Source organism: Hippocampus bargibanti, linkage group LG04 (genome assembly GCF_051943395.1).
Source record: "Hippocampus bargibanti isolate YZ-2025 linkage group LG04, ASM5194339v1, whole genome shotgun sequence".
Lineage (NCBI taxonomy): Eukaryota > Metazoa > Chordata > Actinopteri > Syngnathiformes > Syngnathidae > Hippocampus > Hippocampus bargibanti.
Window position 1 is genome coordinate 19,664,721 of NC_142737.1, and position 63,014 is coordinate 19,727,734.

Below are 63,014 nucleotides of genomic sequence, written 5' to 3' on the forward strand. Positions count from 1 at the left end.
TGCCAAATCAAATGTCCGTCCTCCTACCAAAATGAAGCTCTAGATGTTGACCTACGTGGTGCATAGAAAGACCAAGGAATATAAATGTAATTTTTTTTTTCAGCATGTCTATTACTCATAAAATGAACCATTGTTATGTTCAGGACAAATTCCTTGCAATATACAGTCTTGGAATTTTCTGTACATGCACCCAAGTCTCGTTTGTGTTGATAATAATGATACATAACCCAAAAACTTCTGCTTTCATTTTATTTTAGGGACCACATGGCTCAGGTATTTTGCTATTATCTTGTTGAGATCTTCTGCGCTTTCGCGATGCATTTGGGAGAATAAAGAGTCAAGATGGTCCTTCTTGTTTAGATCGTACAAGTAGGTTATTTATTTGCCGGAGGGCAGAGAGCAACCGCATCTCTCTGCGTCGTACGAGAAGTCACTCACATACACATACACTGGCTTTGATTGCTGTCAAATCACGTGATGTCGCTTTGTGGCTAATCTAATAATCGGAAATTGGACTGGGTCCTGTCATTTACCTAGTACTAGAGAACAAGTAAGAGACTGATCCCACACTTTCTTCGAAGGCCAGCGCTAATGTTAACCAGATAAGTGATTACCTCTTTTCAACAGAAGTAACTAACTATAGTGATAATGTTTTTTTTTTTTTTCATTGATCGATGGAGCTTTCATTAAAACCTATGTTTTTAAAACATATGTCGGCCCCCGCCTGCAGTTGTTTTAATCAGTGGAAGTTAATAGGACTCCATTCGGTGTCAGGTCATTGTTTTTTTCACTCTGTCAGGTTTGTTTCACCGTTTCACCGTGTACGTTTTACTCATGGTTTTGTTTGATACTTTGGACCTTTCTGTTCTGATGACTTTGTTGTCTGAGATTTTGTTCCTGTAGTCTTCATTTAATACAATGTATCACATCCACCCTGTTCCTCCCTCCTGCCTGCTTTTTTTGGGGTCCACCACTTCGCAAATCGTGACAAAGGGTGAGTGATTGGTGCCCAATATGAATCTATCCAATCATCCATTTTCTGATCCAGTTTATTCTCACAAGGGTTGTGGAGAGTGCTGGAGTGCTGGAGCCTTTCTCAGCCATTTTCGGGCTGGAGGTGAGGGACACCCTGAAACGGCTGTGAGCCGATCGCAGAGCACACACAGACGAACGACCATTCACTCTCACACTCACATCGGGGGGCCATTCCGAGTAGTTAATTGCCTGGAATGTTTAAGGAAACCGCAGTACCTGAAGAAAACCCACGCTGGCACATGGAAAACACACAAACTCCACACTGGAGCTGGAATTGAACCTGGTACCGCTACTCTGGAAAATCGACACTGGATCACCTGGCCGCCGCCTTATAACAAATGGATTAAAATTCATAAGTAAATGGCAAAAAATATATTGATCACGGAACGGAATTATGCCACAAACAACGTCAGAAGTGTGTTTTTAATCAAACTGTGGTGCATTGCATGTGGTTGCCGGTGAAATGTTTTTTCATGAAACCCAGACTCAGGTTCGCAATGCTTTGCTGTACAGCATTGCTGCCATCTAGAGGCTATATGTTCTCATGGCTATGGGCACGGCATACAGTAAACTTTAGCCCATCACTTTATGATTAATGATCTCATGCTGATTTCATACTAACCCCGAAGTTCCTTGATGTAATCATGTTATCATCAAATCACCAAAACACTATCGGCTTTATTTACATTTACAGATGTTTTCGTGGCATGAGATATATATGTGTTGGTATCAGTGGCGGTCCGTGCATTTCACACATAGGCCTTCAGTGAAGTCCTGCTTAGTCCGACTTGAACAAATACCCCTCATAATACCATAATTTATGACACAACGGCTGGAGATATCATTTACAAAAGCACACGCACGCAGTACTGGACGTGGCATCACCTTAATCGTCTACAACACATGCTATTTTCCGGAGCAATTACACATCAATAAATCTGCATCAGCAATTAGAACTTGTCACTATATGTGATACTGCAAACACTTAAAAATAAAAGGAAATTTAAAATCATTTGTCCACAAAGTTTTATGAAGTCCACCAAGAATATGCAATCTTTAACAAGATTTTACGCTAAATTACAAAATGTCAGTTTCATATAAGAAAAACAACAAGATGTTCACAAAACGAATTATTTGTTGAAAATAAAAGTAAACAAATCTTTTTCATTTGTTCTTGAGAATAGGCTTACCTACATGCGACAGCGAGTTGTCCTCTCCTTCAGCCATTGTGGGTTAAAAAAGCGAGTAGATATACTTGGTTTTCTGATAAAGTTTCCGGGCCTGATCTGTTGTCAGCTTGGTTGATTTGCATGGCGTTGCCTCCGCTGAGGGCTGAGGTAAAGTGAGTATCCAATCACAGGACTCGTACGCCATGCTCAACGCGAGGCCCTCTAGCTGGCCTTACTGTGCCAAGTCGTGATCTGATTGGCTATCACAACTGTATATCAACCACATGTGCCCGTTCATGTACAGCGCACAGACGCCCTCACTGTTGATTCTGAAGGCGTCGGTCAGATTTCATACAGCCTGGCGACACAAACTAGCTGAATTCTGATTGAATTAAAAACTCTGACCTAAAACTACAACACTGAAAGGAGCATAACCAAATGGATATAATATAACATCAAGAAAACAGTATGTAGAATAATTATATATATATTTAGAAAAAAATACTTTTTTAATGAATTTTATTATAATTATGATAATGATGTCTGATTATGTTAGGCCAGCAGAGAAGGCCTTGCTGGCCCTGACGGCCCACCACTGGTTGGTATCTATTAAAAAATAAAACAAGAAGAGACAATTGTGTCTCCACTTAGTCTTTTGTTTTGAGGCTGTGTTTTGAATAATCTGAGGGGCTATACAAAGCATTCAAATTAGGAAAGTTATTCATTTCAAAGTTTTTAATCCTAAAACTGTCCGACCAACTGTTTGAATCATATTTTGTGTTGTGAATTCAATTTCTTTAAAATGTAGAATATTTTTTTACTCCTGAATATGCCTTTCCCATGAAAAGTAATGCAAATGTTTTCTAACCACTGGATCACCGGGCCACCCGCCTGACATATTGCATATTGAATCGATTCAGAACTACATACACAATAACCCCGTTGAACAGGGTAAAGCGGAACTTTATGTTCGCAGTATGTTCCTTTAGGGAACAAAACGTCAATGGAGAAAAAACATTTCCGGTTTTCAAAACGACAGAGCGGACAGCGACTGTTGACTGATGATGTTCATTGCATGATTCATGACGGTGACTTTGTCTGCTTTTTTATGTTACATTGGGGAAACAAACTTAAAGAAAACACCAAACAAGGTAAGATTTTTCCAATATTTGGTGATTACTTATTTATTTCAATAAAAACAAACCGAGACATGAACACTAGAAAGTAGTAATTCACCAGTGAAGTTGAAAAGGGCGTCTCTTGAAGCAAGCAAGAGCTTATTTGGTTCTGGTACTTTGGACACAGTGTGGAACATTTTAATTATGTTTACACAAAATGCCTGAAGAGTTCGTACAGACATTCAATGTGTTTGTTGCCAACGCACGCACGCGCACGCACACACACGCACACACACACACACACACACACACACACATTTACAGAATCCAATTTCAACCAAGTTTGTGAATAAATTCAGTCTGATTATCATCTCGTCAAAGTATTTTTTTTTTGTTTTCTTTTCTTTGGTGATGTGTTGTGATCTTTTTAATATTTTAACAATATGCCCTGGCTGGATTTAGGTTGGAAAACACTGCCCTCAGGATTTGTCGAGCCATGCCTTACCTACACGGCTTTCGAAGGATCCTATATGAGTATCAGCCATTGGTGGATGCTGTCATGAGTGTGGTTGGGCTGGAAGAAGAAGAACGAAGTCATGAGAGCAGGTATTTGAAAAAAGGAAAAACACGTTCTGAAGTGTTTCTAGTCAATGCAGTATTAAGAACAAGTCACAGGCAGCATTTCACACAATTAAAATGTGCTTTAATGTGTTTTTTTCTTCATTACCTGAAACAGAAGACTAGAAAATGAGAGGCGTCTATGCAGTTCTTTAGTAGAGCTGTTGGAGCGAGAGTCACAATCTGAAGTGTTCCTGGAAGGGATCAGCTATTCGCTGTTTAAGGTGGCTGAGCATGGAAGGGTGGAGGCTGCTAAAGTCCTTCTACAGTATAGAGCAAATGTTAATTTTGAGGGTGAGGAAGAACGAGCGACTATTTATTACATGCATATGCAAATGCCACATAACTGATTTCAACATATGAAACTGTAGAAACCACATTTCTGTCTAATTTTTTGTATGCAAGTTTAATTGATTATAATCTAAAATGAGAAAATCAACATGATAAATGCTATTAAAATTGTCGGGATTGCCCATTTGTCATCTAATTTAAAGAACCTTCAAATTGAGGGTGAGTAATTTAATTGTCCATATACATTGGATAGCATAGCATAATTTGCCAAATGTAAAAGCTGTGAAACTCGTTTTTTTCCCAGCGGATAAAATTATGGGAAAATAAAATAAAATAAAATCATTTGACTTTCACTTTCCCTACTCCAATGCAGCCCTTCTTCCCACATGAGAAATTATGACAAATTTCCCTTGTTGAATCTAGACTATATAAAATGGTCTTTTTGGATCATGTTTGCTTAACTTTTCTGTGTCAGTGTTTAATCATTAAGGGGGATCATCAGGGGATTTATCAATCTATCACCACTTAAAAATGCTCAGTGAGTACATACACAAAACAGATATGCAGTACACAGTGTGTTTGTGAAAATATTCACTTATGGTTCGATTTGAAAGTGGGGAGAAAGAGTGATTTGAAAATACTTGGTCCTCGCTGGCACATTTACTTTCCCTCGTATGGTGAATTTTATTGGTGTCTGTTTGTCTGTGGTATGGATTGCAAGTGGAATGAATTGCTATTGCACAAGCTTCCTCCAGCATTCCAAAACCATGCACAAGATGACAGCAAATACCAGAATAATGTCAATATATATATATGCTATATACTTGTTTTTCTTTTTTTGAAATCTCTCAAAATATTGGGCACTCTTCGAGCATATTTAATTTCGAAGAATCAAAAGTACTTCAAAATATCCGAGTGACATGACTTTAATATTATGGTACGTAGAACACATCACATTACATAAGTATATTTTTAACAGATAACTTCTAACTATGTTTGAATACATTTTTCAAGTAACCCTGTCAACTTGAATAGGCAGGGTGTACGATAATTCACTTGTACTCTTTGATATTCGACTCATGCAGCATGATTCCGACTAGATCTCAGTTTCACTCCCTGGTGCTTCCTACAAACGTTGTGACTGCTTTATTTCCTGTATATGCGACCTGTCCATGTCCAGTGCTTTGTTGCAGCTTCAGCTGTTATTAATTATATTATTATCACGACATAAATCAATATGTATTGAATTGTATAATGCAGTGACAAAACCCCTCACAAAGAAAAGAACATGCATTCTAAAGCGTCTTGTTTTTTTCCTCCCTTTCTCAGACCCGGTGTCCTTCTACAGTCCACTTCATATAGCAGTTCTGAGAAACAGACCATATATGGTGAAATTGCTTGTTGAGCACAAAGCTGACATTGAAAAAAGAGACAGAGTAAGTTAAGTAATAGGACTAGCTGGTTAATGAAATCCAATACTCTATCAGTGTTTTAGTCTTTAACTCAGCATGACTCAGACTTGGTTTTAGTTTTACTCCTCGGTGCTTTCTACTGTCTTTGTGACCGAAATATTGCTTTATTGTTGTGTATATGATAGTTGCTCCATGTACAGCACTTTGTATGCAGTGTGTGCTGTTTGAAAGTACTGTACTCCATAAATACAGTTGAGTTGTGAATTATCACCACAGTGGCAGAAAATAGCATTGCTTCATAATTAGGCACAATTGTAGCTAATATTTAGTTTACGATATTTATTTACATTGCAACCCAGTAGTGCGTTAGCTGGCACATCTACTTTCCAGTCAAAGGCTTTGGAGTTACTTGTTCTCCCAGTGCTGGAGGGACTTTTCCACAAGAACGCTGGCATCCTCCAACATTCTAAAAGGATGCACAATATTGAAGAGATGCCTCTTCGGTTTGCTTAAAACTATACATTTCTCAGATGATGCAAATACCAATGTGAATGTTTGTGTCACCTAGGATTTAATTGCTATTTTTTTCTATATTATTGACAAAGCTCACACTGTATATTAGATCACGGCCTGTACCAGTCAGTGTACCTTATTTTTGGACGGAATGTATATGTTCTCTTTTATTTAGTTATCTATTATTTTAATTTATTCATTTTCACCAAACAAATTATACAGATCTTTCATTTGTCATCCATTAGATCCATGAGAGCAGCCCGCTGGATCTGGCCAGTGAGGACTTGGATCGTTTGCCCTGCCTGCTCGCCTTGCTTGAACTGGGTGCCAACGTGAATGCAAGAGATAAACGAGGTACTTTCATGTTAGCCTCCAAAGTAGACAAGCAGTCTTATTTTTTCTTTCTTTGCACTTTTGAAATGTTCTGGGTAGATGTGTGATCAAAACATTTCTCATTTACACATACTATCTGCAAACACCACAGAGATACGATAACATGCAAAGTTTATCAGTGCACCAATTGCATGTCTTCCAACCATATTTTTTATGTTCGCTTGATGACAAATCGCTTGATAAAAAATTGAATTGCAGAACCGAACAATTGTTTGTAGCAACATTATCATGCAAATTATTCTGAAAATCTCATGGGCAAAAATAGATCAGGGAATAATATAGTCAGCATTTTTCAAACAAAACAATCACTTGGCGACCTGTTTTTAATTGTATGCATTTTATTCATCCACATTTTAAATGTGCGTGTGGGGGGAACAAAGTTTAATAGTTGTAGTTTACAAGTCGTTGTTATGTTGTTGTCTCAAAAGGTAAAACTCCTTTGCTTCATGCTTTGGCAAGCAGCGATGGCCTGACCGTGAACAACATAGAGAACATACGGCTTCTCCTTCATAGAGGTACAGTATAGACCACACATTGCTTTTATCTCTTAAACTCTTTTGGAAGAGCTAAATTGTAACACAGTTGAAATCAGTCAGCGTGATAACAAAGGATGTTATGCGCAGGTGCTGATGTCAAAGCCGTGACTGAAGATGGCGAAACAGTTGTGTCCTCATTGGTCTTCCTGGTCAAGGAGACACTTGACGCCAGTGCCGAGGATGCTGCAGAGATGGGGAAATTTTGCCTGAAAACCACACCGCTACTGCTGGCCCATGGTGTGGACCCCAGCTGCGAAGCCAATGACGGCGAGTTCTCTCTGACCCAAACAAGCCTGGAGCACTTTGACCGGTTTTTCCCCCTAGCTGTGCTCATACTCCAGAGTGGAGCCTCTTTGTTTCATGTCCGCAGTGACTCCTGCTGGCAAGCTCCCACAATTATTTTCCAGCGGCTTCAGTCAGCCCTGTGGCACTGCTCAAATCCAAATTATGCCTCCGAACTCCTTGAGCAAGCCGAGTTGTTGTTGGACCTAGTGAGGATGAACTACCCCAGAGTGAGCTTGCATCACATCTTGGGGGATCTTACATTTGGACAAGACTCTCACCCATATGCTCTAGCGCTTCAAGATGTATACAACCGGGTTGTCATGCAAGATATGTGCCCCGCTGCTCTCAAGTGCATTTGCAGAGCATTTATTAGGAGCCACCTCCAACCGTGGCCACTGGAAGAAAGAATCGATGCTTTGCCATTACCAAACAGACTGAAAGGATTCCTTCTTCCTGAGCGCACATATAAGCCAAAGCCTGGTTGGGACTGTTTTAAGCCCCAGCAAAGCCATCTCTGATTATCCGCTGTGTCACAGTTTTGTTGCCATATTTCAAATTACGTGCTAAATTTCATGTTTGGCGGCTATCCGTCAATCATCACCTACAGCAGAGAAAAAAAATGAGGCACATGGCTCAGTTTTAATCTTCTGTGCTTTTTCTATTATATTTACTGCAAGACGCAAAAGTCAAATGTATTGTAGCATTACATAAATTTTGTGAAGCGAAGATTATAGTTAGTGTTTGAGGCTGTCAGGAATGTTCCCAGTCTTTATAAATGCCACCAGATGGCAGTATTTCTCTTCGGGGTTTTTTAGGTTGCAGGCCATTCAATTTCCAACACAATTGAATTGACTTTCCTCTACAAAGCAAGTGTAATTTGAAGTTTGTTTTCTTCCCACTTAAACTGAAGTTTGACGAATAAAACGTCACAGCCTGGTGATGGATCAGTCTTACTGGTCAATGTACTACACCAAAAATGATTCAGTGTGGTCATCATCAGTGATGCAGTGAGAATGCAACATCACTCCCTTTCACTGACTCTGAAGACAGGAAGGAGTGTGCATGTTTCTCTCACATTTTAACTACCGAGTTCTTCACGTTCACGCCATCCAAACGCCGTGCGGTAAAGTGATCAAATATGTCGACTGCCCAGGTGCAGCATGAATGACCCGTGGATGCTTGTACTTCAGTGCCCAGGTACCAGCAGTCACCCTTGGCATGGAAACTTTGACCAAGCAGTCTTCATGTTGGTGTTTGAATGTAGACGCATTTGGAGGTGATTTCTTTCCTCTATTGACGTGCCTCCTTTTTTCCAGAACCCATTTGCCTCCTCTTTGACGCCCACATATGAGAATCAGAGTAGGCTTGTACATATCGGTTCCATACGCTATATGGTGCTTGCATCCATGTGTGACAAGCAAACTAAATAGGACATTGTGTTACACAACTAACCCCTTCCTGACATTGCTGAGGCTGGAGTGGCTCCAAGGCTTGCAGGCGCTCCAGCTCCTCTTGGTTATCTAGGTCACAGCCTCTGAGGAGAAGAGCCGCAGCAGCAGCAGCCCTGCATGACACACGCTTCTCTCTCCTGTCTGCCTCAATCTCCATGCATACTCTTGACAAAACCTCAACACCGGCCCTGGCCGAAAGAGAGGAAGGGAGGGGGGATGCAGGAAGCTCAATCTTTTAAAGATACAGAGATGACATATGTGGAGCACACATAGAAATAGCAAAGCTGCTAACATTTTGCACAGCCGTGGGAGCGTAATCCACGCAATCAACTGTGGCGTATCTCTCTTACAACAGGACGAAGAAGCCTCCTTCCACAGTATCCGCAGCCAGTTTGAAAAAGGTGATAGAATCGAGATAGTGGGGTGTGGCGGGGGGCTAAGCTCTCCATCCAGCATTTATTGGAAAACGGTGCGAGTGAAGCTTGGTACTGAAATTAGTTATTGATCTATTCTCTCCCTGAAGCCCGTGGGTCTTTCCACCACACCTGCTTGTTCTCTCACTGCCTTTTCTTACACTGCGGCCCAGAACGTACAACCTTTGGATTCAAGCCCCTGCATGTTTTCTACCGCCTTCATTTTCTCAAATTCTACTCTTCACCGACAGACTTTGCTTCTCAATTAGATCTTGTTCAAAGAAAGGGAGAAAAAAGTTAAATATCCTAGTGATAAATATTAAAGATGTCAATGTGGGGAGAAACTCATACTTTATTGGTCACACTTTATTCGTATTAACTCCAAACTAATTTTAAAATAAAAGTCTTGCAGCTGTTCTCTGAGAGCAACTTATCTTTTCAATATATTTCATGCATACTCCAGAATCATCTTTATTGCCAAGTATGTAGAACACAAAAGGAATTTGTTTCCGGTCGAACATGCTGCACTAGTATCATCATCAAAAAATTGCAAAGAGGCACTATACAGTTCCATTTGGTATGGTAATGTAATGATCTGATTCATGAATGTTTTCCTGAGACTATTTCTGAGACTTGCGGACTGCAAGTTCCTCACTTAACCTCACTTTTCCTGTGTTACTAAATATGTGATATTGATATTTATGACACTCAACAAACTTCTTCTTTTCCTTTCGGCTTTTCCCTTCAAGGGGTCGCCGCAGCAAATCAGTGTCCTCCATCCTCATAGGTTTGATTTGCATGTTTGTTTTGGCCAAGCTTTTACATCGGATGCCCTTCCTGACACAATCCTCTGTATTTATCCGGGCTCGCACGAATATGCGAGCGCCGTTTTTTGTTTGGGAGGAATGTCAGTGCCATTTGACTGTCATCGCTGGACAGTTCTGGGGCGATTGGAATGGCTGCCGCTGCTCACCCGCAGAAAAAAAAAATAATGTGACTGTAAAGTGTCCTTGAGCGTTTTGAAAGGCGATTATAAATGAAAATTATTATTATGATGATGATGATGATTTTATTATTATTATTGTGCTTTTTTGCACTTATAATGGGCAGCATCTTCACAGCCCTGCTTTGTTCCGCGGAAAAGGTCGGTGCTATTGTATAGTCTGCGGCAGGATGGATGCATGGCTTGAGGAGCCCGCAATAAGAAGAAAGGAGCATCAGCGCAAAGTGCCTGATACATATGTGGAACTGCCGTGCCTTGGAATTGAAGTGGATTTACATGGGACAGGAGATATGAGACGGTTTCTTTTTATCAATGGATGCAACAGCTTCGTCTTTGCTTTCAACATTTAGCTTGTAGCAGATCAGTGGTGGCCTAACATAATCAGACATCATTATCATAATTATAACAAAAGTCAATTTCATTAAAAAAGTATTTTTTCTAACTATATATATAATTATTCTACATACTGTTTTCTTGATGTTATATTATATCCATTTGGTTATGCTCCTTTCAGTGTTGTAGTTTTAGGTCAGAGTTTTTAATCCAATCAGAATTCAGCTAGTTTGTGTCGCCAGGCTGTATGAAATCTGACCGACGCCTTCAGAATCAACAGTAAGGGCGTCTGTGCGCTGTACATGAACGGGCACATGTAGTTGATATACAGTTGCGATAGCTAATCAGATCACGAGTTGGCACAGTAAGGCCAGCTAGAGGGCCTCGCGTTGAACTTGACGTACGCGTCCTGTGATTGGATACTCACTTTACCTCAGCCCTCAGCGGAGGCAACGCTATGCAAATCAACCAAGCTGATAACAGATCAGACCCGGAAACTTTAGCAGAAAAACCAAGTATACTTGCTTTTTTAACCCACAATGGCTGACGGAGAGGACATGTAGGTAAGCCTATTCTCAAGAACAAATGAAAAAGATTTGTTTACTTTTATTTTCAACAAATAGTTCGTTTTGTGAACGTCTTGTTGTTTTTCTTATATTAAACTGACATTTTGTAATTCAGCGTAAAATCTTGTTAAAGATTGCATATTCTTGGTGGACTTCATAAAACTTTGTGGACAAATGATTTTAAATTTCCTTTTATTTTTAAGTGTTTGCAGTATCACGCATAGTGACAAGTTCTAATTGCTGATGCAGATTTATTGATGTGTAATTGCTCCGTAAAATACCCTGTGTTGTAGACGATTAAGGTGATGCCACGCCCAGTACTGCGCGCGTGTGCTTTTGTAAATGATATCTCCAGCCGTTGTGTCATAAATTATGGTATTATGAGGGGTATTTGTTCAAGTCGGACTAAGCAGGACTTCACTGAAGGCCTAGGTGTGAAATGCACGGACCGTCACTGTAGCAGATGTTCACATTTCACCATGACATCCCTGATCCACTGGTGAAAAGGATGCTTTGATCCTCTTCTCTTTCATCTAGAACTCCTTCATCCAACAAAGATGTGCAGAAAGTGCTACAGATTGAATGACTGTGTCTTTGTGTTGTCATATTATTTTGTTTTTGTTATGTTTGTTTTAACTTCAAGATGGTGCCGCGAGAGTGGCTGCCTTTCCAGCAGCTTCTTTATTTTGTTTTTCTCCTTCTTCCTTTCCTCTTCCTTCCATAACGTTGCTGCTGAAACTGTAATTTGTTTCCACTGCGAGACTAATAAAGGCTAATCCAATCCACAATAAGCATTCTGCCTCAAATAATTTGATGATGTGCAATCTTGCAGCATGGTTTTCTCTCTATTAATGGTGGAGGGGAATTGTTTTCATTAGTACTGTTTTGATGAATCTGCTTGATTAAAAAAATGAAATTCTTAAATTTATCTTGCTGATTTTTTTTGCTAAGGTAACAGACAAAATACTTTTGAACATGCAACAAAAAAAGAACATCCGAAAAAATCCAACATTAAAAATGAGTCTATATTTAATTGAGGGATGAAAGAATTTAATCCTCAAACGAAATTCTCTTCAATTCTTCCAGTTGCTTAATACGGTTTAGAAAGTTAAATATTCAGCTCTCAGGTTTTCGACTCGGTTATAGCTGCATCGGTGCAAGAGAAGACCACTCCATGTTTCCACCTCCATGCATGAGTACAGTGATGGTGCAGTCAATTGTTTCGGTCAAATTGACATTTTTCCATCTTTCAAGGTCGAATGGATGTCAACTAGATCAATGTAGTTCATTTGACTTCACCAAATTCTTCCCACATTTCTTGAATTGTGACAATGTTGTTTTCACCGGCAAACTTAAGGCGGGCCCGCCCATGTATCCTCTTCAAGGCACGACAAGATTTCAAAGTCAAAGTCAGCTTTATTGTCAAATATGCTAATATGCATGACATACAGCACAGATGAAATTACTGTCCTCTCGGACCCGGCATGCAAGGCACTTAACAAACATAATAAACATGAAAACGCCAATTTGCCGGGAGAGGGGAGCCGCTGCGTGTTCACGGATTTGAATCCGTTACATGGTGACTGCGGTCTCAAATGTCTCCAGCTCATGAACAAGTTTGTGCAGTATACTTTCAAACTACTTCCTTAAGGGCCGACAGTATCTGAGGTCACTGTCCGGTGACCTGATAGCGACTCGAGTCTTAGCTGATTGCAGAGCTTGTCTCAGCAACATCTCCTGAAGACTCGGGCAGTCGCCAGGAAGTCGCAATAAATTCACAGTTGGTTTTTTTGTTTCCTTTATTTTCTCATCTCTCATCTCATTGTCCGTAACGCTTATTCCTCAATAGGGTCGCGGTGGTTGCTGGAGCCTATCTCAGCTGTCTTCGGGCACGAGGCGGGGGACACCCTGAATTGGTTGCCAGCCAACCGCAGGGCACACAAAGGCATACAACAGTCACACTCACACCTAGGGACAATTTGGAGTGGTCAATCTGCCTGCCATGCATGTTTTTGGAGTGTGGGAGGAAACAGGAGGACCCGGAGAAAACCCACGCGGGTCCGGGGAGAACATGCAAACTCCACACAGGGAGGCCGGACCGGGACGCGAACCGGCGACCTCTGCACTGTGAAGCCAATGTGCTAACCACTCGACTACCGGGCCGCCCTTTCCTTTATTTTATTTTATGATTTTTTTTCTTTTCCAAGAGACCTTTTGGAGACTTTTACAAGGTCTCTATCAGGTTTCTGAGATCGACACTGCGGCGGGTTCCGGGTGAATTGGTCTCAGCAGGACCTCATGCTGTTGAGAGAACAAGCAATATTTTGTCCTCTTTAGTTGCTGCGACTAACCAGTCACGACAGTCGCCATGACGTGTCCACCAGTGAAATTGGTCCTTTTCTTTTCTAGCATCCTCATGCTACAAAATTCTGTATTTCAGAACAAGGACAATTAATGAAATGGCCTTTTTAGGTCTTCTATTGTTGAAAAAAAATGTATTTTGCATATAGTTTTGTAACCCTTTCAGACTTTGCAGGTCAACAATCTTGTCCCTGAATCTTTTGACAGCTTTGCAGTCTTGCCCATAGAAAGTTGAAGGGTCAAATGTCTTCATAGCACACAAGGGCGTTAAACATGAAAAGAGGAGTGGAAAGAATATTTTATTTTGTACTGGTCATCGGTTGATTGTGTGCCACATGGGATACGTGGGAGCCAAAATTGTGGCTGGGTTGTAGGGAATCAAACTGCCTTTTTCCACAAAGTAATATGCACACTATTTTATAATGCAGTTTTAATGCATTTCTGACAGGCATTGGCAAAAAGTTGGAAAAAAACGGATGAATGGACAGTGCAATTAAATGTACACAATTTCACAATATATTGGCACGTAATACGTTATTGCATTATCCATTAACCACCAACATTTTATTTGACGTCAATGTTTGCCTGGCACTGACCCTTTTTATGGGCAAAGTATAGCACAACATCACCAACTGAGAGAAATCGTATGTGTTCCAAGCCTATTCTCCTATAGAGCTGTGTATGCCTGAGCAGAATGTGCATCACTAGACGTTGTCTAGACACGGGATAATTGCAGACATCACTGAACACTCAGCTGCTGCCTCAAACCTCATGGGACTTGAGGTGGACTTGAGAGCAGCAGCAGTCAGTTAGGGGCTCACAACGTTCATGCACCCTCAGATTGAGTACTTATTTGTGTGCTTATTTCAACTGGGTGTTTTCTGGTATATGGAAGCAAGCACTGCTTCACCATCGTGTGGGACACGGGGACGGAGAAAGAAACGAGAAATCAAGCGCTAGAGTTGAAGCACAGAGCACTTAGTGTTCATAACCGCAGATGTGGTGACTTCATCAGTAAAAAATGTACCCCGTCCTCGTGCTCTTCTGGTGTTGATGGAGCACGCTAGAATGAAGCGTGCTAAAACTAAGACAAAGTCTTGGATTTCTTTCTGAATCCTAACATACTATATTGCTGTTTATCTATACATTATGTGTTGTAAGATTGTTTGTAATTATCATGATGCAAGTAGAGCCTGTGGGCCTGTGGCCGAGTGGTTATACTGTGGGGGAGGTAGGTTGGTTTTTCGGCATCGAAAGATGGCAGCAGGTCGATGGGTTCAACTAGGGCCTAGGACTAATCTCAGTGGGGGTGGACAGGTTGCTGGATGCCTGAATGCTCCTGGGACAAGACACCTTTTTATTCAACTATAGCCACCTTTTTGAACTTGTGGAAAAAAATGGTGGGAAATTCAATACATGACTGCACTTGGTCTGACAAATACTTATGATTCGGATTGTTCAATGGTTTACAAGTGACAGATCTATATTGTGGAATAGATGCAGCAACTCACAAATGGAAGGAGAGTCTGTGACTGGATGGATGCATGGCTTGCGAAGTCCGTGATGAGAAAAAAAAATCGTCAGCGCAGGGCGCCGATGCATATCTGGAACTGTCGCGGCTTGGAATTGAAGCAGATTTACATGGGACATGAGATGTGAGAGAATCTCTTTTCGTCAATGGATGTGTAGGGTTACAGATGCTACAGCTTTGTGTTTGCTTTCAACATTTAGCTTGTAGTAGACATGCACATTCCACCATGACGTCCCTGATCCCCTGCTGAAAAGGACGCTTTGATCCTCTCCTCTTTCATCTACAACTGCTTCATACAACAAAGAGGGTGCAGAAAGAAAGATTGAATAACTGTCTGTGTCTTTGTGTTGTCATATTATTTGGAATTTAGTGTTTTTGTTCTTTTGACTTCAAGACTGCCTTTCCAGTAGCTCCTGTATTTTGTTTTTCTACTTCTTTCTTTCCTTTCCTCTTCCTTTCATAACTTTGCTGCTATGAAATGTGAATGTCTCCTCTGCGAGACTAATCAAGGTTAATCCAATCCAATCCAAGGGTGACTGTGTTCATTTTTTTGTGAACACAAGTGGAGATTTATTCATTTCACATGACATTTACTAACTTATACTCGATCTTTATGTAAATACATTTAGTTAGTGTGCAAGCTGGACTGTACATCTAAATGTGTTGTGTCGTACTGCAGATTATATTGACAAAACAAACCTGTTGTGAAAGTCATACGTCTCTGACTGTCGATCAAACTCCCCATCATTTTGTGTTCCCGGGGGAAACAAAAATATCAATAGATTGGAGTTTTATTATTTTTTGTCCTTCCCCACATCCATCGGCTCAGCATTTACTTGACATGTTCAGTGTGCTTGTACTCGATACAGTATCTCGATAAATTCAACTTTGAATTTTGACAGTTATGACATTTGATAACTGAACACTCCTCACCTATGTGTGAGTGTGAGTGTGAGCGCGGTCGGCAGGTAGTCCCTGTGTGCCCTGCGATTGATTTACTGCCAATTGGTTAAGGGTGCCCCACCTACTGACCGAAGACGGCTGAGATAGGCTGCAGCACCCTTTGCGACCCTTGTGAAGAAAGAACAGTTCGGAAAATAGATGGATGGATGGATGGATGGATGGATGGATGGATGGATGGAAGAGCAAGTGTGTTTCTGCAAAAGGTGTTAATTTATGGGACAATTATTCCTTGGAAAGCTATGAACCGCTTATGTCTCCAACGAGATTTAAAAATAGTCGGCCACAAATATATCCAGATCCTGTACTATGTAGACATGAGAAAATGAACTCAGTGTAGTATTCTAGGGTGTTTGGTTTTAGTTTATGAAGAAGATCTACTTATGAAGTAGAAAACCAAAATACAGGACCTGCTGTTAAGGCACTCACTCTCGCGGCACCATCTTGAAGTCAAAACAACAAAAACTAAAAAACAAATAAGGTGACACAACACAAAAGACACAGTCTTCAATCTTAAGCATTTTTGCAACATCTTTGTTGCATGAAGCAGTTCTATATGAAAGAGGAGAGGATCAAAGCCTCCTTTTCAGCAGTGGTTCAAGGACGTTACGGTGGAATGGTGCAAACGTGCACATCTGCTACAAGCCAAGTTTTGAAAGCAAACATGAAGCTGTCGCATCCATTGACGAAACATCTTGTTAAGGCAATTCGCTATATAAACACATTATAAACTTCATTTTATTTTCTTACCATTGTTTTATTTTCTCAGACTCCCATTTTTATTACACATCCGGTCAATGGCGTCACATCCTGCCGCTCTATACAAAAGCTCTCTCAAACAGCAAGGCCTGCTCTTCTCCTTTTGCGCCCTTACCATCCACTCGAGCTGCCTGCATCAATGGGAGGAGGCAGCTCCATTATGTGCTGTCCCAAAAATTAAAGAGACTTTTCGTTCTTATTTTTGACGCCTGCTTCATTAATAAATGACTCTAACCCATCTCCTGTCCCATATAAATCCGCCTCAATTCCAAGCTGCGACAGTTCCACATCCGTATCGGTGCTCCGCGCTGACACTCCTTTCTTCTCGTCGCGCGCTCCTACAGCCATTCCTCCATCCAGCCGCAGACTGACCTTTTCGCTGTGAAAATGCTGCCCATTACAGGCGTAAAAAGGCACAATGGCCGCAGAGCTGTCCAGTGATGACAGTCAAATGGAACCGACATTCCTAACAATCAAAAACGGTGCTGGCATACTCGTGCTGCTGAGAAGGCGCAACCGCTCAGCGTAGTCTACTCCTTGATGAATGTCGTGGCCAAAAATGGTGAAAAACAATCAGCCTCCGTTCCACATGACGCACAGCAACACAAAATAACAACAACAACAAAAAACAAAGACAAAACAAAAACAACAAAAAACGCATGGGGCAGATCTGTATTTTTTCCTTTTGTTTTAATTTACGGCATGCATACACATACTCAAACATGGTTATTTGAGATAAGAAAAGAGGAACATTGTTTTAGTTTTAATTTTGAATATAGGTAGTGTTACATTCAATATGTACCGGAATTCATGAAAAATCTACTTTTGTATTACATGATAACATGATTTTTACTTATTTATAGAGCACACGGGAAGGACGTTGCAAGTTCGTCTGTGTAAGCTCTCAGTCGTACATGAGTGGTCCATCGATGAAAAGGTTTCTTCAGCCGTCATCTGTACTTTGTTGAAGGTGTCGGACGTTTTGCTTCTTATCCAAGAAGTTTGTATTTATCTTTTTTTCTTTGTATTCATTTGAATGTCTTTTAGGTTGTGTTTAGATTTTCAACATTTGAGAAACAAAATCAATGAAAGTTATATTGCTTGAAACAAAGAGAAAACTGACATTTTGCTTGGAAACTGAGTGAGGTTGCAGTTACAGAAGTGAAGGCCCATATACTGCATGCTTGGCCCTTTGCTGCAGTCCTGTCTGAGATACAATACAATACAATACATATTGATTTATATACATTCAATGCAGGATATAAAAACGAGTTTGTGCTTTCAGACACAATACCGTCAGTGGTAGTAACGGCATGTCAAGAATATCAATGGAAAACTATGTTCTCTCTTCATCTGAATATCACTTTGGATCTACGTTGCATTTCATTTGTGGTGTCTTACCATTTTGAGATCATGCGGATGTATTAGATGTACATACAGTGCATACTGCACCCCCCCTCCATTCATATGACCTATCCCCTGTTAAATTTAATTGGGAAAAAAGTAATCTTTTCGAGAGGAAGGAGAAGTAAAAATAAACCACCCTACCCCAGAGCAAAGACATAAGACGATGTGAGATTGCTACCATGTGGACTAAATAGACACTTCTTACCAGAAATCACTGCAGCCTTTCTATGTCGATGTCGGCCTTTCTATGTCGATGTTGGCTTCTTGTCAGTTTTTGTTTCGCCAATGTCGGTGTATTAATTTCTTTTTATTGTCACGATTGTGCCACATTTTGTCCACTTCACTGTGTACCATTGTAAATTTATGGCATTGTCATTAACTGTTTTACGCACCAACCACTACGGCAACTGGTGTGCCAGAGTAACTACCACTGAACATCAGATCGAAATTTTTAGATGCAAAAATGGGTAAACAAAAATTGTTGTATTGTCACAGAGCAATTTTTGGGTAGCCAAACATGTGATGCATTGCAGAATGAATCAGGCCATGTAACAAGCTGGCAGCCTCTCTAATCTTCTTTTCCTTTCGGCTTTTCCCTTCAAGGGGTCGCCACAGCGAATCAGTGTCCTCCATCTTCAGAGGTTCGATTCGCATGTTTGTTTTGGCCAAGCTTTTACATTGGATGCCCTTCCTGACACAACCCTCTGTATTTATCCGGCCTCTAATGAGAACAACAAGAAAAATCACTTTTGGCCACAGGTGTCAAAGTGAAGGCCCAGGGGCCAAACCTGGCCCGCCACATCATTTTATTTGGCCCGCAACAGCAAATCAAGCATGTCAAAAGCCATGATGCTTGCCAAAGTCCGAATCAAAATGTCAAATTGTCATATGTAAACCATAATAATAATCTTTATTCTTGACTTCAGATTTGAAAATTAGGTATTCATTAATTTATTGTGTGTTCTGTATGTGGGGGAGATGAAATATTCTAATGGTTTCCCCAAATTCATTCTCGAGAGGAAACCATAACTACAATGTGGCCCGCGGCAAAACATGAGTTTGACACCGCTGCCTTTAGCCATAATCATGACAAAAAAATAATCGGCATGTAGCTTCCAGTGTAATTTATTTGCAGTTTGAATTTTTTTCTTTATGGAAATACATGGATCAAAGGGGAGAGAAAGTATTTTTTCCTGTTGCCACAAATGATTTCTTTCATATCAACAGTATTAACACAAAAACTTGGCATTTAAACAGGGGTATGTAGACTTTTAACTGTCTAAGTATTGTATGTACATGTATCCTAAGAAATGTGTTTATTAGAAAACATTGATAATGATAGTGCCGGTGAAATTTTGCATAATTATGTATTTCGAACAATTCAGACGTTTTTTTTTTCGTGTGGTAGTGTAAAGATGGGTCTGAAAATGGCTGGCAGTGAATGAGTTTTAAGTTATGTATTATTGTACCCTGACCAACACAACTTGTGGAAGTTATATCCCAACATTAATTCTGTAATTTGGAGATTCCTGGTGGGACACATTGTGTTCCTTCATGGCCATGCATTTCAACATCCGTGTAATTGCAACTCCTAATATGTTTTACACAATCTCTTTTCATTTATGTCTGTGTAAGCTCTCAGTCGTACAGGAATGGTCCATCGATGAAAAGGTTTCTTCAGCCGTCATCTGTACTTCTTTGAAGGTGTCGGACGTTTCGCTTCTTATCCAAGATGCTTCTTCAGCAAACTAAAGTCTTGCTGGTAATTTCGGCCCTATCTGTAGCCCTACTGTCCAGACGTGGCGGTGCTGGACTCTACTATGATTGGTCCCTGCTCTCAGATTGGGGAGAGCAGAGGACTACTCCCTGCGGCTCCACTGATTATTTCTATTGTCCTGACTGATTACTTCTATTGTCCTGCCTGAGTATGAGGTCTACGACTGGCCAGATTGCCCCATTTGCTCTGGTATCACCTCATCAGCATAAATAAGCCTATGTTCCCTAAGCAGTCTGTTGTACGAATGATCCAAGTTGAACCTCACCCCACCATGGCGATTAAGTGAAGGATTTTGCTGTTTTATGAAAATAGGTTATTTTAGTCCCCTTCCTAACCATCTATTTTCTTTTGCAAAGATTTTAACCTCATTGTCTTCAAATGCGTGTTTGCTAGCTCTTAGGTGCATATGTACTGCCAATTGAGGCCCACTAGTATTATCGCTGTGATGTTGATAGTCTTTTTTGAGAATTTGTTTCGTCTCCCCAATGTATTGCTCTTTACAATTTTCGTTTTTACAATGTATTGAATAAACTACATTACTTTGTTTTTCATTTGGTAGCCTATTATTTGAAATAAGTAGGGATTTTGTTTTGCCAAAGGACTCTGTAGTTTTTCAGAAACTCCTGCAATGTAAGGTACTGCTACTCCTTGTAATGATATGAGTAAATCGTATTTGGATGTTCTACTAGTGATGCCTGGCTATAGATCAAAGGAGCATGCACACTGCTGCAAGTCAGTCTGATGAGAGCCTACGAGAGCCACACATGTCAATTGCCTTCTCCCTCCAACCAACACAGCCGTCTTAATAAAGAACCTCAACTCTATCCAGAAGTTGTATCATTTACCGAACCCGCTTACACAAAGCAACGCACTCCTCTCCTCTTAGTATCTTCAGAATGTTTGGTTTCCTTTTGACATTTGTTAAAAGGCCACTTAGGGTACCCACAGTTTGTGAGTGCTCTCCTGATATGTTTTGACTCCTTTTCTCTGCCTTCGACGCTTGTCGGTATTAGTTTAGCCCTATGCTGGAGGGTTCTGATAACTCCTAGTTTGTGTTGTAGAGGGTGGTTAGAATCGAAAAGTAAGTATTGGTCAGTGTGCGTGGACTTCCTAAAGACTTCTGTTTTTAGCGCACTGTCCTCTTTCATAATTACTTTACAATCCAAAAAGGCAAGTTGGTTTTCTTTAATGTCTTCGCGTGTAAATTTAATGTTGATGTCTTTTCATTTATCTTTCCTCGGCAAACGAGACCAACCGAAGATACAACGTAACAATAGTGCTTCAGGCAAGAGTCCATTTAAGTTTGTTTTTGGTCTTTTGAGGGCAGACAGACTTGAAAGTGTTGCGTAGCGAAAAGTCGCAGCTTAAACTACTATTTTGTCAGCATACAAATCCACCACCCTCTACATTTGTACAACTGACGCCATTTCACAAATTCCAGACAACTGGCGCCTGAGTTCTGCCTCCAAAAGAACATGATGAATAGGACACGCCCTTGGTATGCTAGTGAATGGTAAGACAAGGCACACTGCAGTGTTATAGCCAGGATATAGCCTGCAGTGTTATAGCCCGGATACATGACAGTCCATAATCGTACCTAGCAGCTCTTTTTAGTTTAGCTTTTCAGTGCGCTTCTCTCCCCGTTTCATGCTGCTCGCCTATTTTTAAAGCGTGAATTTCAGAGAAATGCACTCAGGCACCAGGAAGGCGATCCACAGCTCTTTCCATTGCTGGTTCCTGATCCACCCCTTTGTTGTGGTCTATGCATGCCTGCTCCAGTCACATGACTGCGTTTCTATGGCAACTCGGGTTTGAGTAATCATTTGCGTTCCGACCTTTATTCCCTTGAGGAAAGGGGAGGGGGAGGTTAGACCGAGCCTGTAGAAAGAGGGAGCAAGAGGGAAAAGGAAAGACAGGCAGAAGGGGAGCGGCGCTGAAGCGAGCAGAAAGAAAATAGGCAAAACAACGACTGCAGAGGGAGAATGCGGTGTATTCTTGCCTTCGTGTTTTGCCTTTTATGTCGTTTCCTTCATACTGCATGACAGATTCTACCTCAACATATTTGGCAATTGGAACGAAAGACAAAGCGCTGCCACCGAGAGAGGCTGTGCTCTTCAATTGCACCACAATGTCTATGTGACTCACTCGGCGACGTTTGAGTTGGAGAGGCAGCGGGCATTTATGTTTCATAAGGAGAACACACACACGCACACGTCCCCGCCACTTCTTCTCAGAGAAAATGCAGCACTGTGCCACATGTGCAAGTCTCAGCAGAAACAGATTCTGTATGTTCCTGTTTCTTGCTCTCTCGGCTGTGTTGTCATGGTAACCGAGGTAGTCTACTAAGGCAAGCTCTCTCTTGCTCTCTCTATTTTTCCTTTCTATGTCTCTCTCTCCTCTATCACTCTCCCCGTCCACCACGGGGCGATTCAACCCATCAGTTGGGTTGTGTCACCGCCTAGGTGAGGTTTCAAGCTCTAACATCACTTAAATTTCAGTTTTGGCTTGTGGGTTTGAAAACAAATAATTTGGGGGTGGGGGTCCAGTACGAGGGGAAGATGGGCCTGACTGAGGGGGCTGGTGATCGACATTATGGTTGTAATGTGCTCATGGGGTGGATGTGGTGGTGCTTCCAGGTGCCTGTGACTGGGGATGAATATGAATGAAGGACCCCGGTTCTCCAGAGATGGCAGTTTGGGAGAGAGCAGCTCAAACCAGAGACTCGAGGAGTCTGGCTCGTTGAGAGGCCCCCACAAGCTACTGACAGGAGCTGGAGCTAGCCATCACGTTAATTAGCGTTTTTTACTCCAACCGCACCGAATAGGGGGAGTGGGTCAGAGCGATGTGGGGGTGGTATATGACTCACAGACACAGTATGGTTTATTCATGATGGAGGAAGGGGTGTGTGTACGTGTGTGAGCGTGTGAGAGAGGGAGGGAGAGAGAACATTTGATTTGCATACAGTCCTGTGTGTATGAGTGTGTGCGTGTGTGTGTGTGTGTGTGTGTGTGTGTGTGTGTGTGCGCGCGCGCGTGTGTGTGCGTGTGTGTCTGTGTGCGGTCGTGTGCGTGTGCTGCTTTGGTAGATTACTGATTGGCATCAAGCCAAGGTATTATTATGGGTTGAATATAAGAACTGTCATGTGCAAAAGTTCGTGTTTTCTTTGTATAGTTTCAAGTCCCACACAAAAAAATGCTACAATCTGAATTTGTTTCCTCTGCTTAGGCGATTGGTGAATTATCCTGTCACTGTAGAGAGTGTAGAGTGTTCTTGAGAGCTCGGAAAGGCCATTCTAAATGAAATTTATTATTATTATTATTATTATTATTATTATTATTATTATTAGTAGTAGTAGTAGTAGTAGTAGTAGTATTAGTAGTAGTAGTATTTTATTGATATTATTAGTAGTAGTCTCTCATCTCATCTCATTTTCCGTACCGCTTATTCCTCATTAGGGTCGCGGGGGTTGCTGGAGCCTATCTCAGCTGTCTTCGGGCACGAGGCGGGGGACACCCTGAATTGGTGGCCAGCCAATCGCAGGGTACACAACAGTCACTCTCACACTCACAGCTAGGGACAATTTGGAGTGGTCAACCTGCCTGCCATGCATGTTTTTGGAGTGTGGGAGGAAACCGGAGGACCCGGAGAAAACCCACGCGGGTCCGGGGAGAACATGCAAACTCCACACAGGCAGGCCGGACCGGGACGCGAACCGGCGACCTCTGCACTGTGAAGCCGGTGTGCTAACCACTCGACTACCGGGCCGCCATTATTAGTAGTAGTACTGTTATTATTACTATTATTATTATTATTAGTAGTAGTAGTAGTAGTAGTGGTGTTATTTGATTATTATTATTATTATTATTATTATTATTATTATTATTATTATTATTATTATTATTATTATTATTATTATCCAAAAGTGATGCCAAGGCAAAAGGGTGATCCGACACAAACTACTGTATTTGCGAAATGTCTGCTGCACAATTATTAATGGAGTTTTTTCTGTACAATTACAGAATGTGATTGATCCGAGGCTCTTGCATCCTGTCCGAGAATCATCAGTCTGATGAAATGAGCTGAAAGTGCCACTCTCCTAGGTGACCTGACCTTGTCGTCTCCGCCTCAACCCCGGACAGTGATCCTTTCCCCAGAGGGATGCAAGGGGTCAATAGTTTTGTCTTTGACTCAAACTAATCACCCAGCATTTCCCATCCAAGCCCAGCACAAAGTGAAGACCCTTGGCAGTTAACAAAGCATTCAGCAAAAGTCATCCTCTCTTCAGTTGGTTGCTTTTGCTTTGTTCTTTATGTCAGAGCAGGGCTTTGCGGACTCGTGGATTTGTTTGACTGTGCGCAAAGAGGCTGTTGGGGAGGTTACATTACAGCTCGACTACTTCTAATTGTCTCTTCTTATCATTAGCGACAAGCATGACCTCTGTTATTGACATATCTGCATTCTGCCTGCGCTGCAGAGACTCCACTACACTAAGCGCTGCATTTTTCTCCCAAGAGCGGCAGGCCATGCCTCATAAATACAAACACAATCTCTCCTACACCTCCTGACTGCAGGACAGGAGTCCACACATATCTGCCCGTGGAGCGGAGTCCATTTGCATACATATTAAAGTGACGCCTCAGAAAAAGAAAGAGAGAGAAAGAAGGGGAGGGAGTGGAAGGGAGGGGGGAGAGAGAGAGAGTGTGTGTGAGAGAGTGGGTATATGCAAACAAGGCTTTCATCTAATATGCAAGAACCGGCATTGCTCTGGCATAAATCTGCATCTCAGCTCCGGCAAAAAAAGTGCAGAGCATATCTAACAATGAGTGAGCCTGGAATGGCTGACAGATGCACAGGGAACACTGCGCCCCTCAGAGGCCTGGTCGATTGATCAGTATGGCATGTCGTATATAGTTGCAACTGCGTGGCTTAAACAATAGAGCAATTGGTTCAACCTAACAATACAATGACAAGAGACTAAACAATGAATAAGGGCGTTTTTGACCTTTTACTAGTTGGGGTTGGTGTGGGTCAGTCAAGTGTCCTTATTTTTAAGCGCATTATTCATTCTCATAAAGTACACGATGCAAAGTTGATTTTGCAATTCCATGGTAAAATGAAATCTATGATTATCTGCACTATTTAAGAACAATGTACCGGTATATTGGAACATAATCAAATTGAAACCTTTTCAAATCACCTTTCTTCCCCACACTTTGCTTTTCTATTCTTTTACCTGTCCCATGTACTGTAGCTAAAGTTTGACTTTATATGAAGCTGTTTATGTAATAGTCAATTGTATGCTCTAGTTCGCAGGTCTTTCAATGCCTTTTGTTAGATTGGGCACCTAATCTTGTGCGTTTTGTTGTTGTTGTTGTTTGTTGTTGTTGTTTGTTTGTTTGTTTGTTTGTTTGTTTGTTTGTTTGTTTGTTTTTTATGTAGTGTATATGAATAAGGGTGGTTGGCCTGGTATTCGAGTTGTTGGCACTCCGGCTGCACATTGCAGAGGTTGTGAGTTCGAGTCCCGCTCCGGCCTCCCTGTGTGGAGTTTGCATGTTCTGGATGGATGGATGGATGAATAAGGGTCAGCACAATATAACAATCATTTCAAATGCCAACCTCCAAAATGTTTTTTTATTAACCCTTCAAATTAATAAAAACACAACATCATTAAAGTGGTTGTCTTGCAGTGGCAGAGCCATTTCACCCCTCCCCCCCAACTATCAAAGTATTTTTGGGAAAGTCACCAAACCGCCAGATGTTATTCACACATGCATTGTGTTATGCAGTGGTGTGTAACTTAAGGCCTGGGGTCCAGATCTGACGGTCACATTATTTTTATGTGCCCTGCGAACGATGTTTCTTGCTGAAACACCAAAACTCCCGAAAGGCTTGTTTTGGGTGACTTTGATGATGAAAACCTTCTCACATAATATTCACCTTGACCATTTTAAATCCCTTTTGGTTGAGCTAAAAACGGAACTCTAAAACTCCAAATGACTGTTTGTGAGTTGGAAAAATTCTGATCCATTCCAATTTAAAATGTAGAGGAATGTTAAATTAGAATTAATCCTGTATAATAGTTCTTAACTAAATCCCACTTTTAAGGTTTAGCATCATTATTTTGTGACAGTCTCTACTGCCTATATCAAAAACACATTGTTTATAAGCTAAACTAGAGCACAAGTGAAACTTTACTTCATTTTCTTTGGAAACTAGAGTGCTTCCATGAGCTCTCGGTTTCCCCTCTGAGTATTTCATGTTGGCCACCCTTGAACTCCCTTTTCCTGTTTTCCTGCCTGAGCTTGTCGCACTGAAGCACGGCATTCTGTCTGTACAGGTGATCTTACGCACGGGAAATGGAAACTCTGAATGTGCGTTAGGACGTGTGTGTGTGTGTGTGTGTGTGTGTGTGTGTGTGTGTGTGTGTGTGTGTGTGTGTGTGTGTGTGTGTGTGTGTGTTTGTCTATACAGGCATGTGTGAAGCATGCTGGGATATGGGGGCTGTCTTGAAACAGGATATGTTGGTTGGAAGTAACTAAAGCTTTAAAAAAAAGTCACATGATCTGAAACACAAAGTTGATTTATTTGGATTCAGAAAGAATATGTTGCATGTGGTTTGGACGAGAGAATGTTTTCATTCGTTGCTCTCAGAGTATGCTCAGACACAACACATGGAAACATTTTCCGAGAGGCCACTGCTTTGCCAGTGAGAGGGTGGGGGCTGAGGAGGGGGGTGAAAGCTTGAGACCTTTATTTCTCCTCCCACTTTTTATCATGATTAAATTGTATACATGTGCTTGCCATATGTAGAAATATCTTCTTGATGAATATTGGTAATCCACTGTGGCTTGGAGGAGCAATTACAAGTTATGTTAAAAGGTGAAAACAGAAAGTCTACCAAGGATTTGGCCCTTTATGCCGTAAGAGTGGCAGACATTTATCAATAAACAGCCAATTTACACCCTTGATTTTAAAATGTAATAAATAGACTTCCACTCAAATGAGACACTTGCGTGTCTGCTCTATTGTCTGCCATAAATATGCTGGAAGGGTTAGTTAAATATTGATAACGTCAAATTTCTGCCTACCCAACACACACTCTCCATCTGCGCACACACACACGCACACGCACACACACACGCACACACTTCTGCTCACACACACACACGTACAGACACACGAACACACACGCGCAAACACACGCGCACACACACACGCACACACGCACGCACTTCTGCTCACACAGACATGCACACACACACGCGCGCGCGCACACGCACACACAAACCCCTCCCTCTTTCCTTCCTTCTAACTCGCGGTGATTTCACCCTCACAGTAACCTTGCTTATGCATATTGCATATGTAAATAACGCAACCCACCTCTGAAGTAATCGGCCGCATCCACTACAGAGCGGCATATTCCAGCTCTGTGTTCGAAAGTTGGAAGACGGGAGTGCTTTTCTGAGTAGATGTTATTTTCTTTGAATACACTGCCAAATGTAGCCCATTGGTTAAACTGCAAAATAATATCAGATATTAGTTAGACCAAAAAAATCAAATACATCTACAAAAATTTTAATTTCCTTTAAATTAAAAGAAAATTTCCCTCATTTTCGATGTTATGGCCATTTGGAAAGAACCTATGTTTCACTCCTCATTAGTCGGATGGGAGTCATTGTTTGGAAATTGCATTTTCCACTTTCAAGGGAAAGTAATTGATCAATGTTTTTTCCCAAATTTTCAATTTTTATTGTAAATGGTTTTACCGGCAAATTAACGGCCCCCAATTCCCTTAAACCAAATTTCAAATAAAGCGCTTTATTTAAATGAAATGAGAATTTAACCAATGAATTAAATTCCTGACCCCCAAACTTAAAACATAATAACAAAACGCAATTTGCAAGGGACCCTGGTTCCGATTTAAATAACCCATTGCTGGGAAAGCCCAGCTCTGCAAGTTTTAATATTTCAATTCTTGGGCGCATTCTAGGTCACTTGTGACTTTTAACCTCATCTACTGATTCGACTGTTCCAAATCTCTGGACTCGGGGCCCAGGTCCAAAATTCACATTGGTTTTTTTTTCCTTATTTTCATCCCAAATTTTCGAATTTCCCGGGGGTTGTTGCTACCTATCTCACTTTGGGCAAGGGGGCACCAATGGTTCCCAAACCGGGGCCAAAAGGCCAAACCAACTCACGGGCAATTGGGTGGAACCCCCGTGATTGTTTGGGGGGAGGAAAAGGGGCCCAAAAACCACCCCGGGAAAATGCAAACCCCGGGAGCGGGGGGAAGGCGGGTTGATGGAAGCCAGGTCCACCGCCGGGACCGCCCCCCTTATTTATTTTTGATTTTTTTTGAACCTTTGGCTTTTAAAGGCTCTTAGTTTTAGTCACCTCCGGGGTTGGGGAATTTCCCAAGGCCCTGCTGTTGAGGAACAACAATTTCCGTTAACTGTCCGACAGTCGACATATGCCATGTGGTCCAAATTTTTTCTCTTTATTCTGCATTTCCGTAAGACAAATTGCTTAGATGAAATGTTTTTGCTTTTTGTAAAATTTCGAACCATGAATCTTTGTTTTAGTCAAAACCCTGAAATTTTAAGTACTTCCAACTGAAATGAAAGGGTCAAGTTAATCTTTTGCTTGATGTGATGAGTTGAAGGGAAATCGTAGGGAGGGCACAAATGGGTGGGGAGGGAACAAAGTTTTCAAAATTATGCACAATGAGCAAAAGGGGACACAGGAAAAGGGAAAAGGGTTGCATAAATTTTCACAATTTAATTCACACTACAATGCTTATTTTACCATTTTTGATTAAAAGTTGCACAACCTGAATTATTGTCAAGCTATTCAAAATATCCGAATGAGCAATTTCCTACCTAACGTTATGGCGCATACTGGACTTGGAAGCAGAAGGCCAACTACCATTGAAACCCTATTGGTTGCACTCATGAGTGTACCGTAGAAGAGGTCACCTTCTGACACGATAGAGAAAAATCTATAGTTTCATGGAACGCAAGTGACCTTGGACACGGCGGGTAAACAAAGTTAACCGTAATAAGTTCAAACTGGTTTCGACTTGCAGATTGTCACTTCACAGGGAAAAGGATGTACTTCCCATAGATTGGGTTCAACGGGAGATGGTTTTATAAAAGACCAAGTCGGTTAACTAGGTATAATAGTGGATGAATTTAATTTTAAAAGCATTTTTCATTGTTCTTTTGAACTGGAAATGGTGGGATTTACTTGGGGTTGGTAATTTTATAATGAATGAAGTTGGAAAAGGGTGCAAAAGTGGTTATATTGGGATGCTGGTTTTCTGAAATTGACAGCCATTGGAAAAAGCCGAGGAAAACATGGGGTGGGACAGTGGGCAATTGTTGGACAACACTTTATTAATTGGCAATTTAGTTAGATACTTTTGTGAAAATTTGTGAAATCAATCCAGGACTCCTTTCTATGGAAAGATGCGAATCCCTGTTTAAAATAAGTCTCAAGGGCGCAATTAAGATTGGAATGTTTTGGCATGGAATGTGATCTGCTTCAATGTTAGAAAAATTCATTTTGCTTCAAACCTGCATTTAACTTCGGGCAATTGAAATTACATGGCTAGACTTTTTTTAAAATGGATTTCTTACAGCTACACTTTTCTCAAATTTAGGAAAATAGTTGAATTCTGCGTTTTTAATGGGTGTTTTGTTTATTTAAACCTTTCTTCAAGTCAGTGTGAATCTTTGTTTGGGAAACAAAATTTATTTTGTTTTTCTTTTTTTTTCAAATCGTTATGTGCTCTTGGGTTTCTACTTACTTCCTCCTCCTTATTTTTTTTTAAAATGGATTTTATTCGAAGACTTTCTAAATAAAATCGGTTAGGTCACTGATACCAACTAGTTTGTTTTACTAACATTATAAATTTTGATTATTATTGAAATCAAGTTTGTTTGGGGCATATCAAAGTGGTTTTTTGTTCCCCGGTGTTTACAAAATTTTTCGGCCGTACATTGGACATCATGAATTTTGACCAGGGAATTAGGAAATATATTTTGGAGTTTATGAGTTCGGCCTGACCCCTCTGGGCCACTTTTTACTCAAACATTTAGTGCCCCAAATCTAACTTGAAAATTTGCGAACTTGATAATGAACTTCCCTTGTGAGGGAAAAACCTTAGGTGTTGGATTGGTGTATGATTGTAAGGTTGAGCAAGACTGGTTTGCGAAGTTTTAGGAATTTAAAAACATTAAAAAGTTGACGTATGTTACATTTAAAATGGTCTGGCAAATTTAATTAAAGTTACCAGGAATCCGTTTGTTCTAGGTTTGTGCCTATGGAAGGCAGTCTTATGGATGTAATAAAAGAATCTCTTTTCGTCTTTGGGTTAAGTTATCAAAAACTAATTAAGTGAACAACCAAAAGGTATCTTTCCTCACTCTCGTCTGGCCCTCTGAAAGAAAAACCTTTACTGGACTTTCGTAACGTTAACAAACAATGCACATCTGAAGCAAGAAGTTTAAAAAACGTGGTGGCATCTTTTCAAAGTGTTAAGGCTTCGTATTACTTTTTTTCTGCCAAATTTTGAAACAATTATCGTCATGCGACACTTCTCTATAAACCCCAAAAACTTTCACTTCTTTTTTGTTAATTGAATTTTCTTCAAATTATTTTAATAAGAATATTCAATTTGTTGCTGTTTCATTCATCACAGGTTCTTCCTTTGCTTTCCCCTAACTGATTTATTTAAACATTAGGCGTCAATGGAACTTTTCGCTAAATGTTTAAGGTTTCTTTAAATACTTCCACTTCCAAATGTAATACCCTCTAATCCGTTCAATCCTTAAAGGGCCCCTCAACTTTGTCCTGGTTTGGGGCAAAAATAATTTAACAGGGTTACATTAAAGCCCCAATTACAGCCGAAAAACATGCAGCTGTCCTGAAAACATAATAATCTTTTTTAACTTATTATTAAAACGGGCTAACTTGTGGAGTAACGAAAACAATGTAGTCTATTTGATATGTGTCATTGGATCAGCCTTTTGTTCTACATGATTCTGCCAATTTAGAGACAATAAGGCGCCAACCCAAGACCACCTTAAAATATGGGGCCGAGATTTTTCACTTTGTTTTAAAGAATGAACCTTAAAATGTATTTTGTGGATAAAAGGAACATTGAATTATGGTTACAGTGTTTTGCAGTTTAATTAGGTTGCATCAATAATTCCTTTTATTCTTGCCCTTTGTTAATTTTTTGGCACACAAACTTTGCCAATTCCTAACTTGAGTACATGAATAGAGACATCAGTGAGGTTTAGTTGGTAGTTATGAAAATTCTTTTTTGAAAATTTGAAAATACGGCCATTTAATGGGCTTCATTTTTTGGGTTTTTTGAAGTAAACAAAAGTCTATCTTAAACACAAGAAAACCTTTAAATTTCAATTGAAAAGGCCCAATGAAAAGGAATGAGGTAAAGTAACCCCTTTCAACAAACCATTTATTGCACCATGAATTCAAAACCATTGGCTTCAGCCAATGCTTTCAAGTCATTTCCTTTTTCAAGATTAATAATCTAGTCCATTGCATTCTTTGATTATAATTGATTAGTTCATTTTTAAACCTTCATTACTTTTGGTTCCAAGTATCCATGATTACATCATTTTATGCAAATCTAACACCTGGTTATGGAAAAAGAATTTTTTCCAAACAAAGGGGCCAATAAAATAACCACCTAACCTTGCAACTACTCAATTGACTTTCCTCATTGGTTAAGAACCTTACAAATAGTGCGTCATTAGGGTTTCGATTCATTTTTTTGGCGTTATTTGAATTCTGATTAATTTTTTTCCTGGCCTTAATTAAACCTTAATTAAGGAGTATTTACTGTTCCCCTGGCCGCTTCCTGGTCCCCACTAATTTCAAATTTTTCAAAGCAAATGAGATGTCAAGAACCTTTGGTGAAAAGTGTCATTCAAATTTAAATTTAAGGCCTTAAAATTCTTTCAACTTCAGTTTCTTAATGGCCCAAATTCATTCCAAACTGGTGGGATTATTTGTTTCCCCTTTAAGGGCCAACCACCCCCGAGCCCATGATGACAGTCCTCCAAAATGCAAAAATATAGGCCCGACCTGCCCCCAAAATCATTAATTTTCCCAAAAAAAACTGACAAAAAGAAACCACCGATAATTTTTTTTTAAATTTTTTATTTTATTTACCAAAAATTATTATATTAATTTTCTGTCTTAGTTTGGTTGAAGATGAAATTTTGAGGAATATTCCTTTTTATTTTAAAATTTTTTTGGGGATAAGTGGTTAATGCTTGCCTAATTTTTAAATTATTGAAAACTACATTTTATTAGTTTTTTCTTTGAATTCTTAATTTGATAAGGGGAAGGGTTTTTCCAAGGTTCAAATTTTTAACTCCTCATGTAAAAATTCTTTATGGTATAATTAGTGTACGTATGTATGTAAGGTTCCGGTAACGTGCTTCTTGAACAGGTTATGGGTTTTGCAAATGTTTGCTTTTTTCTACTTAAGAATGTCTTAATTGGGGATTATGAGTTTTGTTTTATTTAGACACTTTTTCAACTCTGTTAGAACATTGATGACATCAAAGAAAGGATAGCGCTACACGGTCTCCAGCCCCGTCAAAAATATAGATATCCCCAGTAAAGCCCACACAGTATTTTATATGATATAAAATACACAGTATTTACAAAGTATTTTTGTGCCCTTTTAACCTAAGGAGAGAAAAATATTGAAGCTGCAGTGCATCAAACTCTTTGAAATATGATGGCTGTCCCCTAGAATTGCATTGCATCCCCACAAATGAAGTCCAGTATCACTTTTCTAATTGCTCCAGATAGGCATGTGAAGATGAAGCGATCAAAGCACCATTAATAAGCCATTTTTCTTTTATTTCACTGCACAACCAGGTCCTGTCTACATTTTTTCAGATGCAACAACATTGAGATTATGAAAATGTAAAATGACAGCCAACAATAAAATAATAACAATAATAATGACCAGTGTACAACATGAGAATAAATGTTCCCACTACTTGAAGGTTTCCCAATCCCTGTGCCCAGTTTGCACTTCAATGGCCGAGGACTGTAGGTCATGGCTTTGCCAGCTGGGAGACAGGGAAGAGAGAGAAAGGGCTCACTGTGAGGTGAGCGGTGTGAAATAGAGAGAGACAGACAGACTATGATGGCCCATTTGTTGGTGCGACACTGAAATGTTCTTGCCAAATTCATAAACTTGTCTTTTCCTGTTCAAATCAAAATCTGAGTCGAATCGCATAACAATAGCATAATGGCCCGCATAATGACGTTTCCACTTTGAAAAGCACCAGCTTCAAACTATTGAATTGCTACAACATAAAGACACATGAACACACGTTTAAATAATGGGGTTAAACAAGTGAAGACCGGAAGCACATAATACTTTTCACCTTTGACATGTCAATGCTTTATGGTGCTGCCTCATATATACTGTAATCCAATTAAATCTGTAGTTTCTCAAATAGATAAATGGAGAACTTTAAAGTATAAATTAGTCACTGAAAGAGTAACTTTTGTCTATCACTGGTTCTTTCATAAATAGATAAGAATAATATAAAAAAGGGTTTGTGGTCTAAAAATATGGTGTCAGAAACAGATGTTTTGATGGTGATAACCACAAACTTTATTTGGCTACACAGATCGATTTCTTACATGTTCCTGTGTTTGTTTCCCCATTCCAAAGGTTCAAATTTGAACCTTTTATATTAACATGGTACGCACAAACACATCTGCTTTTCTGCTTTGGTGTTTTGGTGTCAGTTTTCACAAACTAGTAGTGTCCGAAGACGGCTGGGATAGGCTCCGGAACCCCCTGTGGCCCTAATGAGCGGTCTGGAAAATTGATAAATGGATGGATGGATAGTTTATGCTACTGGAATGGAGGTTATTAGTTACTCCATTGAAATTATGTTCAGAGCACTAATGAAAGGCATGTCATTGCAGACTATGTTTCTCTTTGCCATCCAAGACGTGAATTACATTCTGTTAATAAAATAAAACAAGTCCCACAAAAAAATGAAGGGGCTTATGGGCAGGTTGTCATGCATTGCATGCACAAATAATGTTAAAGAAAAAGTAACTGTACACTTTACCGAATGTAATATAAAATGTAGATATAAGCGCATATGAAACTGCACATAGAATGCGTACGGTGGCTGTGCTATTTATGGAATGAATGGAATGGGTTGACTCCAGGTTTTTCACCTGTTTATTTAGCCGTCTTACAGCAGTCAGTAGGGACGAGCACAGGTGTAACTCTGGCTGAAGGAGCTGCCCAATGTTGTCAGGTAGAAGAGAGGGTGCGGGAGGGCCTGTCCGTCATAGCTTTTAGTTTATCTATCACCCTCATAATCGTCCAACATGATGAATTGATGAATGCTAAAAATAATACATTTTATTTCTAAGCGCCTTTCAAAACTCTCAAGGACACTTAACAGTCACGGGATAATATCTGACATCAGTCAGATTTTAAGGCCAATTTAGTGCTGTTGCTCTCATCCAAATGTTAAAGAAGTGCAGATAGTCAAAATTGTTAAGGTTTTGGTTTGTTCTTTTGAAGGTTAGTGCAGATTTGACTCTACTACACCAGACGTTTTTCAACATGTGTATGTGATTTTGTGACACTAATATAGGTTTTCCTATGTTATTTGAAAATTGGTTGTATTGGCTGGTCCAAGGACGTACAATCCGGATTGTTCAGCTTTGTCAGAAATAAATCTGATTCTAATCTAAAAATACCTTTTCCAGTTGCGGCCTGGCGTGATGAAGCCAGGCCGCATGCTCGGACCCGTTACGCACATTCAGGAGAGGTCCCTGGTTCACCAAGAGGGTTTGCCGAAGCTGCCGGTGCCACCTTTGAAACAGACATGTGATAACTACATGGCTGCACTGGAGCCTATTGTCAGTGAAGAAGAGCTGGAACACACACGGAAGTTGGTGGAGGAGTTCCTCAAAGGTGGCGTCGGAGACCGCTTGCAGAAAGGTCTTGAGCGACGAGCCCGAAAAAAAGAGAACTGGGTAATTAGCTACAGCACTGTATCTCTCTTTTATATTGCAGGTTTTAACTCACCCTTTATTATTTGTAGAGGTGGCAAAAGTACTCGGACTGTGTACGTAAATCAAAGTACATAATGTGAAAACGTCTGTGTAAGCTCTCAGTCGTACAGGAGTGGTCCATCGATGAAAAAGTTTCTTCATCATCTGTACTTCTTTGAAGGTTTCGGATGTATCGCTTCTCATCCGAGAAGCTTCATCAGCAAACTAAAATTTGCTGGTAGCTCTGGCTCTATATATATGTATACCCTAATGTCTAGAGGTGGCGGCGCCAGACCTCTGCTTTGATAGGTCCCTCCTCGTAGGTTGGGGGGAACAGAGGACTATTCCTTGAGCCTACACTGATTACTTCTTTTGTCCTGACTGACTAGCCCTGATTGCCCCATTCGCCCTGGTATCACCTCATCAGCATGACTAAGCCCACGTAGGCTTAACTTTGGAGCAGGGACCTATCAAAGTAGAGGTCTGGCACCGCCACCTCTGGACATGATATATATATATATATATATATATATATATATATATATATATATACACCCGCAACATTCACCTTCAAAGAAGTACAGATGACGGCTGAAGAAACCGTCTCATGTTCACAGTGCCTATTTTGATGACGTGGCACAAAATAACTTCTCTCCACACACAATAGTTTACCTTTTTTTTAAATGAGCTTTTTGTAAGCAGATACCTGAAAGTCTTCTTAGTAGCAAAGTACATACGTATAGTCGGTTATTTCCCACCACTGACCATTTGGTGTGTCAGCAATGAATAATTTTGTCATCTGAAGCTCTGGTGCCCTCTCGGCTTTTTATTTCATAGCTGTCGGAGTGGTGGATGCAGTCAGCCTATTTGGACTGTCGTATGCCAGTGGCTGTCTACACCAGCCCCAGTGTGGTTCTGCCACGTATGCACTTCCATGATCGCCAAGGACAGATGAGGTGAGCCACCGGGCACAAACTACAGTTAAAATATATTGCCACCATTACAAACATAAGTCTCAATGCAGAACACAATACCACAAAATACTGTGCTTCATCAAGTTCTTCCAGCACCATATCAGACATGAACTTTTATTGATAATAAATATGTTGAGAGGAACTATTTAAGCTGAGCGAAAACACGTTTACATGCAGCTGGAGTTTCAAGCCGACCTTTACTCATGATTTCTTCACTATGCTGGCTATTTAAAGCGTGGTGTTCCTAGTATTGCTCAGCTGTTTTCAACCGCTGTGACCCGTCAGATATGCAGTGAACATGACGGCCACATGCAGCAAGAGTCTAGCAAGGGCGCTGCCCATCCAGTATTTTCGTTCAAGACATTATTTGTCATGCTTTATGTGTTAATACAACCGTGTCATCTCCTCTGCAGGTTTGCAGCTAAATTGATTGCTGGAGTGTTGGAGTTTAAAAAAATGATTGACAGGTGAGTTCGACCAAACATTCCAAATAGTACAGTGGCAACTCTAAATTGAATACCCATGGATGTCGTGCTTCGTGTACCTAAGGCTGTACCAAAATTGCAGTTCAATAAGCATGGAATGATTATTTCTGCATGTTTTCTTCTTTCTCGGACGCTTATTTCAAAAAGCACCTCCTGCCAAGGTTGAGGTGTTCAAACAAGAGTCATCACAGTCTCACATTTCATACAATCATGTTACAGTTTAAGCATATGAATCTTCACTTATTATCACGGTTAAAACGGAATGCTTTGTTGTTTTTAATCTGTCAACGCATTTTAATACTTTTACGTTAAGTGTTAAAATCACACAATCTATTCTATTTAATTTTTTGTTTATTTACTGTACTGTTGGCGTCCACTATTCTCCCGAGATTCGACTGGGTCGGCCCACCATGAGCACAATTTTGCCTATGATTAATGGCCTTTAAAATGCATTGGGAAAAATACAATCATCATCAAACCATAGACATCTTGAGACATCATGAAGAACCATTCAAAGTGTGGAAAGCGATTGCTCAATCGACGAATTATGATGAAATAAACTGATTTGGAATAAAATGGCAATTTTTTAATCTATCCAGTCCATCACTCAAATCTGTGTAAAGGTTATTAAAATAGGATTCATTTGAATTATTATTATTTTTGGGGGGTAGTTAAGCCTTTGTTGATTTAGACTAACATTAAAAGCTACAGATTTATTCTTACACAATAGTAAATGTTCAGTTTTCTGTCCATTTTTGTCTACTTGAAGTTGGACTCATCTTATTCTTATTCTAAAATGTTGTACCGTGGAGACAATTTTACCTTTGAACACATTGATACAATTTCTGAATCGAGACAAATCGAAAGTCAAGCACCATCTATTGTGTTGCGCCCTCAAGGTTACACTGAATGCAAATGTCTTAAACCAAATAGGCATGAATGATCATGCAAAATAATTTGTTGATGTCTCACAGTGAAACCCTGCCAGTTGAATACCTGAGCAAGAAGCCACTTTGTATGGATCAGTATTACCAGATCCTCTCATCTTGCCGAATCCCAGGACCAAAGAGAGACACTGTTGTAAATTACGCAATTGGCAAAACGCCTTCCAGTCACATCACCGTAGTTCATAACTTCCAGGTACGCTAGATGGCAGTGTTGTACTTCTCATATTGCAAAGGTCAAAACAGTGAACTGATCTAGCCTGTTTTCCCTTGCAGTTTTTTATCCTGGATGTATACAACAGTGACGGGACTCCACTGACAGTAGATCAAATTTACATGCAGCTGCAAAAAATTTGGAACACCTCTTTGCAGACCAACAAGGAGCCCGTCGGTATCCTGACGTCACAGCATCGTAACACATGGGGAAAAGCATATAATAATCTCATTAAGGGTAAGCAGATACAAACGTGGCCATTTCAAAATTGTATCCCGATATTATCATCAAGAGCCATTTGTGTTTTTTCCTCCCTCTGCAGATAAGACAAATAAGGAGTCAGTTCGTGCCATCCAGAAAAGTATTTTCACGGTATGCCTTGATGCTCCGATGCCTCGCGTGTCAGACGAACTGTACAAGAGCCGCGTCGCTGCACAGATGCTGCATGGGGGCGGGACTCGCTGGAACAGCGGCAACCGCTGGTTTGACAAGACGTTACAGGTGAGTGAATGTCAACCTCCGCTGATCAATAGATTCAGATATGCTGGTGACTCACAATTGTCATATGAATCATCCACAGTTTATTGTCGGTGAAGATGGTACCTGTGGACTTGTGTATGAACATGCACCTTCAGAGGGCCCACCCATTGTGTTTCTCATTGATTATGTTGTTAAGTACATGTAAGGTTGCTTCTATTGTATTAGGATAATTTTTTTCTTCATTCGGTTCATTTTAAATGGACTGGGAATGACTGATCATCTTTTCTTCTTTGTTTGTTTTTGTTACAGGCAAAAGACAGAAATAGTCCGTTCCCCTATGGTTCCTTTAATGATGCCTCAGAAACTGCGTTTTAACATTACCCCTGAAGTCAAGAGAGACATTGAAAAAGCCAAACAAAATATGAACATGTACGTGTCGGCATGTGCATGTTTGCGAGTGTGCGGGTGTCTTTGGTTTAAAGTACAATAACCACCTCGATTTGTCCTGGTGAAATATTTGATGCACCTTCTTGTTTTCTTCACGCTGTCAGAATGGTACATGACCTGGATGTGAATGTTCTGATGTTCTCAAATTTTGGAAAAAATGTGCCAAAACAAAATAACCTGAGTCCGGATGCCTTCATTCAAATGGCTCTCCAACTTGCCTATTTTAGGTAAGGAATCACCTTTGACATCTAAATAGATGGTGAATAGTGATAGTGAGGATGCATGCTCAATTTGCCCATTTTTTTGCATTTCAGGATGTATAACACATGTTGCGCTACGTATGAGAGTGCATCATTACGAATGTTCAAATATGGAAGAACGGATGCCATACGTGTCACGACCAAGGAGTCGTCAAAATTTGTCCAAGCAATGCAGGACCCAACTAAACAGGTGTGGTTACTTGTTGAACTTGAAAGTACACTCAGGGCATTGAATAATTCACAACCCAACTGGCCTGGTTGACTATCTGTTCAGTGTCGTAAGAATGCAATTACTTGTCTGGATGAGAATATTTACAGTCTTGTTGCAATGCAGCCTCCTCTCTATTTACGTTGTCTGATTGAGCATCTTATTTTACCGACAGAACACTGAAAGATTAGCACTGCTGCAGAAGGCTGTTCAGACACATAAGGAGAACGCATACAATGTGAGAACTCAAAATTGCAATTTTAGAAGTATGCTCTTCATGTGTACTTGGCTCCCCAGCAACACTGTCTCTCTTTAAGGCCATTCACGGACAAGCCATTGACAGACATCTTCTAGGACTCAGATTGCAGGGTATTGAAGACCTCACATCCATGCCTGAGATGTTCATGGACACATCTTTTGCTGTAGCTCACCATTACAATCTGTTAACCAGTCAGGTATGGTCATTAAGATACAGTGATGAAAAAGTCTTGTACATTTTTTGGGGAGTGCGAGGCACGTCTTGAAAAAAGTGTGACTGCACTGTGATCCATGATTTTGTGTTCTGAAAATATGTTTTGCAAGATGAAATATAAACCCCTGGGTTAGAATATAGGACTGATGTCATGTACTGTATATGGGCGATTCTGCTCATCGTTTATTATGACATATTTTTCATTTGGCACTCTTGTATTGATGAACCCTCAAATTGAATGTAAAAATTTATTCGGTTTTCAAAGCAAAATGGGAAGTAAAAAAAAAAGATGCACTTTTAGGGGCAGTATTATTGAGGTCTATATCTAAGAAGCACTTGACTCTGAACATAAATCTAACGTTTTGAAAGGCTCGGTTATAAAATACCGTAATCTGTGAACATAACTATGTATTTGATGTTTTGAACAAAACAATCCAAGTCGCAAACACAAACGAATTCAACAAGTCATATTTCATTGACAATTACGTTAATGATCTAACTGAATATTGTTTTCACCTTACTATTTCCTTATAAGGTACAATTTTGAGGAAAAAATGTTTTAAAAGCACAATAATTTAAAAAAAAAATGTCGCTCTGTGTCTGACATTGGCGACTAAACAAATTACATGAATTTTGCGCAGATATAAAGCAAGTTAACGTCATAACTTGCTTTAAAGTGTGCTCGTGTCCACATATTAAATCAGAAATTAGTGTAGCTCCCTTTAGGCAAGTGAAATCTCTCTTCTGATTCAACTTTCCTTCCAGTGATTGTAGCTCACGACGTTGCCAATATTCGATTCACATGATCTTTTTTCCCAATTTTGCATTTGTGCACAACATTGGAACTCACAGAACAGGTCATGATCAGTTTTTTTTTCATTTTGTTTTTTCGAATGAATTCCGACAAAACAAGTCTTTTTTGCCATATTGGCTTGTTCACCGTTTTTTATATAATCTGCTAATTTGGATACTACCATTTGAATGTGATCCAAGTACTGTATCAATAAAATGCGTCTGGCTGAGAATCCAGTGTATTTATTTTAATAGAAAGCAAATAGAATTAGAATGATATTCTCTTCTTTTCCTTTCGGCTTTTCCCATCAAGGGGTCGCCACAGCAAATCAGTGTCCTCCACCTTTAGAGGTTTGATCCGCATGTTTGTTTTGGCCAAGCTTTTACGTCGGATGCCCTTCCTGACACAACCCTCTGTGCTATTCTGCTGTTATAAAAACTTGCATGAAAAGTTGTTGAATAATATATTTTAACTTTTTGGGGTAGCATCTCATTTGTTTAGTTGTGTGTTAGCCGTCATCTTCACCATGTCTATTGGTTCCAGGTTGGTTCCAAGACCGACTGCGTGATGTGCTTTGGTCCAATGGTGCCAGATGGCTATGGAGTGTGTTACAATCCCATGGATGAGCACATCAACATCGCAATCACAGCCTTCAACAGCTGTGAAGAGACAAATGCAGCAAAGTATGCAAAGACTGTAAATGATGCTCTGTTGGACATGAGAGCTCTGCTGGAGGACACAGCTTCAGCCAAGCAGTGAACCCACACACAAGCATGGAGTGTTTTTTTAGAGGTGTGGTTGTCCTGGCAGGCTGTGTGAGAGCTGGAAATTAAGCACCACTCGCTGATGAGGATCTACAATGCACTGAAAGTCTGTCAGCGCAACTTAATGTTTGTAAAGTTTATGTGGAGCTTGCGACGGGACTCTATTGAAACAAAACCAGTCTCACTGATAGAAATGATATATTTTGTTACATGATATTGAATTCCCCTATTAAAAAACACATTATGAACCAAATTTGCACGTTGTACTTTTCTTAATTCAACATTAAATTTAACTACATTCTGACTGCTTGTTTACATTTACTTGATCATCGATGAGAAGGTTTCTTCAGCCCTCATCTGTACTTTTTTGAAGGTGTCGGACGTTTCGCCTCCTATCCAAGAGGCGTCGTCAGCGAACTAAAGTCTTACTGGTCATATCGGCCCTATTTATATATCCCTAATGTCCAGACATGGCGGCGCCGGACACAGCTATGATAGGTCCCTACTCTCAGGTTAAAGTAATTATAATCAGAAATATGTAAAAAAAATCATGTTTAAGAAGAAATGAAAACATTAACTAATTCACTGACAGACGTGCAAAAATGTGTCCACTCCAGTGCCAAGGGTTTTGTCATTGTCACTTAAATTCCAGGACCCACAGAATATTGAGGTTTGGGACAACATAAACATTCAATACACCATTAGAAACATTGGACTCTCTTCTTACATCATAAAATAATTAGTTAATTCCTAAATTACATGTGTCTGAAGTTATATGAGCTTGAAACAAGGGCGGCTGTCCAAAATATAATGCAAAACATACACATTGGTTTATATAGCGCTTTAAAAATAGCTGAAGCGGTATCAAAGCGCTAACATGGAAGAAAGGGAAATTATGCCCCCCTGTGGAAAAGAAAAACATTGCCAGGGGCTTTATCTGCAAGCAAGCATGAAAAAAAAAAAACGAAATAGGAATGGCACTCATCTTATCAATTCCCTAATACATTTGTGAATGGCAGTGAATTAATTAAAAATCAAACAAAAGAATATTCCGCTCTGAAACTTCCTGCGGTACGCTGGTAATCTCCATGGAATTCAACCTCAGCCATATTTCCAGACGAGTGCCATTGAAACAGCTGTGGTCCTTTAAACACATTAGTCTTCAGCATGTCCATGTCGCGAATCTGAACAACACATGAGACAGGTCGGATGAAAAAAAACACAGGTGGATTTTTCCACAGAATTCCATTCAATATAATCGTTAAAGTGCCCACCATAATGTATGACGTTTGTAAATTTGTGGCATTGAATACCAATCCTATGTGCACTGCTTGGATTCTTATCTTCACCGAGGGAGGGGCATTGATTAGCACCTGACAGGTGTGGTTCGTGTCAGAGTTTATCGGATTCTCAAATACCCCGCTTGAGGAAAACAGCTGCTTGTCACAATCTTTGGGGATAAACATAAATTCATTATTGGCAGTCGAATATGTACATGTTGATCGAAGTGTCACTCGGTTAACTATGGAACCTGTGATGTTCAACAGCATACTGGAAATGTAGTGTGTTTTCTCTTCAATTAAACTAAACTGCACGATGTTTATGTTTACCCACATTACATCATCCTACAAGAAGTGCAACAGCGATTCTGCCTCTACAAAGATAATGTTCTTCGAGGAACGAACCAAGACCTGCTGGTCAGGCAGCATCACCACCCGGGACAGAAAAAGATTGAAGTGCTACTGTGAAGAGGGTTAATTCTGTCCTGGGCTGCTCCCTGGACTCACTGGAGGAGATGAGCAACAGACGGACACTAGCTAAACTAAAAACCATGATGGTCAGCCCTTCCCACTCCCTCCTGTCCACCCTGACAGCTCTGGGCAGCTCCTTCAGCCAGAGACTGTTACACCCGCACTGCAAGAAGGAAAGATACCGCCACTCGTTCCTATCGACTGCTGTCAGACTTCTTAATAAACACACATGACAAACAAAAAGGAAAAACCTGGACTCATGCATTGTAAATAGCACAGCCACCTTATGTAGAGTAAATACAATGACATATATTATATATGGAGGGCGGCCCGGTAGTCGAGTGGTTAGCACACCGGCTTCACAGTGCAGAGGTCGCCGGTTCGCATCCCGGTCCGGTCTCCCTGTGTGGAGTTTGCATGTTCTCCCCGGGCCCGCGTGGGTTTTCTCCAGGTCCTCCGGTTTCCTCCCACACTCCAAAAACATGCATGGCAGGCAGATTGACCACTCCAAATTTTCCCTAGGTGTGAGTGTGAGAGTGACTGTTGTTCGTCTTTGTGTGCCCTGCGATTGGCTGGCAACCAATTCAGGATGGATGGATATTATATGTTTTATACTATACAGTAAAGTCTCGTTATATCGATATTCAAGGGAGTCCGAAAAAATATCGATATAACCGGGACTATCGATATATCTGACCCTATTTGCATGTAATTTTCTCCGTGCGTGCATAGAAATAGTATCGATATAACCGGGACTATCGATATATCCGATATCGATATAACGAGATTTTACTGTACTTTTATACTGTGCACTATGTACAGTTCCATTTATGAAACATTTTTGTGCAGTTTTACATTTCAGTCATCTGACATTGTCTTTTGTACATACAATACTTGACCCCCCCGACCCCTTTGAATGTTGCTGCTCTAGATTGCAAATTTCCCCATTGTGAGACTATGAAAGGCTTTCTGACTCTTATTCTGATTCTGAAGTTCAATGTAAAAGTATAGTATGGAAGATCATTTTCATGCCAATATTCTCACGCAAAAAAGAATGGACATGAAATTAATTTATTCATGTTAAAAAATGAATCAGAATAAGTACAGTATGCTAAAAAGAGATTTCTGTGCGCAATATATTTTAAAATATGCAGAATAGCTGTTTCCTGGTTGAAACTGACCAAAAGACTTTGGAGTAAATTTACATGTCCCTATTCTATTTACGTGTGTATGCTGTTGTTCTGTTCGGTCGGCTTTGCATAGGATGATTTGCGGCTCCACATCATACTTTGACGGTGGCTCTTTTTTGTATTTCTCTGTGACTTGAAGTTGAAGACGATGCCGTTCCCTGAAGTGAGCAGGTTCTGGCGCACCAGAAGTACGTTGGTCCTGGTGGTTAGCGTGCTGCCTGCTGCCTGCTCACACTTTCTCACAAGCGCCAATCGGTCAAAAAATACTGCATATTCTCCTGTGGCGACACATTCAAGCAATTATTTCGGGCCTTTTTCTGAAGAACACTGTAAATGAAGTTCATGTCGAAAGAACATTTACAAGTAACGCTCACTCTTTTTGCAGTTTAAGGAACTTGACTGTACTGTGACGTGAATGACCTCATCCAAGGGTCGGCCAATGGCCACCATGCAGAGACCAGTAACGTTGCTCAAGTCAACTGTGTCGGATTCTTGCAAGAGCAACTCTCCACATGGATCTGGCGAGGAGAAAACACGAATGGTAAACTGCCTCGAACTAGCAAGTAATGGAAGTGAAGAGAGTGATTGAAATAAATTACAAGGTTTAGTTGAAGGACTTTCTGTTTCCCTGTCTGTCTTAGATGGAATTGGTAGAAGATAACCCATGCGGTGCTGTTTTCGAATGGTATATGGAGTGTCAGGCAGGTGAGAATCCTCTAAAGCTGGATGCACAGCTGGAGTGACGACTGAGCTGGGTGGCAGATCTGTGCAGCTATCCATGCTGCAGCCCTGGATGGTGATCGGCTTGGCCATGTGCATACAGAGTGGTGGGCTGAGGGGTTCTGGTGTGGAGGGGCCCATGCACGACACTGTTCTTGACTGAATGCCATTTCCACAGGACACTGAACACTTCAAGAAATAGCAATGAGGGTGACAATTGTCATAGCAGAATACAGTATATGTAAATAAGCAGCAATTGCATTGATAGCTTGTATTTTCATGTCTTTGTGGTCATCATTTATTCTAATGATATGATCTGACGACTCATATTGCAGATCCAACTGAGGAGGAAGATTAGAGAGGGGAAGAAGGCCTACTGGATGAAAATGGAGGAGCAGGTGCAAGCCAGCAATGTCGCTGGTGTCTGGAAGGGCCTGAAAAACATCTCAGGCCACAAAAGCCTAGTGACATTGAACGAAAAAGACAAGGACTGGGCAGATGAACTCAACCGCTTTTTCTATCGGTTTGACAAGACGCCTGTCGCTCCCGGCCCACCGTCAACTCCACCTGTAGCTGCACCTGCACCAACTCTCACTGTGGACTTACCCTCCCTGCCCCCTCTCACGACTAGCTTCCCACAACCAACAACTGCCCTCCCAACCGTTGCCACACCCTCAGCCGCCACTCTGCCTCCTGGTTCCTGCCTGTCTGTCACAACTGCGCAGGTGAGGAACCAACTGAGGAGGATGGAAGTGAGGAAGGCAACAGGTCCGGATGACATCAGTTCCCGACTCCTCAAGACCTGCTCCGACCAGCTGTGTGTCATTGTCCAGCACTTGTTCAACCTGAGCCTGAAGCTGGGCAGAGTTCCACAGCTGTGGGAAAACGTCATGCCTGGTCCCAGAGCCCAAGATTGCCAACCCAAAGGAGCTCAACAGCTACAGACCAGTGGCGCTGACGTCTCACCTGATGAAGACGATGGAGAGACTCGTCCTCGCCCACCTGCGACCGCTGGCAAGCTCATCGCTGGACCCGCTACAGTTTGCCTACCATCCCAGCATGGGTGTGGAGGATGCCATCATCAACCTCCTCCACTCGGCGTTGCTGCACCTGGAGAATGCTGGGAGCACGATGAGGATCATGTTCTTCGATTTCTCCAGTGCCTTCAACACCATCCAGACAAATCTACTGCGGGACAAGCTGCGGCATGCCGCAGTCGACCATCACCTCACATTCTGGATTACAGATTACCTCACAAACAGGCCACAGTACGTGAGTGTAAAGAACTGTGAGTCGGACAGGCTTCTCTGCAGCACCGGAGCGCCACAGGGGACAGTCCTCGCTCCATTCCTGGCTCCATTCCTGTTCACCCTCTACACCTCGGACTTCAACTACAACACCCCAACCTGCCACCTTCGGAAGTTCTCTGACGACTCAGCTATTGTCGGCCTCATTACATAGGGAGACGATAGGGAGTACAGGGGACTGGCAAAGGACTTTGTGGACTGGTGTCAGCAGAATCACCTCCAGATCAACAATGGGAAAACCAAGGAGCTGGTGGTGGATTTCTGCAGGAAACAATCCTTACCTGCACCGTTGAAATTCCAGGGTTCGGACATTGAGAGGGTGACCTCCTACAAGTACCTGGACTGGACTGGACTACAAACACGGATGCCCTAATCAAAAAGGGACAGAGTCACCTCTTCCTATCCAGGAAACTCAGGTCTTTTGGAGTTCAGGGGTCATTCCTAAAGACTTTCTATGACTCTGTGGTGGCTTCAGCCATCCACTATGGAATTGTCTGCTGGTCAGGCAGCATAACCACCCGGGACAGGAAAAGACTGGAGCGCCTTGTCAAGAGGGCCAGTTTTGTCCTGGGCTGCTCGCTGGACTCTCTGGACGAGGTGGGCAACAGACGGACGCTAGCTAAACTAAAAGCTATGATGGACAGCCCCTCCCACCCCCTCCTGCCCACCCTAACTGCTCTGGGTAGCTCCTTCAGCCAGAGACTATTACACCCGCGCTGCAAGAAGGAGAGGTACCGCCGCTCGTTCCTACCGACTGCTGTCAGGATTTGCAATTCTCAATGATCACATGTGAAAAAAAAAACAAAAAATGGACACTTGTAAATATGGGTTGATGCAATATATCAATATGCATTTCTTGATACTTGCACTATGTACAGTTTTTTATGAAACGGTTTTGCACATTCATATTTGCACAGTATACAATTGACATTTTTATTTTGTTATGCTTAGAATATCTTGTTTTCTATCCTTTCACCGCCCCACCCCATCCTGTTTCAATTGCTGCTGTGGACTGCAAATTTCCTCTTTGTGGGACGAATAAAGGTTTTCTGATTTTCTGATTCTGATTTTAAGCACGGTAAGGAAAAAGTTAGCAAGTCTGCCTCATAGTCAAGAAGTTCTATGTTCATAATTTTGACTTTGGCCGTGATATATTGTACTTGCCTGGGGTTTCTGTGGTTATATCGATATTGAGAAAAGTTAGTGCTGATTTCTATAAATTTGGATGCATGTACCTGGCTCCATGGCTTTGCTTCCCACCGAAAGGTGCACACTTGTACAAGGCATGGCACCGTGCTCGCAGGTTTGACAACTGTATGACATTTCTCTTCCAGCACCACAATTTCCTTCCCATGCACAAACTGGACACAGGACACATTCCTGTGAGCTACACCCAGGTTACAAGATTTAGAGCAAGGTGACATACTCTGAACCTTCCACCTGAACACAAAAAAATAATGATGAGGTGATTTTTGCATTGAGAAAGGCATCACTTTTTAAAGACTATTTTCCGGCTGTCTATTTGATGTTACCTTGCCGGGCAGTTGTGGGTGTTGCATGACACCACTGCTGTAGGTTTTAGAAGGTAACTGCACTCAGAATCCTCCAGTACTTTCTCCTCCCCATCTTTCTCCTGAGCACAATACAGCACTGTGTTGGCAACCCCTCTGCCACAAGTTGTGCTGCAGATCCCTTGCTTAGATCGCCACCTGATGGTGGAAAATGTTCATTCATTTTGTGTCTCTGTCTATATGTGTGTGTGTGTGTGTGTGTGTGTGTGTGTGTGTGTGTGTGTGTGTGTGTGTGTGTGTGTGTGTGTGTGAGTGTGTGTGAGAGTGCGTGTGCGTGTGTGTGTTTATACAAATACACTATGCCACGTTTACCACATTAGCAATCATTCTCAATGCTGAGGCATACTACAATGCAACCCACCAAAATTTTATTATATCTATCAGCTCTATGTCTGGTAAAACAACAAAGTCTGTCTGGTAAAACAGCAACGTCTTGAATTCCTCCATTGCAATTAATGCATCTGTCCAGCAGTTTAATTCACTCTCCACTCTGGAGCATCTGTAACATGTTCCATTCAGACGTTCTACAGGGTTGCTCTGTGGATGGTATGAGGTGGTTCGGGAATGAGCAATGCCAGACAATTGTTGAAGCCGCTGGAATAGATTGTTCTCAAACTCCCGACCCTGATCATGATGTAGTTTCTCTGAATACGAGAAACGTGGAATAAAATCACAAAAGATTTTCTCAGCAGCAGTCTTGCCTGACTTATTCTTAGTCGGGTAGGCTTGTGCGAAACGAGTAAAGTGGTCTACCAGGACTAGAATATACTCATAGCCTCCTTGGATCAAGATGGAGATAATCAATAGAAATGAGCTCAAACGGGGCACTAGTAGTGATGTAGCCCATGGGTGCTTTTTCTGGAATGGGGGGTCGTTTCTGCTTAATGCAGGGACACTGGCGAATTACGTAGTTTTCTATTTCGCGCATGAATGGCCAATAGAACCTCTGCCTTGCAAGGTTGATCACCTTGTAATAAAGGTTTTCTGATTGTCGGGTCCGACATGCTCCATGTCATCATGCAGGTGTTTGAGCACAGTCGACTTCAGCTTACTAGGGAGAACGAGATGCTTCCACTTCCCAGCCTGTCTGTACAAAATTCCATTGTCAAGTTTGAGTCTGTTTCATTCGTGTACTCGTCTCCTTGCCTCTGATCCCATTTGTCTTTTATCTTTGGCATTGGGGTTCCATCCCCTCCTCTTCAGGGTTATTGCCTCATATATTGATGCATCCTCTTCCTGAGCAGCTCTGATGTCATCTGGAGTAATAATGGGTACTGTCACCGGGAGAACATCATCACCATCAGAGGTGAGTTGCAACACAGCCATCCATGGCACATCCTCCTCAGCCACAGCTTTGTTCCCCTGCCATATGGTGGAAACTACGTCTGGGGGCAGAGTTTCAGTATACTCCTCTGTGTGACGCTCCAGCCTACCGTAACAGTGTGTCGGCATCAGCGTACTTTATTATCAAGTGGAAATCCGCCAATTCACCCACCCAGCGATCACTGCCTTCCTTGTATACACAGGCAGCCGTCGGAGATTGTATGAACATTTCTCCTCTTCATCTGAATCATCAGACTCCTGCTCAACTGCTTCTCTGCTATAAGCCTGTCTGTCTCACTGTTTTTTCTGTTTATTTTGTACATTACAGGGCTGTTTAACTGGCAAATCATTGAGAGAAAGCAGGAGGTTACGGTGCAACACACGGATAGTTTTGTCTCCTTTTTCTGCCTGAAACTTGTACACTGGCCCATCTTCCACTCTTTCAATGACCCTGTGAACTCTCTCCACCTCTCTCAGATGCGTTCCTGACAAGCACACGATCTCCTGGCTGGAGTGCAATGCCTTGCACACCACGGTCATAGTATTTCTTCCCTTTTTAAGAGTTCTTTTGGCTGTTCTCGGAGGCAATTATGTAAGCATCTTGCATTGAAAGGCCCACTTATGTGGATATTCTTGTCGGCTCTTTACTTCTTCGTCAGCTGTCAGACCAAAAACTAAGTCGATGGGCAAACATGGGAATCTTCCATAGAGGAGGAAGAATGGCGAATAGCCAGTGGACTCATGTCTCGTACAGTTGTATGTGTGGACTAAACGAGGCAAATAGAATACATTGTATTCTATTTGTGATTATATTTTATTTATTATAGCTTATCTGCTTGTCTGTGACTGTAAAGTGTCTTTGAGAGCTTTGAAAGGCGCTTAAAATGAAATGTATTATTTTTATCCATACCACTGCATGACCCCCCCTCACCCAAAAAAAAGTCTTACATGGGAGGGCAAGGGTGTGTATGACAGTTCTCCGATTTTGGCGGTGGTTTGGTCAAAGGGTCGCAGTGGAAATCAGGTACCATCAGTGTGGTGTCATGGTCCACACAAGAAAACCACACTTGCATCGTTCCTAGGGAAGAAACATAGTTTGGGTGTGTGATGTGTGATACATCACTTGTGAATAGAAGTGATTGCACATCTCTGCTGACCGTTGCCACATGTCTTTGAGCACGGAATGGTAACCGGACTCCACACAAACACGGGGGCTTGTCTAGAGCGTGGCTTAAAGCCAGATTTTAAATTAGGCTGGTCCTGTTCAACAAAAACAATCCTAAGGCACACTTCACACATTGATACAAGACAACATGCTTTTTCGTGTGTTTTTTAACCTCCTTTGCTATGGCCCACCCAATGGGACAGACGTTCACAACACAGGGCACAGATTCAGCAGGTCTTATTTGATTAGAGCAGAATCTTTCGTCAACTTCAACTTCTTGGCCATCTTCTTGTCGTACACATGACACATTTCTTTTCATTTCTCCTGGCCCGTACATCACTGAACAGTCCCCTGACTCTGACACGTGCCACCTTAGAACACAAATAAGATGTGAATTTCAGCATTGCGCTAAATGTCTCCTATCTATTGAGGCAAAAGGAGCACAAAAAAGTGAGTCAAAGTTCATTGTGCACATACTACCTGGCAGGACAAGGTTGAAGATTACATTTTTCAACAACATTCGGAGCTGAATCAGCTGGACAGTCTGAATCTTGAACTCTCACAACATCTGCGCTGTGTTTCTGTACACATGTTACAGAACGTATTCTTTCTCCTCCACCACAGGAAGAGCTGCAAGATCCAAAATTTCCTGTGATCCACCTGTAAAGTGCCATATGAGTTTATCAGTGCCGTAGGACAAAACATGGCGGTGCTGTCAATTCCTCCTACTGGCCTTGGTGGGCAAGCTGGAAGCTGACAGGATGTATGAGGTGGCAGAGTTGGAGGAGACGCATGACAATAGTTTGTCTCCAGATGCGTCTTTGTTTCTTTGTCCACACAATCATACTGATGCTTCTGCACACCTGTAAAAAAAGTCTGCTATTCTGGGGGGGTATATTGTTGCCATAAAGTAGTGGATGAATTTAAGTGAAACACGTTGACGGACAACTGTACTTCCTTTCGTAGCATGGCATTGTAAACTTTTTTTTCCTCTCACAAAACACCATCCAATTAAAGGACAACCAACACCATTTTTTTGTTTCCGAACTGACATCAGAAAAACGTTTTAGAGCATCTAAAATACAGTAAAGTCTTGTTATATCGATATCGGATATATCGATAGTCCCGGTTATATCGATACTATTTCTATGCACGCACGGAGAAAATTACATGCAAACAGGGTCGGATATATCGATAGTGCCGGTTATATCGATATTTTTTCGGACTCCCTTGAATATCGATATAACGAGACTTTACTGTACCTAAAACACGCAGGCTGATATTTTTAGTCAAATGCAAAACACCAATAAAAATGAGTTAAAGTGTCCCAAAACTACTTGACTCCGGAAATGGCGAGTTTCAGGAGGTCCCGCGCTCTGTTGGAAATGGGTTGATTTGTCTGCTGGGAATTTGTGTCAACTAGTATCAAATAGTAGTCTTGGTGCAACACACAACGATTCACCATCGCATTATTTATGTGTTTTCCTTCTAATTTCACCATCAACACGGATCAACACGAAGTTTTCAGACCAAAAAAAGTACCCAAAATGCATTGCGTGTCGTTTTCTCGGTTAGGGGAGTCCCTGACGTAACGTGACGTCAGGAATCGTCACCAACTCGAAAACAAGACTTCCTGAATATTCAGCGCGAAACGTAATATATAGCTATAGCGGTGGAATCTTGGTAAAATACGCTCAGTAGAAGTCATTTCAAGTGATTTTACAAATTATGGACATAACTTTTCCGGAGGCGTCGGTTGTCCTTTAAATATGATAATATAAACAGATACCATTGCACACCTGTGTAATTGGCCAAATGGATTGTAAAAGAATAGCTGGGATAATGACCCATGCTTGGCACTATATTTGAAGAGATTCACCATGTTACTTTTTTTTAAATCTAAACATAACAACTGTCACGTTTCAGTTTGCAATCAACGGGTGGCACTGTAGGGCTCCGCCTGCAGCTGCACAGGTTTTGGTAGTTTTAATCAGTGGCAGTTAAAAAGACTCCCGGCACAACCGTTCAGTGTCGGGTCAGTGCTTGTTTCACCTTGTCAGGTTTGTTTTTTCTTGTCATGTTTTACTCATGGTTTTGTTTGCTACTTTGGACCTTTCTGATGACCTTATTTGAGATTTTGTTCCTGATGATTTTCTCATCTCATCTCATTTTCCGTACCGCTTATTCCTCATTAGGGTCGCGGAGGTTGCTGGAGCCTATCTCAGCTGTCTTCGGGCACGAGGCGGGGGACACCCTGAATTGGTTGCCAGCCAATCGCATGGCACACAAAGACATACAACAGTCACTCTCACACTCACACCTATGGACAATTTGGAGTGGTCAATCTGCCTGCCATGCATGTTTTTGGAGTGTGGGAGGAAACCGGAGGACCCGGAGAAAACCCACGCTGGTCCGGGGAGAACATGCAAACTCCACACAGGGAGGCCGGACCGGGATGCGAACCGGCGACCTCTGCACTGTGAAGCCGGTGTGCTAACCACTCGACTGCCGGGCCTGATGATTTTATTTACTACAATTTGTCATATACACCCTGCTCTTCCTTCCTGCCTGCTTTTTGGGGGGTCCACCACCACCACCACCACCACCATCAACTTGCAAATCCCGACAGAAACATCATGTATGGACATTTGGACCCGACTTCCTCTATAACAGTAGTGGCTGTGTCAGAGCAAGACTCAGTGGCACAGTCAGTGTTTCATGAAGGGATGTGAATAAATGCAAAATGGTGGCATACCTAAGCCGCAGGAGACAGAGCAAGGTGTTGTACTAACGCTCCACATGCCTTCAACTTTAATTTTTGTCAAGTCACTGTGATCATTCGGAACATAAAACTGATAGCTAATGTTGGGGTTTGTTCTTTCTCCATATTCTTTTCCATATTTGCGATAAACCTGGAAAAAGAATACACAACATTACGATTGTTGAGAATAAAAAAGTTGATTGGGTCAAACGGCCCACCCTGACCTGTATGTCAATCTGCACTTGTATTGGTCCAGGCAGCAGTAGCTCTTCCTTCTCGGGCAAGAGGTCAGGAGTCAAATGGAGGCGGTACTCTAACCAGTTATCATCCAGTGGGGAGGGATGGGTCATATTTAATGCCATTCTACCCATCCCGGAGACAATATATTTATCTCCACATATGACAGCTGTTGATGCACAATGCAAAAAACCAACGTCACAATAAATTTACAATCCTCCTACTGTGTGATTGATTCTAAAGCTGACGGGATGTCACTCACCCATGTGAGTGAATAAAGGTGCCCTGTTGATGATATAAAGTTGTGTAGCATTCAATGGCAAAGACAAGAAAGTGGTGTACTCTGAAAGGGAATTCGGGAAATAATGCATAAAAGACCCTTGATGAGAGAAGATCGTTGAATAGAAGAAAGACATTCATGCATCATAGAATAATTCTGGATAACTTATGGTTTTCAAAAAAATACTGCAAAACTCTTGCTCGGTCACCTTAATATTTTCCTCCCATTTCAAAATACTGTACTGTTTCTCAGCATTTTTGCCCACGACATTCATCAGAAACTGCTGAGGGGGTGCGCCTTTTCAACACCACATATATGCCATCACTGTTTTTGATTTGGGAGGAATGTCAGTGCCATTTGATTGTCATTGCTGGACAGCTCTGGGGTGATTGTGCTTTTTTGCGCCTGTAATGGGCAGCCCCGCTATGTTCAGCGGAAAGGTTGGTGCTGTTGGACAGTCTGCGGCTGGATGGATGCATGGCCTGAGGAGCCCGCAATGAGAAGAAAGGAGCGTCAGCGCAGAGCGCTAATGCTCGCGTTTGTGAAACTGTCGCAGCTTGGAATTGAAGCTGATTTACGTGGGACAGGAGATGGTGAGACAATCTCTTATCGTCAATGGATGCTACAGCTTCGTTTTTGCTTTCAACATTTAGCTTGTAGCAGACGTGCACATTTCACCATGACATCCCTGATCCACTTGTGAAAAGGACGCTTTGATCCTCTCCTCTTTCATCTAAAACGGCTTCATACAACAAACACAACAGAAAGGGCGCTGAAAGTGCTTTAGAATGAATGACTGTTTGTGTCTTTTGTGTTGTTGTGTTGTGTCACATTATTTGTCATTTAGTGATTTTTGTTGTTGTTTTGACTTCAAGATGGCGCCGTGTGAGTGGCTGCCCTAACAACACCTATATATTGTTTTTCTAATCCTTCCTTTACTTTCCTCTTGCTTTCATCATTTTGCTGCTGTGAAATGTAATTTTTTCCACTGAGAGGCTAATAAAGGTTAATCGAATCCAATCATTAAATGCATTGATCTTACTTCTTGCTTGGCCTCCAGTGTAAGAGTCGGTGGTCAGTGTACAGGAACTGCCATCCCCGCCACACAAACCACACACATCTCTCACTTTCCCAGAGTTCAACACGCCATCGCAGCCGAAGATCTGATCAGCAGCAAATGTTGAAATTGAAATACAAAGGTAAATGACCTACTTCTTCTCTTTTGTATCAAAATGATCTCTACCAGACATTTCCCTTGCAGACAAGCAGCTATTGAACCAGGAGGAAGTTGGCCATCAGCCTTGCACCGTGTCCCATCAGCAAACTGAGATCCACGGCTCACGATGAAGCCTTCTCCCTTGGACTGGCACATGTATCTGCATTGCTCATCACCTGATTACAGTCGTAACATTTCAAAACTAAAGTCCCAGCATGAGTAGCTTTTGTTTTTCCCACCTTGTGAGAAGCCCACTGCAGGGATCCATGTATAGAAGGAGGCCTGATGTGGCTGAAGGTATAGCGGTTGGAAATCAGTTTGGGAACATTGCTCAGCCATGAAATCCAGCTGGGTGTGTTCACATGGCTGCAATGACAAAGTGGCAAAGTTATTTGACATGGATTTTTCTGGTATTAACGATCAAGAACTGAAATGACTTCCACAACTGCCGAGCGCTGTTGTGATAGTTTTTGCTTCAATGTACTTTGTTGATTGATCTATTACTTCACTGTCGAGAGGCCTCATATAAACATCAACAGTGAATACTTACCTGCCAGTTACAAAGTTCAGCCTCAATACCTATCCCAACACAATGCTCTCCGCCAAAAGCGGGTCTGCAAAAAAAAAGAAAAATCAGTTGTTCTTTAATAACAAAACAAATGCAATCTTGTCATTGACTGTGACTTATGTTAACCTTGGGTTGTTGCATTGGCGTGTGCGGTAAATTATTCCGCTGCCACATGTTCGTGAGCAGTGGGAGAACTCAGACCAAGCGGACCAAGAGCCATGCACCACTGCGGAGGTGCTGAGCTGGTCTGGGGACACACAACGTCCCTTCAAACACCACTGAGAAAAAGAGAATAGTCACATGTGGAGATCAAGCTTCTCACCCTACACTCAAATGTCAGCCCAAAGTTTTATTGTATTACTTGATTAGGTGCGCATTGGGTCCCATCCAGCAGGGGTACGAGAAGACGTTTGCAGGAGTGGTCATCATTTGTTTCTGTGTGACAAGATAGAACCCTGCACAATGGCTGATGGAGAAAGAAGAAATAATAGTAAAATATCAACAGGTTACTGAACTGAGGTAAGATAGGTTTTACCATATCAGGGTCAGTAAATGAGCAGCTTCTTGCATTACTTCCAAAAGCTATTCGACATTGATCATCAAAACCATAATAAAGGCCAGGCTTCCAGTCCTGTAGGGAGCTTTCAACGGCTGGTAGATCCTTTACACACTCAGCATTGCCTTCGCTGGGAACATAGTTGCATGTGATACACTTTTACATTTTGGAATTGTAAAACATGATACAGACGAATTGCCAGAGGACAGGTGAGTGTAAATCAAAACATAACACACTGGTTGATGTTTCGTGCGGAAATGAACAGAGTTAGAATGTGTGTAAAGGGTCATTTTTGGCACACTTGCATTTAAGGTTTAGGTATTGTAGTCTTCTGAAAATATAATCAGAAACTGCAGTGTGTGTGTGTGTGTGTGTGTGTGTGTGTGTGTGTGTGTGTGTGTGTGTGTGTGTGTGTGTGTGTGTGTGTGTGTGTGTGTGTGTGTGTGTGTGTGTGTGTGTGTGTGTGTGTGTGTGTGTGTGTGTGTGTGTGTGTGTGTGTGTGTGTGTGTGTGTGTGTGTGTGTGTGTGTATTTGCCTGTGTGTGTGTGTGTGTGTGTGCGTGTGTGTGCGTGTGTGTGTGTGTGTATTTGCCTGCGTGTGTGTGTGTGTCTGTGTGTATGTCTGTCTGTGTGTGTGTATGTGTGTGTGTGTGTGTGTGTGTGTGTGTGTGTGTGTGTGTATTTGCCTGTGTGTGTGTGTGTGTGTGTGTGTGTGTGTGTGTGCGTGTGTGTGTGTGTATTTGCCTGCGTGTGTGTCTGTGTGTGTGTGTGTGTGTGTGTGTGTGTGTGTGTGTGTGTGTGTGTGTGTGTGTGTGTGTGTGTGTGTGTGTCTTTGTATATGTGTCTTTGCGTGTGTATACTTGTGTTAGAAGTGCAGTTGCCTCACCTGAAAAAAGTGAGCATCTGTCGTCTGCTACAGGGTGACCAGGTCAGATCCACACTGTTGTAGCCACCATCAGAGGCCATCATGAAGCCACTCCGACTGCATGTGTTTCCCACTCCATCATGATTTATTCCAAAACTAGATACAAAATGCAACTCTTTATATTTCCCACTGTATTTTAACCTTTTTTTGCTGGGAAGGGGACGCGTTTTTGTTGGGTCATGATTCATTTTATTCTGTGAATATTTATCTTTAAATCCCGCGTTGTAGATGTCACCAAAAACCATCTGCTATTGTTTTGCTACAATACATTTGAGTGATGTACGGTACCTGTGTGCAATCTCATGAGCAATAGTGATCCCGAGGTCAAATCCAGTGTCCTCTGTGATCACACAGCTCCAATCAGTGGAACAAGCACCTCCCAGCCGTGTCACTCCCCTGACCTGCTTGTTTCCGTCAGGCAACTCCAGATCATACCTGTTTTCGATGACCCAGGCAGCTATAAAACAGTGATTGTCCATTTCAGCCCGTCACACCAACAGTGTGGCACAAACCTTGTAATGTACAAAAGGAGATCAGCATGCAGTGGGTCTGTATCATTAGATGGATTTAAGTGGAACCCCCAATCGCACACACTCCGTAGAGAAGAGGTGATGTTTGTTGACATTCGGATCCCTGACTGGAATGGGAAGACGAGACAGGATCCTATAAAAGTAAGAAAATCCATGGTCTGTCTATGGGGAGTTGCTGACCTCTGGTTCCGTCAGGATGATCATGCGAACCAGGTGCACTCTCATGTTGGCTCCCAGCGTCATGTCCCTTAACAGTTCTGAGGCCTGCATGGACAGTGAAAAATATAGTTGAACGGACGGAATGGAAATTGTGCCAAAGAACGTACATGTTCTCAGTTCAATTGGAATGTAATCATTTATAAACGCAGTACTCATGAAAATATGTGTTTTGAAACGTATGAGAAGGTAAACCAAAAAATAAACTCAATTGACCTATTGGTTAAAATGTCCACATATTGTAGAGAGCCAGTGCTGACACTTACAATGTTAAGGTTGGTGAGTATGTAGCGTTCGGTATCCTGCTTGTGAACCTGCTGGACATCAGATCCAACTACTACCAGTAGTTCCAAGTGCGTGACATCAGGCATCGTAGTAGACCGACAAGGCCGACCTTGCTCTGTGCATGATATACATTAGATGCGTTTTTGTCTGCTCCAGATAGTTACTGACGTTTCATCTTACATTGGCTCTTATACCTGAGACTCCAGAAGAAAGAGAATGAGAAACCACATCTCTCTGTCTGCTAGAATCATCACAAAGCTGAAAAACACAACAAATAAAAACGATTGTTTCTAATATTTTGAAAACGACACATTTAGATGCTAAATAATATGTATTTATATTTGTCTGTTTCAAAGTTCCAGCAAAATATAGTACAACACTGCAGGCTGCGGGTGTTTGACAGATGATAAACAGTTTAAAGTTGAAAAGTCCAATGTACTTAACAGAGGCCTAGAGCTGCGGAATCACAAGTCATAGTGCTTGCATCAATGCAAGCGTTTCTCTTACCTCTCCCGATGGATATCTCATTAGAGCCCTGGAGCCATGCAGGAGTAGCGGCAGACAGAGCAGAGTCATAAACATTGTTCTGGCTCCCCTTCCTGAGCACATACCTGGTCTGCTTTAGTACACAATTTGTGATCGTCCCACGCTGCAGGCTGGGATCCTGCAAGGGGGAATGACTAACGTGTTTATGCAAACAACAGGGACAAAGTTGATGGATGAGACATTTCATTTGCTGTTTTTGCCTTGTGTGGGACCACACAGAGGCCCCTCATTGGTCACCTCCTCTCGTGTGTGTACTCTGACTGTCGTTTGGATTTCAGCACATTTGGCTACTGACTATTAGGTTTGTCTTCTATTTGAATTATACTCACATCGAGAGAATGAGTGATTTCGGTCTTAATTACACATCACACATTACTTTTTGAAAATGCCTTCTTTTCCTTCAGCTGGAAGCACCTTCCTCGAAATCAGAACCACGTACTGATGCTGTTATCTATTATTGCCAATAGAGGGCAGACACAGTCCAAAAATAGTCTTAAAAGGAGGGGGCGGGAACAATGTGACAATGAAATTATGTTGGCTGGCAACCAATTCATCGTGTGCCCGAAGACGGCTGGGATAGGCTCCAAAGAAGTTTTTGTCCACCTCCTAAGTAATTAATTGATGAACTGCCTACATACATATTTTGTGCATCTTTATTTTTTTGTCGTTAAAGGTTGAATTGCTTGTTCTTGTTTGTTTATTCATTTATTTTTATTGTATGTATAATAATAATAAATGTGTTATAATAATTTCATGCTCATGAACATTTCGGCCCCTTACACCAGGGGTGCTCTCACTTTTTCAGCATACGAGCTACTTATAAAGACTACCAAGTCAAAATGATCTACCCACAACAAAAAATGCAAAACATAATTATTTTCAAATGTTTTAAGGATTCAAAGAGTTTGATGGTTCTCTTTATTTGTAAGTAGGTTCGTTGTCAGATCTCCAGGCAGGTGACGCGCAGAGCTTGATCGCGGCGTGGAGTCGAGCAAGTCGTGCTGTGAAACTCCGAGCGATGCTGAGCAGGTCTCTGCGAGCGGTGTGTCTGTCCGGGTCTGAGTCAGAGATGAGTCTGAGTCTCTCTGTCCCACGACAGCTGCTTTTATACCATTTTCAAGCGTGTGACATACGTCAGGGTGAGACGCACATCAAGGAGATCAAGCAATTGAAAGACATTAAAGCGGCGGTGCGCACCGGTGACGCCACAGGGCTCCCCTCCTGTATCTGAAGTCGGGGAAGGCGACGCAGGAAAAAAACGAGCTGGACGCACTCAGAAGAGCCGGTAGGAGGTGAGACGTTCTGGGAAATGCACACGTCTGCCGCTCTGGGTCGTTCGGCCACACGGAGAGGCCAGGCACGAAGAAGGTCGATCAGCGGACATGGGGGGCGTTGTTGGTGGGGTGGCCGACGTCGGTGTTCGGGAGCACGGCAACGTGGGCTCTACGACTGCCGGTTTGAGTCGGTCGATGGAGACTGTATCCTCGCGGCCGTTGATTTGAATCCGGAACGTCTTCTCACCGCGGGAGAGGACGGGATACGGGCCATCGTAAGGGGGCTGGAGGGGCTTACGCACCCGATCACACCGCAGGAAGGCATGCGTACATGTTAGGAGTGCGGGATCCACGTGCGTCGCCTGGTACGATGTTCGTGGTGACTGGGGCTGCAGAGCCAGCGCAAACTGCTGGAGGCGAGTGAGCAGATCATTGACGTCAGCGATCGTAGGGTCGGTCGGGTTGAGCAGCTCACCAGGCAGGCGTAAACTGGTGCCATATACCAGCTCCGCCGGAGTCGAGTTGATGTCGGACTTTAGCGTGGAACGGATGCCCAGCAACACCAGAGGCAGGTTATCCACCCAGTGTTCGGCATTGGCGGCAGACATTAGGGAGGCCTTCAGTTGGTGATGGAGGCGTTCCACCATGCCGTTCGCAGCTGGGTGGTAGGCAGTCGTCCGGTTTCGTTCACATCCCAGAAAATTGCACAGCTTGCCAAATAGTGCAGACTCGAACTGGGCTCCCCGATCGGTGGTGATGGTCTTCGGTGACCCAAAGCGGGCGACCCAATGTTGGAGGAAGGCACCGACAACAGCTTCGGACCCGCAGTCGGACAAGGGAAGGACTTCGCACCACCGGGTGAAGCGGTCAACGCAAGTCAACAAGTACCGAAAGCCACGGGAGGGGGGAAGGGGTCCGACAAGATCTATGTGGACGTGACTGAACCAGGCGTCCGGCGTGTCAAAAATTCCCACGGGTGACTTCGTATGGCGCTGGACCTTTGAGCGTTGGCATCGTAGACAGCCGCGCACCCAGTCTCGCATGTCTCTTTGCAGCCCCCTCCAAGAAAACCTTTTCGCCAGCATCTTGGTCGTGCCACGAATTCCAGGATGAGAGAGACTGTGCAGAGAGTCGAACACCTTTCGCCGGAAGGAGTCGGGAACCAGTGGTCGCGGGACGCCGTCGGACTGGACGCACAGGATTGTGCAGCCAGAGTTATGGAGAGGGACCGCGATGATGTTGGAGTCGTTGGCATGGTCGGCCAGACCTTCTCGTACCTGGGCTGCTGCCATCTCATCGTAGTCAAGACCGTCGGGAAACTGGATCGCGTTAAACTCAACTCGAGAAAGGGCGTCTGCGACCTCGTTCTGAGCCCCCTGGACGTCGTGAAACTCAAGGTCAAATTGCGAGAGGTAGTCCAAGTGCCGAACTTCTCGCTCCAGGTACTTTGTCGATGCCGAGGGGATGGCGGAGAGGAGTGGCTTGTGGTCGGTATAGATGATGACGCGTCCACCCTTGATGAAGTGCCGGAAGTGCTTCACGCTGAGGTAGACACCAAGAAGTTCCCGGCCAAAGGTGGAGTATCGGCGTTCGGCCGGCTGGAGGGCCTTGGAGAAGAAGGCGATGGGTCGAGAGTCGCCGTTTGAGGCCGTCGTGGAGAACCGCACCGATTGCAACCATGGAGGCGTCAACCATGAGAGACAACTGACCATCGGGGCTTGGGTGAGCTAGGAGTGTTGCATCGGCAACAAGATCCTTCAGCCGTTGAAAAGCCTTCAATTGCTCGGAGGAGAGGTCGACGGGAATGTGCTTCTTCCTGTTGCCAGTCAGCGAGTTTAGTGGCAGGGCAACCGCGGCACAGTTCGGGATGAAGCGTCGGTAGAAGTTTACCATCCCGAGGAAGCGTTGTAATTGGGTTACCGTCTCGGGTGTGGGAAAGTCACGGATGGCCTGCACCTTGCCGGGTAGAGGGCGTTCTCCTTTGCCATCAACTAGGTGGCCGAGGAACTTGACCTTGGGCTGGCCAAAAACGCACTTGTCGGAGTTGACGACCAGGCCGTTCTCATCCAGACGCTTGAAGACCGTTTCCAGGTGCTGCAGGTGCTCGTCTTGGGAGTTGCTGGCGATGAGGATGTCATCGATGTAGGCACAGCAGAAGTGAAGACCGCGCTGGACAGAGTCAATGAAGCGTTGAAAAGTCTGAGCGGCGTTCCGGAGGCCAAATGGCATGCGGAGGAACTCAAACGAGCCAAATGGGGTGGTGACGGCCGTCTTCGAAACATCCTCTTTCGCGACAGGGATCTGGTGGTAGGCTCTCACCAGATCGATGGTGGAGAACACTGTTTGTCTGTGGAGGAATGACACACAGTCGTGGATGTGAGGAAGAGGATAGCAGTCAGGAACTGTGACGAAATTCAGAGCTCGGAAGTCACTGCAGGGACGCCAGTCGCCTGCCTTCGCCTTGGGGACCATGTGCAGCGGGGAGGCCCATTTGCTGTCCGATGGACGGATAATACCAAGCTGAAGCATGTGGTTGAATTCGGCTTCAGCAATCCGTTGTTTTGCCGGGGCAAGGCGGCGAAAACGTTGAAACTTCGCGGGACCAGTGGTCACAATGTGGTGAACAACGTCGGGAGCAGGTAGGGTCGTCCGACTGGGGTTTTTTCAGGTCGGGGAGCGTGAGAAATGGAGAAGATGAAGGAGATGGTACATGCGAGAGATGAAGAAGCGCAGGGTTACCCGTCCTACCGTGTACGGACAGGCCGGTCGTCTCATCAGTCACCCTCTTCCTGCGGATGTTGACGGACAGATCAAACTTGTGCAGGAAGTTCGCGCCAAGGATGGGGTGAGGAACATCGGCAATGGTGAAGATAAAAGGGAAGGAGCGACGTAGGCCCAAGTCGAGGTTGAGAAACAGTTGGCCATACGTCTTAATGGTGGTGCGGTTGGCAGCTTGCAGGGACACTGCAGCGTCGGGGTTCCGGCGCTCCGCAGGGGAAGGTGGCAGAACGCTGATGTCAGCAGCCGAGTCCACCATGAATCGTCTTCCCGATGCACGGTCGCGGACATAAATGAGCCCTGTGGCGTCACACGTGTGTATGATTTTGAAGTGCGCCTTTCAACCCTTTCATGTCTTTCAATTCCTTGATCTCCTTGATGTGCGTCTCACCCTGACGCATAGCACACGCTTGAAAATGGTATAAAAGGAGCTGTCGTGGGACAGAGAGTTTGGGCGAACCACGGGGCAGAATCATCTCAGACTCATCTCGGACTCACAGACTCAAAGAGACTTGCAAAGACGCGCACAGGCACGCCCGACTCACGCCGGGCGTCGGACGGACATCACGGCACGACCTTCTCGACTCCACGCCACAATCAAGCTCTGCGCCTCACCTGCCTGGGAGATCTGACAACGAACCTACTTACAAATAAAGAGAACCCTCAAACTCTTTATTGGCCAATCTGGCTGGGCCGTTTCCCGACCTCTTGCACGGCTCACTGCATCGTTTGGCCCGGTCACCCCAATATTGGTGGT

General features: G+C 42.4%; 3 protein-coding genes across 4 annotated transcripts; 2 read left to right on the top strand and 1 right to left on the bottom strand.

The window, feature by feature from the left end:
- Nucleotides 1–3,221: 3,221 nt before the first annotated feature.
- Nucleotides 3,222–9,649, top strand: asb6 (ankyrin repeat and SOCS box containing 6). 2 transcript variants are annotated; one of them, XM_088994602.1, is made up of 7 exons: nt 3,222–3,355; nt 3,785–3,928; nt 4,059–4,234; nt 5,561–5,667; nt 6,402–6,510; nt 6,978–7,064; nt 7,173–9,649. In XM_088994602.1, exons 2-7 carry the CDS (start codon nt 3,819–3,821, stop codon nt 7,886–7,888), a joined length of 1,305 nt encoding a protein of 434 aa, XP_088850728.1. In that variant the 5' UTR covers nt 3,222–3,355; nt 3,785–3,818; the 3' UTR covers nt 7,889–9,649. The 2 variants fall into 2 exon arrangements, with proteins under 2 accessions (XP_088850728.1, XP_088850729.1); XM_088994603.1 differs by having other exon boundaries at nt 4,062–4,234.
- A 25,086-nt stretch (nt 9,650–34,735) lies between these two features.
- On the top strand, nt 34,736–41,363 carry LOC148899390 (carnitine O-acetyltransferase-like). The gene is made up of 13 exons (XM_088994605.1): nt 34,736–35,000; nt 35,856–35,974; nt 36,406–36,459; nt 37,452–37,617; nt 37,698–37,872; nt 37,958–38,136; nt 38,216–38,316; nt 38,425–38,544; nt 38,667–38,789; nt 38,877–39,012; nt 39,206–39,268; nt 39,348–39,485; nt 40,839–41,363. The coding sequence occupies exons 1-13, from the start codon at nt 34,746–34,748 to the stop codon at nt 41,052–41,054; spliced, it is 1,845 nt and encodes a 614-aa protein (XP_088850731.1). The 5' UTR covers nt 34,736–34,745; the 3' UTR covers nt 41,055–41,363.
- Nucleotides 41,364–41,506: 143 nt separating this feature from the next.
- On the bottom strand, nt 41,507–58,305 carry adamts13 (ADAM metallopeptidase with thrombospondin type 1 motif, 13). Its single transcript, XM_088994604.1, is given in 29 exon segments — nt 41,507–42,243; nt 42,334–42,509; nt 44,099–44,278; nt 44,375–44,518; nt 44,600–44,909; nt 47,263–47,467; nt 47,560–47,736; nt 49,870–49,999; nt 50,079–50,181; nt 50,259–50,457; nt 50,567–50,746; nt 50,820–50,949; nt 52,842–52,998; nt 53,072–53,253; nt 53,347–53,427; nt 54,407–54,544; nt 54,547–54,756; nt 54,820–54,946; nt 55,131–55,194; nt 55,275–55,426; nt 55,510–55,614; nt 55,684–55,834; nt 56,590–56,724; nt 56,917–57,063; nt 57,141–57,265; nt 57,339–57,422; nt 57,641–57,774; nt 57,854–57,917; nt 58,167–58,305. Coding segments are annotated over 29 exon segments (4,242 nt in total). The 5' UTR covers nt 58,269–58,305; the 3' UTR covers nt 41,507–42,093.
- Nucleotides 58,306–63,014: the final 4,709 nt, after the last annotated feature.

Excerpts from the sequence above, each read along its gene's own strand:
- LOC148899390 (XM_088994605.1), top strand. The coding sequence starts at position 34,746 with ATGAAGCCAGGCCGCATGCTCGGACCCGTTACGCACATTCAGGAGAGG. Across the intron at positions 37,873-37,957 it reads ATATAATAATCTCATTAAGG|ATAAGACAAATAAGGAGTCA; the intron begins GTAAGCAGATAC and ends CTCCCTCTGCAG. Across the intron at positions 39,013-39,205 it reads TGCAGGACCCAACTAAACAG|AACACTGAAAGATTAGCACT; the intron begins GTGTGGTTACTT and ends TTTTACCGACAG.
- asb6 (XM_088994602.1), top strand. The coding sequence starts at position 3,819 with ATGCCTTACCTACACGGCTTTCGAAGGATCCTATATGAGTATCAGCCA. Across the intron at positions 5,668-6,401 it reads ACATTGAAAAAAGAGACAGA|ATCCATGAGAGCAGCCCGCT; the intron begins GTAAGTTAAGTA and ends GTCATCCATTAG. Across the intron at positions 7,065-7,172 it reads ACGGCTTCTCCTTCATAGAG|GTGCTGATGTCAAAGCCGTG; the intron begins GTACAGTATAGA and ends TGTTATGCGCAG.